Genomic DNA, 72,089 nt, shown 5'->3' with positions numbered 1-72,089 from the left:
AGGATGTGGAGGCTTTGGAGGAGTGCAGAAGAAGTTCACCACGATGTTGCCTGAATTGGAGAGTATTCACTATAAGGAGAGGTTGGACAAACTTGGATTGTTTTCTCTGGAGCACTGGAGGCTGAGAGGCAACCTGATAGAAGTACATAAAATTATGAGAGGAATAGAAAGAGAAGATAATCAGATTCTTTTTCCCAGGGTAGAAATGTCAAATACTAGAGGGCAGAGGTTTAAGGTGAGAGCGGGAAAGTTTAAAGGAGATTTGCAAGGCAAGTTTTTCACATGGAGATTGGTAGGTGCATGGAACACGCTGCCAGGGGAGGTGGTAGAAACAGATACGTTAGTGACATGTAAGAGGCATTTAGACAGGCACATCAACAGGCAGGGGATGGAGGGGCAGGGACCACATGCAGGCAGATGGGATTATTTAATTTGGCATCATGGTTGGCACAGATATCATGGGCCGAAGGCTCTGTTCCTCTGCTGTACTGTTCCATATTCTATATACTTAAGGAAGGATGTAAATGTGTTGGAAGTAGTTCAGAAAAGGTATGCTAGACTAATATTGGGTTGGGAAGGTTGTTTTGTGAGGAAAGGTTGGACAGGCTAGGCTTGTGTCTGCTGAAGTTCAGAAGAATGAAGGTTAGCTTCATTAAAAGAGTTAAGATCCAGAGAGAATCCTGTGGGAGAATCTAGAACAAGGGTCACTGTTTAAAATAAGGGGTCACCCACAAAACAGGGATGAGGTGGAATGTTTTCACTCAAGAGGGTCATGAGTTTTTGAGACTGTCTTCCCCAAAGGGTGGGAGAAGCTGAGTCCATACATATTTTAAGCCAGAGGTAGATAAATACTTGATTATCAAAGGGGTGAGAGGTTACTGTAGGTAGATGTAAATGAGGAGTTGAGGTTACAATCATGTTAACCCAGTCTTATTAAATGGTGGAACAAGCTTGAGGGGGTAAGAAGCCTTCTCCTGCTTCTAATTTGTATATTCATATCTGATTAATTTATTTAGATTAGTTTATTGTCATATTTACTGGGATGCAATGAATTTCCTTGCTGACATGAAGCTGACAGAGTAAACAGAACATATGATAATAATAAATTCAACAATAAAATTCGTAGTGGCTATCCCTCGAGGTCGAGGATGATGGTCTTTGTTTCGTTGATCAGAGGTAGCCCACAGAGTGAAGACGCCTGTGCATGTGTTTATTTAACGTGTACTTGATGTTGCACTGCAAAAGGCACACGATACTTCACAAATCAACCAACTTATTCCAATGGCATGGAAACCACGACGATTGGAGCTGATGGATTTGTTGCAGCCTTCATCCGCCTTCACAGCTGTTGAGTTTGAAATAACTTCATCCGCCTGTTCCACCGTTGAGGCCTTAGTTGGATTGTTCTTTGTCAGGGACCTCACCATCGACCTTACTGCCATGGGTGACCCTACCAGGAGTATAGCTCCAGACTGCATCATTCTCGGGATCTCAGGACCACACAAGCTTCTCCACTATGACAAGGTGACAACCCATGGAGAATAAAATTAGTGATGAGCACAAAACAACAGAATGGTGCAAAGTATAATAGTGCAATCTGAAGCAGTGCAAAAAGAAATGCTAAAGTGACAATAACCGAGAGAGGTGGAGTTAAGAGTCCAAGAACATGGCAGCACCATTGGGAAGGGGATGTGAAAGAGGTGATTGGTTCAGAAATCTGATAGCAGTTGGAAGAAGCTGTTCTTGAGTTTGGTTGTCCAGACTCCTGAAAGGCAGAAGAGAGAAAAGGGAATGGCCAGGGTGGCAAGCATCCTTGATGATACTGTTAGACTTCCTGATACATTAGATAAGATAAGATAAGATAAGATAAGATAAGATAAGATAAGATAAGATAAGATAAGATTTCTTTATTAGTCACATGTACATCAAAGCACAGAGTGAAATGCATCTTTGTGTCAAGTGTTCTGGGGGCAGCCTGCAAGTGTCGCCACGCTTCCGGCGCCAACATAGCATGCCCACAACTTCCTAACCCGTACGTCTTTGGAACGTGGGAGGAAACCAAAGAACCCGGAGGAAACCCATGCAGACATGGGGAGTACGTACAAACTCCTTACAGACAGCGGCCGGATTGAACACTGTAATAGCATCATGTTAACTGCTACACTACCGCTAACGCTACACTACTGTTATATGGTAAGGGTGGACTGGATGGAAAGAAATGATGAGCCTGTGATGGACTGGGCAGTGTTTACCACTCCCTGTAAGTTCTGTCAGTCCAGAGCAGAGCGGATGCCATACCAGGCTGAGATGCAACCTGTCAGGATACTTTCTATAGTGCATCTGCAGAAGTTTGAGACAATCCTTGTGGACAAGCTGAACCTTCTCAGACCTCTAAGAAAGAATATACGCTGATTCACTTTCTTGATCATCACATCAATATGGAGGGACCAGGAGAAGTTGCTGGTGATATGGATGCCAAGGGACCTGAAGCTGTCAACCATCCCTACAGCAGCTCCGTTGATGTGGACAGGGTTGTTTTCATCCCCTCCCCATCTTAGGTCCTTGGGTCTTCCTTAGGTCAACAACCAGCTCTTTTGTTTTACTGACGTTAAGGGCTAGGCTGTTATTCTAACACCATGATACAAGGTTTGCAATCTCTTTCTTGTATTCTATCTCATCATTGTTGTTGATCTGGCCTGTAACAATGGTGACATGTTGGAGTATCTTTGTAATTGGCCAAAATGTATGAGAGAAAATGTAACAACTTTCCAGTGGTTAAATCATAATTAGCAATCTGCCGTACATCAGTTCTGATCTCTATATTACAGCAAGGATAAAAAGGCATGGATGAAGTGTGTTTCTGAGCTCCCTGAGTAACACCAGAACAAAAAGGTTCCGACTATCAGGACTGGAGAACAGTTTGGCCCATTTTCTCCAGTAAAAGAAGGCTAAGCAGTGAGCTTATAGGGCGCTTTAACAGTATGAAGGAGTTTTATAGAAAAATCACAAAGAAGACAAACACTCTTGCAACAGAATTCAAAAGTAATGCTTAGATATATAAAGCAGTCATAAATAATTGAAAAGGGTATTCAGCAGAAACATCTTTACTGACTGTGGTTGAATGTGGAACTGGCTGTCCATTCATAAGAGTTGAGGGAAAATGTATTGTGATGCATTTGCAGAATCAGTCGGAAGGATGTTTATAGGAGGGCTCTGAATGCATTGATTCCATGCAAATTGAAAATGATTTCCACTTCCCAGTTCTTGAACCGTAGCCTTGTAAACTGCAGCATATCAAGTACTCCATCTTCCTTAGAGTGATGAGGGAACCTGGCACTACCAGCCTTTCAGGCTGTGTGCCCCAGACGCCCCCCACCCCCCCACCATTCCAGGAAATGTGTCCCAGACCCCTATTACCCTTAAAGACAGAGTATCCCAGACCCCTCCCACCTTTCCAGGAAGTGTGTCCCAGACATCTCCAACCCTTCCAGGAAGTGTAGCCCACACCCCTCCCACATTGTAGGAAGTGTGTCCCAGACCTTTACCATCTTTTCTAACACTGTGTTCCAGTCCCCCAGCTGTGTGAAAAAAATCCTCTCCTCTCCCTCGTATCTGCTTTAGATCTGTACACCGAGTTATTAACACTTATGCTGACACATGTCCATTCACACATTCCATTCCATAACTTTATGCAGTTAATCTTTCCCTGAAACTCCTGCCTTTCTGAAGACAATTTAAATATAAAGGGAAGCTGAATGAGTGTAGGGGTAAAAGGAATAGATGTATTCAGGTAGGCTGAGGTGAAAAGGGAGTCTTGTGCGTGGTATGGATACTATTTGGGCTGAAGAGCTGACTTTCTCTGCTGTAAACATCTATTCAGGCAGAATGATATTTTAAATTTATTTTAAGATATAATATGTAAGATATATTAAATGATATTCTAAGTTTCCTGTGATATATTTTACAGTTTCTGCTGCAGTGATGAAGCTTTATGAAGAAACTATGAGGCCCAAGTATTGGTGTAAATAGTGTTATATGCTCAGGGAGTGAATGTAGCTGGAACAGCTTGTAGGCAGAAGAATTAAATAATGACTTGAGTCAGTGTCCTCTTGAGAGACTCAGTAAGCACAGTGACGTGTGATCTGTGTTGCAAATTGACTCCTGCAGTTTAAGCTAAGCCAGAGTGAATGGTAAGTAACCAATAATAATATCACTTTGAATATGCTACCCCTGAGTGAAATCAGGTGGCTCAGTCAAAGTCTCCCATGAACGTCCTAATGTTACAAACTGCCATGCCTGAGAAACTCTTCTCTGCAACTGTTGCATTAAACAAAAATAGAGCTGAGATTCGTGAACTCCTGCTTATTCTAATTGTGAATATCAATTCTCTGTGGATCTGTCAAAGGCTTTGCAGAAGAATCTACAGAGGGATGTAAGCAGGTTAACAGAATTAAGAAGTTGGAGTATAATGGGAAAAAATGTAAGGACATACATTTTGGTAGGAAAGAACAAAATAAACAGTGGACTGTCTAGAGCTAGCAGTTCCCATTGGAACAGTCAGCTTTTGGCTGTTCCAGATCTCAGTTTAGTCTTGGAGTCTTGAGCAATTGTAACCAAATGCAGAATTTTGAGACCTACTGAGTTACAGATGCCGGGACATTTGTTGAAACGTTGCATTGCAGAATTCCACGTGGAGCCCGGCAGTGTTGCCTCATCTTTTTGGGATTCCTCAGTCACAGTCTGTTTAGGTTTGGAAACCCCATTCACTTCAGTGGGTGACTTCCAACCAGAGATTAGGAGGTTATTTAGTAAGTAAATAAACACTTACTTTTTTACTAATTAATTTTAACATTTTAAATGATTACTTTGTGTTTTTTGTGTCCAGTTAATTTTAATTATTTTTTACTTACATTTTTATATTTTATTTATTGATTGTTTACATTCAACAACATTCTTAAATATCAGGCACATTTAAAATCTTATACATTGCAGTGCCAGCTTTGACAAAAGACAGCACAGTGGTGCAGCTAGTAGAGCTGCTGTCATGTAGCTCTAGCGATCTGGATTGTTGTGTATTTAGACTTTCAAAAGGCCTTCGACAAGGTGCCGCACAAGAGACTGATTAATAAGATGAGAGCTCATGGAATTACAGGTAGGATAACAGAATGGGTGGAGCATTGGCTGGTAGGCAGAAAGCAAAGGGTGGGAATAAAAGGATCCTGTTCTGGTTGGCTACCGGTTACTAGTGGTGTTCCGTAAGGGTCGGTGTTGGGGCAGCTTCCTTTTACATTGTACATCAGTGATTTGGATTATGGAGTAAATGGTTTTGTGGCTAAGTTTGCAGACGACAGCAAGATAGGTGGAGGAGTAGGGAGTATTGAAGAAACAAGAAGGTTGCAGAGAGACTTAGATAGTTTAGGAGTATGGGCAAAGAAATGGCAGATGAGATTCAATGTTGAGAAATGTGTGGTTGTACACTTTGGAAGAAGAAATAAAAAGGCAGATTATTATCTAGATGGGGAGAAAATTCAAAGTACAGAAGTGCAAAGGGACTTGGGGGGTCCTCATGCAGGATACCCTAATGGTTAACCACCAGGTCGGATCGGCAGTAAAAAAAGCTAATGCTATGTTGGCATTCATTTCAAGAGGAATAAAGTATAAAAGTAAGGAAGTGTTGATGAAGCTCTATGGAGCACTGGTGAGGCCTCATTTGGAGTACTGTGTGCAGTTTTGGGCCCCTTATCTTAGGAAGGATGTACTGATGTTGGAGAGGGTTCAGAAAAGATTTACGAGGATGATTCCCGGAATGAAAGGGCTTACATACGATGAGCATTTGTTGGCTCTTGGACTGTACTCACTGGAGTACAGAAGAATGAGAGGGGACCTCATAGAAACATTTAGAATGTTGAAAGGACTGGACAGAGTAGATGTGGCTAAACTGTTTCCCTTGGTCGGTGAGTCCAGGACTAGAGGGCACAGTCTTAGAATTAGAGGGTACTGGTTCAAAACAGAAATGAGGAGAAATTTCTTTAGCCAGAGGGTAGTGAATTTATGGAATTCTTTGCCACATACAGCTGTGGAGGCCCGATCATTGGGGGAGTTTAAGGAAGAGATTGATAGGTATCTAATTAGTCAAGTTATCAAGGGATATGGGGATAAGGCCGGAAATTGGGGCTAGATAGGCATAGTTTTAGTTTAGCTCATGGAGCAGACTTGATGGACTGAATGGCCTACTTCTGCTCCTTTGTCTTGTGATCTTGTGATCTTGTGATTCAATCCTGACCTCTGATGCTGTCCGTGTGGAGGTTCTACCTTCACCCTGTGAGTACATGGGTCTTCCTGGGTGCTCCAGCTTTCTCCCACATCAAGGATATGCAGGTTGGTAGGTTAATTGTGCACTGTATGTTGCCCTTAGTGTTTGATGAGTGTAGTGGTGGTGGGAGAATCTGTGAGGGATAGTTGCTGAGAAAGTGGAGACAATACATTGACATTGCAGAAAATGGGTGTTTGATGGTCAGCACACACTCAGGGGACCAGAGGGCCTGTTTATGCACTGCATAACTCTGAGTCTCAGAAGTTAAACTCTGCCCCCAAATGGGACTCTGGTTAACAGCTGCTAGGGTAATGCAGGGCCTCAGGGCTACACAACCTGAGGCCTAGTTGCTGCTGAGGCCTTGCTTTACTGGCTACCCTAGTCCTAGCTGTGGATGGTAAGTGAGATTAGCCCATTACATTCAACCTAAGTAAGTATGGGGCATTGGACATGAACTTCATGTGGTGGGCCAGCTCCAGCAAGACCTGGTCCAATATTTTTGTAAGCGCTAAGGAAACAGCACTTATTGGTGTCCGAATATCCTCAAAAAGAAAACATGCACGTACAGAAAATGGTTAAGAAGGCAAATGACCTTCAATGATACAAGAGTGGATTATGAAAATAAAGAATTCTGAGTGAAATTACACAAGGCTTTGGTGAGATCACAACCGGCCTCCATATCTAAGAAAGGATATTGGAAGTGGGAGAAGGTTGATTCATTAGGGCTGATTCCTGGGATGAAGGAATTGTCCAGTAAAGAGAGCTTGAATGAAATGGACCTGTACTCACTGAAGTGCAGAAGAATGAAATATAAGATTCTGACATGGACTGATAGGGTGGATACAAAGAGTTGTATTGATTCCACCACATTTACATCTTTCCTTAGTGGACAGTCATTTAAAAATAAGGTGTGCAGGAACTTCTTGCATAAGGTAGAATTCCCCACACCGATGGTTGCTGAGGTATTAAACAAAGGAGTCGATAAGTTTTTGAAAGATCTTGGAACTGAGGGCTATGGGGAACTGGCACAGAAAAGGGGATGAGGCCTTGCCAGGTCAGCCAAGATCATATTGATGGAACTGCAGGCTTGTGGGGTGAGAGGTCACCCCTGCTCCTATTTTCTTATGTTCCTCAAATGAAAAGACTCATCCTGTGCACAGTAATCTGGACAGGGTCTTACCAAAGCCATGAAGCATAACCTCCCTTCTTTTGTATTCATTTCCTCTTGCAATAAAGTATAACATTATGTCAGCTTTCCTAGTCATGTGCTGTACCTGCACACCATCCTTTTGGAAATCACACACCAGTACTCAACTTTGCAGTCTCTCACCATTTAGACAATATGCTTCCTTTCTTTTATCTTTCCTGTCAATATGGTCGATTTCACATTCTACCAGATTATACTCCATTTGCCAGATCTTTGCTCTCTCACTTAACCCATGTGGGTTCCTTTGTAGCCTTTTTATCTCTTCCTCATAACTTACTTTCCAAGTAACTTTGTGTCATTAGCAAATGCACTTGTGGGGCCTTCATCCAAATCATTCACATAAATTGTAAAAAATTGAAGGTCTAGCAATGATCCCTGTGACACACCACTCATTACATTGTGCCAACCATGTAAAGACTAATTTATACCTACTTTCTGTTTCCTGTTAGCCTGGCAATTTTCTATCCCCCAATATGTTGCCTCCTACAACATGAACTTTAATTTCCTGCAATAACCTTTGATGCAGCAACTTATCAAATGCCTTCTGGAAATCTAAGTATACTATATGCACCTTCAAAGAACTCTAATAAAATGGTTAAACATGATTTCCCTTTCACAAAGCCATATTGGCTCTGCCTGATAATTTTGAATTTTTCTAAGTGCCCTGCAGTAACATTTTCAATAAAAGCTTTGAAAATTTTCTCTATGACAAATGTTGAGTTAAGTAACCTGCAGTTTCCCACTTTCGGCATACAAGAGAGGACAATTTATTCACCCTGATAGAACACTCAGTTATCTATAGAATGGTAATCCTAGTTTCTATTCTCTTGGTTTGTGTAAACCACAAATGCATTACATGTTTTACTGCACATCAGAATAGTTTAACTTGAAACTTCCTATTAATAGGATTAAGAATTCAACAAAGAGTTTCCCTGCACTTAAAAATATTTTATTGCTCAAAATGAACTTTTATATTTAATAGGTTGCTATGTAAATATGAGTCATTTCATCTCTAGTCATGCTTTTGCTATTCAGCTGAAAAAGGATTGTGTTCTCAAATCTAAAATGCTCTATAATCCATTTTTCAATTTGTAGCAAATACCAATTCAATCTACTGTATAGCAAATAAGGACAGATGTTACCTTGTTTCAATTTATTTTAAAATGCCCAAACACATTAACTTTGCTCATCATCCTAAAATTGATAAAAGAAAAAGCTGTTGTAGATAAAGATATTACATCAGAATTCTCCTGTTATTTCTTGTACAGTAAAGGTGTCTGCTTTGAATTCAGTGAGTTATGTAGAGATTAAGCACAATGCTCTGACTACAGTTCCAAGGCGATGTCTTTAATTAACCAGACACAACTGCATATGCCACACTGTTACCATGACAATAATGAGCTCCTGGTATTTACCACAGTCATAAGCTGACAAATGGATAGTATTGATGCCATGATAATAACCTGGAAAATAGAGCGGTACAGGACAAGAACAGGCAATTCAGCCCGTGATGTCTGTGCCGACCATCATGTCAATTTTAACTAATTCCATATGCCTGCACATGGTCTATATCCCTCCATTCCCTGCCTGTTCATGTGTCATAGAGTACTACAGCTAACAAACAGGCCCTTCGGTTCATCTAGTCCTTGCCGATCTGATTTTCTGCCTAGTCCTATCTACCTGCACCCGGACTATATCCCTCCAAACCCCTCCCATCCATGTACCTATCCAAACATCTCTTAAATCTTCCAGACTTGCACCACCCTCTGAGGGAAGAAGTTTCCTCTCAGATTCCCCTTAAATATTTCACCTTTCACCCTGAACCTATGACTTCTATTCCAGTCCCATCCAACCCGTGGGGAAAAGCCTGCATGCATTCACCCTATCTATACCCCAAATAATTTTGTATACCTCAGAAGAACCATGGAACCATAGAACAGTACAGCACAATACAGGCCCTTCGACCCACAATGTTGTGCCGATCTTTAAACGTCGCCTTAGACTATCTAAGCTTTTCCTCCCACATATCCCTCTATTTTACATTCCTCCATATGCTTATCTAGTAATCTCTTGAATTTGACCAATGTACCTGCCTCCACCACTGCCCCAGGCAGCACATTCCATGTCCCAACCACTCTCTGGGTAAAAAACCTTCCTCTGATATCTCCCCTGAACTTCCCACCCACCACCTTAAAGCCATGCCCTCTTGTATTGAGCATTGGTGCCCTTGGAAAGAGGCACTGGCTGTCCACTCTATCTATTCCTCTTAATATTTTGTACACCTCTGTCATGTCTCCTCTCATCCTCCTTCTCTCCAAAGAGTAAAACCCTAGCTCCCTTAGTCTCTCCTCATAATCCATACATTCTCCCTTCTCTCCTCTTCCATCGGGTAGAAGATACAGGAGCCTGAAGACATGTACCACCATACTTAAGGACAGCTTCTACCCCACTGTGATAAGACTATTGAACAGTTCCCTTGTACAATGAGATGGACTATGACCTCACGATCTATCTTGTTGTGACCTGCACCTTATTGCACTGCACTTTCTCTGCAGCTGTGACAGTTTACTCTGTATTGTTATTGTTTTTACCTGTACTACATCAATGCACTCTGTACTAACTCAATGTAACTGCACTGTGTAATGAATTGACCTGTACGATAGGTTTGTAAGACAAGATTTTCACTGTACCTCGGTACAAGTGACAATAATAAACCAATACCAATACCAATATCAGGCGGCATCCTGGTAAATCTCCTCTGCACCCTTTCCAACGCTTCCACATCCTTCCTATGATGAGGCGACTAGAACTGGACACAGTACTCTAAGTGTGGTCTAACCAGAGTTTTGTGGAGCTGCATCATTACCTCGTGACTCTTAAACTCGATCCCACGACCTATGAATGTTAACATCCCATAAGCTTTCTTAACTACCCTATCCACCTGTGAGGCAACTTTCAGTGATCTGTGGGTATGAACCCCCAGATCCCTCTGCTCCTCCACACTACCCAGAATCCTTCCATTAACTTTGTACTCCACCTTGGAGTTTGTCCTTCCAAAGTGTACCACCTCACACTTCTCCGGAATGAACTCCATCTGCCACTTCTCGGCCCAGCTCTGCATCCTATCAATATCCCTCTGTAATCTTCAACAATCCTCCACACAATCCACAACATCACCAACCTTTGTGTCACCTGCAAACTTGCCAACCCACCCTTCTACCCCCTCATCTAAGTCATTAATAAAAATCACGAAAAGCAGTGGTCCCAGAACCAATCCCTGTGGGACACCGCTAGTCACAGCCCTCCAATCTGAATGCACTCTCTCCACCACAACCCTCTGCTTTCTACAGGCAAGCCAATTCTGAATCCACACGGCCAAGCTTCCCTGGATCCCAAGGCCTCTGACCTTCTGAAGAAGCCTACCATGTGGAACCTTCTCAAATGATCTCCCCTCACTTTCTTGTGATCCAGGGAATAAAGTCCTAACCTATTCAGCATTTCCCTATATCTCAGGTCCTCGTCCTGGCAAGTTCCTTGTAAATCTTCTCTGCACTCTTTCAAGCTTATTGATATCTTTCCTGTAGGTAAGTGACCAGAACCGCACACAATACTCCAAATTTGCCCTCACCAGCGTCTTGTACAACTTCAACATAACATCCCAATTCCTGTACTCAGTGCCCTGATTTATGAAGGCCATAGTGCCAAGAGTTCTCTTTACCATCCTATCAAACTGTGACACCACTTTCAAGATCACACTGGTGTCCACTATAACCCCAATCTTGATGCCCGTGCCTGTCTAGATATATCTAAAACATCACTCTTGTGTCTGCTTCCACCACTTCCTCTGTCACTGTGTTCTAGTCACCTACCACCCTCTGTGTAAAAAAGATGTGCTTCTTAGTTCTACTTTAAACTACTTCCCTCTCACCTTAAAGCTATGCCATCTAGTATTTGACAATTCCACCCTGGGAAATAGTTAACTGTTGTTACAGTTTATTCCAAGTTAGGAAAACTTGAAAATATTGTCATAATATCTCAAGGTATTATTTAGCTGGTCAATTTAAGATCTCACGTAAACATTAATTTGCAGACAATAATTTTTAAAATGAATGACTTGATTTAGAATGAGTTAACAGTAATGAGTGCTGATGTGAAAAATAAGACAATAAGATAGACAGCTCTGCATCAGTTCAATACTGTTAACCAGAGACAGAATTCACTTACAGAATGCAAACAATAGTCCAATAAATGGTCCTAGAAGTTAAATCACTGCCTAAGTCAAACTACAACTAATCTTACTGATGGAATTGAACCTTTAACTCAAGCCCCAAGAAAGTGCACCAGCACCTTTACTTCCTCAGGAGGCTAAAGAAATTCAGCATGTCCCCATTGATCCTCATCAATGTTTATAGATGCACCATAGAAAGCATCCTAACTCAATGCATCACAGCTTCGTATGGCAACTGCTCTGCACAAGACCACAAAAAACTGCAGACAGCTGTGGACACAGCTCAGCACATCACAAAAACTATTCCCTCCATGGATTCTGCCTACAGAGGGCAGGCATGGTAGTGTGGTGGTTAGCGTAATGCTATTACAGCACCAGCGACCCGGGTTCAATTCCCACCGCTGTCTGGAAGGAATTTGTACGTTCTCCCGTGACTGCATGGGTTTCCTCTGGGTGCTCCCGGTTTCCTCCCACATTCCACAGACATACAGGTTAGGAGCTGTGGGCAAGCTATGTTGGTGCCGGAAGTGCGGCGACACGTGCGGGCTGCCCCCAGAGCACTCTATGCAAAAGATGCATTTCACTGTGTGTTTCGATGTACATGTGACCAATAAAGATATCTTATCTTATCTTACACTTCTTGCTGTCTTGGAAAAGTAGTCAACATAATCAAAGACTCCTCCCACCCCAGACATTCTCTCTTCTTTCCCCTTCCATCAGGCAGAAGATACAAAAACCTGAGAGCAGGTACCACTAGGCTCAAGGACAGCTTCTGTCCTGCTGTTATAAGACTGTTGAACGAACATCTTGCATGATACAATGGTCTCTTGACCTCACAACCTACCTCGTTATGGTCTTGCACCTTATGGTCTGTCTGTACTGCACTTTCTCTGTAACTGTAACATATTCTGCATTTTGTTATTGCTTCTCCCTTGCATTACCTCGATGTACTGAAATGATCTGTACGGATGGCATGCAAAACAAAGTTTTTCACATTATTTTGGTACACGTGGCATTAATAAACCGATTATTAATTACCAATTTCTTCTTGTTAGCTCCATGAGATGCTGGATCTTTAGTCACATGGAGAGTTGCCCATCATATCCACAAAAGATACCGCGACCAATGAAAAGAGAACTACGACCAACTGCGACCAAACCATAACTCAATAGTGCAGTGAGTTTCAAGAATGGATTTGGCACGTCCCCTGAAGGTGACAGAGGAGACTGTTCCACTGTGCCGGCAGGTGTATTTTTGGCAAAGTGCAGAGGCTTGGCCACCTGCTACATTAAACACAAAGACATCCATTTTATGACAAGATTGAATTTCAAGGACATTGGGTTCCTCTCTGTGTTCTGCTGCTTCTGGTATGATGAAGCCTGTGATAGAGGAATGGATAGAAGTAGGACACACAGTTACACACACTATACACAACCCCTAGTATTCACACCACAGGTTCTAACAGACTCTATTAGGTCTACCAGGTGGCATAGTGCTGCAGCTTGTAGAGTTGATATCTCACAGTGCCAGACCCAGGTTAACTCTTGACCTCCGGTGCTGTCTGTGTGGAGTTTGCACGTTCTCCCTGTTACTGGATAGGCTTCCTCTGGTTTTTTCCCACATCCCAAAGAGTTGCAAGTTGGTAGGTTAATTGACCACTGTAAATTGACCCAAGTTTGTCAGTGAGTGGTTGAATCTGGAGGCAGGGGGAATGTTGAAGAGAATGTGGGGAGCATAAAAATGGGATTAACATAGGATTAGTGTAAAATGGGTGGTTGACGGTCGGTGTGGCCTCACTGGGTCAAAGGTTTTGTTTCTGTGCTGTATCTCTCTATGACTCTATGATCCTGGAGGTCCTTCATGCATTTTTCCATTCTATATCCTTCATTCTTGTGATGTGACTATTGCTGCCTGTCCTTTTAAAGCCTGAGGTAAGCTACCTTCTTGAAATTCAGCAGTCTGTGTCATAAAACTTTCTTATTGGGAGGTTTAGGATTTCGACCCTGTGATGATGAAGGAACAACAATATATTTACAAGGCAGGTTGGTGTGTGACTTGGATGGGTATCTGCAGGTGGTGACACTTCCTGCTGCTTAAAGTTCTTGTCCTTCTTGGCAGTGGGGTTGGCAGGGCTGGGAGGTGTTCTGGGTACCCTGAAGAGTAATGACAATCCATGTCGAGGATGGTATGGTATACACTACAGCCATGGTAAACTACTGGTGGGGGATTGAATATTTGGGACAGTGGATGCTTGGGCAGTTGAATATGCTCTTTTGTCCTGAATGGTTCCTCTCCAATATCTGGGAACACTCTACTTATAGAGTGCATTTTCCACATGACATCATTACAGAGAGGTACTATTAGAATCTGACACAGTTTTTTTCTGAAGAAAATGAGCCTTTAAATCAAGCCCTGCACCTTCCTTCCTGTTAGCTCCATGAGTTGCTGGGTCTTTAATCACATGGTGCATTAGATGCTTGGCTCTCACTTTGAAGGTGGCAACGCGACTTAATCTTCATGCATTATTGAGCAGCCTCTAGTTACACATCAGTCAGTGGGTCCTTGAGAAATGAGATAGGTTGGAGATGCCTCTGCATCATTAACTTTGAATTAAATTGAGCAAGAGATGCCTACAATCTGCAATGAGGCTAGGCTGCTACCATCAGCCAATAACTAGTTGATAAGTATTTGAGGCAGATGGCAAAACAACCTGAGAGGTATTTCTATTGTGCTTTTTTTATGCACATCAATAAGGGATTATTGGGGTCAAATGACTGAAAGAGGTAAGGTGCAAGGAAACAATACACAAAAAGTCCTGGAGGAACTCAGCAGGTCAGGCAGCATCTATGGAGGGAGGTCCTGGAATGTTTTTAGCTTCTTTAGTTTGAGAAGAAGGCAGATCGGTAGTGAGGCAAAGGGAGAGAATTGTGGATCCCAGGGTCCAAGCAGGTGAAGATAGTGCAACCATGGTAGAACGGAGAAAGCTGGTTGTATGCAGCCTATCAGAATTGGAAGGGGCTGAGTGTTACAGTGATGTTACTTTCCATTTCTAGATTAACAACTAGTCCACTGCTACCTTCATGCCATACAAGACTCACTTTTAATCCAACATAATGTACCTTATGCCACTGATGATTAAAAGTCTGTTCTAAGACGCTGGTAAATGGGTTTTTCTCCTCTCAGTATTTTGAAAAGCAGTATCTGAAGATATGCCCATTACCCACTGCACTATTCAGAAACCTCATTAACAGGCTTCAATATTCAGGACAATCACATAGTCTGAACAAGTATTACTGCATGGTCTAACAAAAGTTATTTCAAGAGCTACAATGCAGTATACGGTGCAAGCAACTCTAAAATGGAGTTACAGTGTGAGGTCGAGAGCGGAAAAAAAATGAAACAAACTTCAGAACAACTCTTTATTCAGTTTCAGCAAACATCATGCTATTTTACTCCCCTGCAGTCACAAACAGAACACACACAAGAACTGGTGCAGGCAAGTGGTCATTTGACTGCGGGCAGGATGATTTGGAATATTATCAAATTGTTCCGCAAACTGTAATTTGGGACATAAGTGCAAGACCAGATATTTCCTAGAATGGTCAACAACAGAGTTTTAGGTGAGCTTAGTTCTTGATATCAAACTGCACAAACTCACTCATCCCAAGTATTCCCACTTTGGCCTACTTGTCTGTCAAAATATTCCACTAAACTAATTTGTTATCTATGGATTAAAAGTCAGTGCATCATACAGCACAGAAACAGGCCTTTTGGCCCATCTTATCCATGCTGAGTCTTCACTATTGGTTTCATTTGACATTACCCATCATGTTCCATCATACAGTGTGATTATACAGTTTTGCACTGATGAACCTTAAACTCTACAGCAGAGGAAGGGGATACGATAAACTATGGGATTCAATGCATTGATCAATCTCCTCTATGTTTCGAGGAGGTAAATTTCCATACAGATAGCCACAAGAGTAACCTAGCTCTTCATCTCTTCAAGGAAAGTACTTAATCCCCAGGAAATTATATAATTATGGGAGAGAATGAGGATGGATGACTTTAAAAAGGCACCTGTGATAATATTGTTTCCTAGGAAAAGAGGAGTTAGGGCTTTTAACTTGGTGCCAGCATCAAATTGGCATTGATGACAGAAAATTGCTCACAACATTTATCAGATGCATCCAAGCCAGAATAAATATCATGCTATTACTGAGAAGAAACCAGAGGTTGTTTATCCTTGGAAGTCAAGATGAAGCAAAGGAGGCTTTCATTGAATAAGCATAGAGTCCCTCCGAGACTAAACTGATCATCACGCACCAATTTACGTGAATCCTGCTCCAATCCCATTTCCTTCTCCCCACGTTCCCATCAACTTCTCTAGATTTTACCACTCATCTAAACGCTAGGGGCAATTTATAGTGGTCAATTAACCAGCCAACTGCATATGTGGGAGGAAACCTGAGCACCTGGAGAAAACCCACACAGTCACAGGGAGAACAGGCAAGCTCCACAAAGGCAATACCAGAGGTCAGAATTTATCCCAGGTCACAGGAACAGTGAGCAGAAGTTCTACCAGTTGTTCCACTGCAGCCTACACCTGGCTACAATGGAAGGATCAGATGAATTCCATCAGAATTAAATCTCAATTATTAGCTTTCTCCTTGCCAGCTGAATGACCTCTTTTGCTTACTCAGACCAAATGGGATAAATTGTAAGATCCACTGTGAATGTCACACAAGAAATCTGAAACTAAACTGCTGACAAATAAATAACAAGTTCACTTTACAAAAAGAAATCCAGGGATGAAGCTCATTACCATATTTTCCAATTGTTAATAGTGAACGTTTACTTAACTACATTTCAGTGGTGAGGAAGGCAACCACTAAGTGGGAAGAACTTAACTAATGCAATTTTGTTTTGTGTTCTTATAACTATTGAGTAATAACCTTTAATATTTTCCCCCTGATATTTTACCCTTAACATGAAATAATATTCTGGAAAATAGACCCAAAGGCAGAAGAGGATCAGTCCATTGATCTCCACAAGCTTTGTTGTACAACATGTTGTGAATATTGGGTGGCATGCTAGCGTAAGGGCGGCTTGGTAGTGTAGCGGTTAGCATAACGCTATTACAGTGCCAGCGACCTGGATTCAATTCCGGCTGCTGTCTGTAAGGAGATTGTATGTTCTCCCCGTGTCTGCGTGGGTTTCCTCCTCGTGCTCCGGTTTCCTCCCACATTCCAAAGACGTACAGGTTAGGAGCTGTGGGCATGCTATGTTGGCGCTGGAAACGTGGCAACACTTGTGGGCTGCCCCCAGAACATCTTACACAAAGGTGCATTTCACTGTGTGTTTCGATGTAATAAAGAAATCTTATCTTATCTTTGACATTTCTCAGTATTTCAGTTGGCAGGCTTTTTAATGCAAAACCACAACAGTTCAGTTGATTTTTTTTTACACAGTCCTTCAATATTAATACATTGTACATATTTTTCTACATTACTTGAGGCATATGGTCCCCATGGAGACACAAGAGACTGCAGAGGCTGGAATCCCCATGTTTAAGGGCAGAGTCCTTTGCTTTTGTAAATAGAAACAAAGAAAGATTTTCTCCTGCATTGCACATTTCAGAGATCCAAAAATGGACGTTATTTATTTGTCTTCAGTTTAGCTTGAGATTCCTTCTGTGACACTCACAATCCTTTACAACCAATAAAATAGATCTGAAATACTGTAGGAAATTCAGTTTGTGAAAACCCACTTCTAATGAATCACAATTTGACCAGTACTATTGGTTAAGGGATAAATATTGGCAAAAACACAGCAACTGGTGTGTGGGTAGAGGGAGTAGTGAGTTGGTGGGGGTGGGGTGTTGGGAAAGGGTTGGGGAAATCGCTGACCTCTTCTTTCAAATAGATCTGTCCATATTTTAGGTTCACCTGTCAGGGCAGGAAGGGTCTAGCTTCTGAAGTGCAAAGATAACACTTCAGACATTGCAGCCCTACCGTGTTACTATCCCACAGTGGTTAGCCTAGATTTCGCTCTCAAGTCATATAAATAGAATTTCAACCCACAATCCTTTGAATCAGAAATGAGAGTTCTACCATTGAGTCATAGCAAACTCTTACAATTCTGAATTGTACATTATTTGTGAAGCCATTTCTCTTCAACCGTGATGTACAGTGATTCACCAGTTCATGCAGTCTAATACGGATTTTTAAATAATGTAAGAGCCTTCTGCCTTCACAATCTTGGAAGCAGTCTGAAATTCATCCTCCACAGGACAGGTGGAATTTATAGCAGGCATGTAATCCATTCTGGAGGCACAAGAGACTGCAGATTCTGAAATCTGGAGCAACACACAAAATGCTGGAGGAACACAACAGGTCAGGCAATCCTTTCTGCTGGATTACCATGGAGGTGGAGAAATTGAAATTCCAGTCTATGATCTCAGAGCAATTTATGGAACAGAACCAATTAAGCCTGTAGCAGCTGTTCAAAGACTTATCAATATAGTCCTAGTCCCCCGCTCTTGCCCAGTGTTATTTTATATGTGTAGGATCATTGAAAGGTAATTTTTATTTTTTGAAGAGCACAGATTTCATGTAATTGATAAAAGGACTAAGGGGCAGTTGCAGAAAGGTTTTTTTATGGATAGTTTAGTAGAGGTACAAAACTCACTGTTTAAAAAGGTAGTAACCTTTATCTCATTTAAGATGTACTTGGATAAGTACTTGATGTGCTTATCCACTTGATGTGTGGTAACCCATTACAATTTAAGAGGATGAAGCGGAAGGGGTATGAAGTGGAAGTTGGTTCAACAGCTCTTTTTGACTGGCCTGGGCACATTTGTTCAAGTGGCCTTCCCTGTACTATAAATTTTTCTGATCACTGATTCTATAATTGCCTGTTAAAAGACAATGGCCCAGACTCTCATGGAATAAAACGGGAAACTCATGACTCCCACTCAAATATGCACATACTCAAGTGTCTCAAACTTCCTGAAGGTATGTTGGTCAGCATTTTCCCAAATTGGCTTGGAGTGAAGCACTAACTTCCTGCTGTTCTGTCACAGTTATGCTGGGGAATCTGTCCATTGGCTCTGCACCAAGAAATTCCAAGGAAAGTCAAGAAACTCCTGGCAAACAACAGGCAGAATGAATGAAATATAAAAGGACCTGACCAGTCTTGATGCAGTGGATATGAATAGGATGTTTTCCTTGTGAGAGAATCTAAAACTAATCGTCATTGTTTAACAATTAGGAGTCACTCATTTAACGCAGAGATGAGGTGAGGTATGTTAGCTCAGAGGTGTGAGTCTTTGAAACCTTCTTCCTCAAAACTTAGCGGAAGCAGAGTCTTTAAATATTTTTAGGGTAAGAGGTAGGTAGATTCTTGATAAGCAAGGGTGGAAAATCACCAAGGTAGATTGAAACATGGAGTTGAGATTACAATCAGAACTATCATAATCTTATTAAATGGTGGAACAGGGTTGAAGGGCCAGGCACAGTAGTGTAGCATTTTATGTAACGCTGTTACAACGCCAGCAACCCGGGTTCAATTCCAGCCACTGTCCGTAAGGAGTTTGTACGTTCTCCCCGTGTCTGCGTGGGTTTCCTCCGGGTTCTCCAGTTTCATCCCACATTCCAAAAAGACATACAGGTTAGGAGCCGTGGGCATGTTATGTTGGCGCCGGAAGAGTGGCGACACTTGTGGGCTGCCCCCAGCACATTCTCAGTAACACAAAAAGACCCATTTCACTGTGTGTTTCGATGTGCATGTGATTAATTAAGATATTGTATCATTTTCCTGCTTGTAATTTGCATTTTATACATAAAGCATAGGACCACAAGAAATATGCCCTTCGAGTTTGTTCCACCTTTCATGACTGATCCAAATTCAAGTCGCCTTTCTTGCTCTCTCCCCATAACTCTCAATTCACTTACTAATTAAAAATCAATTTTTGCTTCGAATATATTCAAGGATTTGGGGAAAGGAATTTGAGGACTCACAATCTGCTTAGAGCAGAAATTCTTCCTCAACTCAGCCTTAAATGGGTGCTTTTTTTTCTGAGACTATGCCCTCTGGTCATAGACTCAACATATCCTCCCAGTATTTACTTCGTCGTCACCTAAGAAGCTAATATGTTTCAATATGATCACCTCCTATTCTTCTAAACTTCAATGAGTTGAACCTGTTCAACTGTTCAACCCATCCTGTTCAAACCTTCTTCATAAGGCACTCCCTCACACCTGCGATCATCTGAGTGAACCTTTTCTGAACTGCCTCCTTAAGTTAGGGGATCAAAACTGTTCTCCAGATGTGATCTCACTAATGTTTGTACAGTTACAGTAAGACCTACTTACTTTTCTTCTCTCATCCCTTGAAACAAAAGCTAGCATTTCATTAGCCTTTTCAATTGTCTGCTGCTCTAGAATACCAGTTTTCTGTGTTTCTTGAGCAAGGACCCCCAATTTCCTTACTGCTGCAGCTTTCTGAACTTTCCCTATTTAAATAATAATCTGTTTTATCATTATTCCTTCCATAGAACCATAGAACCATAGAAAACTACAGCACAGAAAACAGGACATTCGGCCCTTCTAGTCTGTGCCGAAACATTTTTCTGCTAGTCCCATTTACCTGCCCCCAGCCCATACCCCTCCAGACCTCTCTCATCCATGTATCTATCCAATTTACTCTTAAAAGTTAAGAGCGAGGCCACATTTACCACATCAGATGACAGCCCATTCCACACTTTCACCACTCTTTGAGTGAAGAAGTTCCCTCTAATGTTCCCCCTAAACCTTTCCCCTTTCACCCTAAAGCCATGTCCTCTCATACTTATTTCTCCTAATCTAGGTGGAAAGAGCCTACTTGCATTAACTCTGTCTATGCTCCTCATCATTTTGTAAACCTCTATCATATCTCCCTTCATTCTTCGCCGCTCCAAGGAATAAAGTCCTAACATGCTCAATCTTTCCTTATAACTCAACTCCTGAAGACCCGGCAACATTCTAGTAAATCTCCTCTGCACTCTTTCAATCTTACTGACATCCAAAATGAACAACTTGACATTTTCCACATTATGCTCCATTTGCCAGCTCTTTGCTAACTCACGTAGTCTATCAATTTCCCTTTGTAAGTTGCTTGTATCCTCATCACAGCTTGCCTTCCCACCCCCACCCCCCCCCCCCACTTCTGTAACATCTGCAATTTTGGCATAAAATAAATAGGGTAGGTAGAGTCTTTTTCCCAGGTTGGAAATGTCAAATACTAGAGGGCATAGCTTTAGGATGAGAGGGGGAAATGTTTAAAGAAGAGTGTTTTATGCAGAGAGTGGTAAGTGCCTGGAACGCGCTCCCAGGGGAGGTGATAGAAGCCATTTATGAGAGGCATTAAGACAGACACCTAACTAGATTCATAGAATAATACAGCATGGAAACAGGCCCTTTGGTCCAACCCCTCCATGATGACCAAGATGCCCATCTAAGCTAGTCCCATTTTCCCATGTTTGGCCAAAATCCCTCTAAACCTTTCCTATCCATGTATCGGTCTTCTAAATCTGTCCAAGTGTCTTTTAAATGTTGTTAATTAACAACTTCCTCTTTGTGAAGGCTCAACCACTTCCTCTTTGTGAAGAAGTTGCCCCTCAGGTCCCTTTTAAATCTTTCCCCCTGTCACCTTAGACCTATGCCCCTTAGGTTTTGATTTCCTTTCCTTCTGAAAAAGACAGTGCATTCACCCTATCTATTCCCTTCATGATTTTATACATCTCTATAAGGTCTCCCCTCAGCCTCCTACACTCAACAGTCAGGGAATAGAGAGATACAACCATATGCAAGCAGATGGGATTAGTTTGGGTTATGATTGGTGCAGACATGGTGGATCAACGGGCCTGTTCTATGTTCAACTTTTAAGCTATGCTGATTCTTCTTGATCAGATTATATATGTAAGTAAGTTGAATATTTCCATTTTTGGTTGGGAATCCCATTTTGGGGAACACCTAATTGGACAAATGCTGATATTCCCCAGCATTTTGCAGCCCTGGTTCCAGTGTGACGACCTTCCATCAGAATTTTCTGATGAATTGTCATCGATCAAAAGCTAGGCTGGAAGTGAAGACTCATCATTCGATGGCTTCTTATCTGGCACTATGGTCACAGTTTGGGCGGCATAGTGGTACAGCTGGTAGCACTGATGCCTCACATCTCCAGCGACCTGGGTTCATTCCTGAACGCCAGTTCTGTTTGTGAAGTTTGGACATTCTCCCCATAATCCAGTGGGTTTTCCCTGAGTGCTTCATTTTCCTTCTACATCCCAAAGGAATGCAGTTTGGGAGATTAATTGGCTCCTGTAAGTTGCCCCATGCATGCGAATGAGTGGTTGAATCTGAAGGGCAGTTGATGGGTATGTGGGGAGAATAAAATGGATTCAGTGTAGGATTAGTGTATATGAGTGGACTCAATGGGCTGTTTGATTCAATTACTCTGTAACTAACTCTATGACAATCCACATTGCTTGGCAAAGCCTCGCTGATACTGCTGAACTCTCTCTGGCTCCTAAGTGTACTGATAACATCGGTGTTAAAACCACCAGCTCCCAAAGAAAAATGGGCTTTTCTCGCTAAGGACCAATCAAAAGATGTGCTCCAATTCAGCTGAATCACTTCAATGGCTGAACACCATATTCTTATTCCATGGTTATTATTTTGAAAATGAACACGATCAAACCCTGGTCATGAACAAATGACTTAGAGTAATGGTGATTTGCCACTGATATGGTTGCATCTAAAAGTTTGCAGCCAAGTATGGTGGAGATATAGCAAAGGGAATCTGTTCATTGTGAAGAGCAAACTGAAAAAGTGTGCAGTTAACTATCTATCCAAGCTCTTCGTTCCACTGTGCTCGATGTCATCATAAATTCAAGATATTACTTCCCCAATTTGTTTCATTAATGCATTACTGTTTTTTCAAACAACTGTGTCACTCGGTTCAGTGATGACTAATGGCCTGGGGCTAACCAAGTGGCCTTAATAATCCTGCGCAGCTCCACACTGAAGTTATCCCAATCCTGTCCTGACATATCAAGGCATTACTGGCTCCTGTCAGTTGCTGGCTTCCCAAGGTGAGATGTGAAATCACTGCTTGATGTTCAGGGTAATAGGCATGAAGATTACAGGGTGTCAATACAAAATGGCAGGAGCCATTGCTAGTCAGTGACTGTGAGGTGATAAACTGTGTGTTGTGCAAGGATAGAGTAAAGATATTTGCAGATCAAAGGGACTTTGGGAAGAAGAAGGGGGCCTGATCTCTGTTAATATGCCACATCCTTTCCCTCCTTGATGTTATTCCTGGTTTGGACAATCACCAACCCACAATAGACAGCTTGGATACTCAAATAAGGTCATTGGTAATTGATTTGTTATTGTCCAAGGTACCAAGATACAGTGAAAAACTTTAGTTTGCATGTCATCCAGACAGATTATTCTATACATTATTACATCAAGGTAGGTACTAAAGGATAAAGCAATATCAGAATGCAGAATGTAATGTTACAGTTACAGAGAAAGTGCAGTGCAGGTAGACAAATAAGGTGCAAGGGCCATGACCAGGTATACTGAGGGATCAAGAGTTCACCTTTATCATGTAAGAGATCTGTTCAAATCTTATAACAACAGGATAGAAGATGGTGCCTGGTGGTACATGCTTTCAAGTTTTTGTATCTTCTGCCTGATGGAAGTGGGAGAGAAGAGAGAATGACCGGGGTGGGAGGGGTTCCTTGATTATGTTGGCTGCTTTCCTGAGGCAGTGGGAAGTGTAGACAGAGTCAATGGAGGGAAGGCTGGTTTGCATGTTGGAATGTCCTGCATTCACAACTCTCTGCAATTTCTTGCAGTTTTGGGCAGAGCAGTTGCCATACCGGGGGAGGTGATTGCAGGACAAAGCTTATTTTGTTTGCTGACTGAATGAACACACACATCTCTTCTTATCTGTCCCTCTCTAAGGTGAATGGACATTTGATTCTGTAGATCTCTCTCACAGGAAACATGGAGAATAATATTGAAATACCAAAAATAATGGCGATTTGTCTCACCACTTTCTTTTTCTTTTTCAATCTTTTTATTAAATTTCAAATTAATAAACATAACAATAGTGATTATACAGAGGATACAAAGATCGGGATTACAATAATAACAGTTAACATATACAGACACAAATAGTAAGCTATATAATCTGAACCTCCCAATCTCTTGATAATTAAACATGAGAAAGATTTAAAAAGAAATTTAATTATATGAAAAAAAACCCAAAATTAAAAAAAAAGTAACAAAACGAAAAAAAGTAATAATAAACCAAAATTAACCAAGAACTAAACAAAGGCTGGGCTGTCGTATTTCTTGGGTTAAAAGCATTATTATGTCATTAACTCCGCTCCTCTATATTCGAATAGAAAGTTATTGGAAAGGATTCGGAAAAGGTCAACTTACATCATATGAAAATGCTGGATAAATGGGCTCCAAGTTTCTTCAAATTTAACCGAAGGATCAATAGTACCACTCCTAATTTTTTCTAAGTTTAAACATGTTATAGTTTGGGAAAACCATTGGAATTTTTTTTAAATTTTATTTACTGCGTGGTAACAGGCCCTTCCAGCCCAACGAGTCTGCACCGCCCATTTTTTAAACCCAAATTAACCTACCCGTACGTCTTTGGAATGTGGGAGGAAACCAGAGCTCCCAGAGGAAACCCTTGCAGACACGGGGAGAACATACAAACTCCTTACAGAGAGCGATGGGAATCAAAACCCGATCGCTGGTGCTGTAATAGTGTCGCGCTAACCGCAACGCTATGTAGTAGGAGGTTTAGGATCTTTTGTCTCACCACTATCACTTCCCCGACACTCCTGTTCCTGGGTCTCAGACAGAACCTTTGCTTCCCAAGGTAATTGCAAGTGACTCACCAAATTGGCTACCATCTATCCTGAAAGGAAGTTAGGTTATGTTAATAACAGCTGGTGGGCTGGTTGGACAGATTGGCCCATTAACTCTGTTTTTCTCTCTTCAAAGACTGCTTGATCTGCTGGACATTTCCAATAATTTCTGTTTTTTTTAAATTCTAGCTTCATAATAAACCTGAGTAAATGAGCATTTTGGAGTTTTAGGCATAATCTTATATGAACCTTCTGCTTCAGGATATTACTGAGCAGACGATGATTGAAACCATTAAGGAATAGATTGGATTTTACAGCTTATTGGCTTCTGCCTAACATTGTGTTTATCTCAAGACACATGTCTAAATCTTTGGAAGATATTCCAAGTGAGTGAAACTCCATGGCATGTATGAAATTAATACCCTATCGATCACACTGACAAGATTGACAATAATCCTGACTCAGATACAATTAACTGTCATCAGCAAAACATCAGTGCAAGAGAGATCAGAGCATAATTCTGCTGGAGCATATTATGGTTCTCATTTTCACCTATCAAAGTGCAAGACCATAAAAAAAATACATCACTACAATCTGCATGAGCAATAGTAAAAAATATAGGCTGACATCAGAAGGTATCTGGCACACATTGCTTCAATCAGGAAGAATTTCTGGATTGGTGAATAGGAGGATTGACTAACATCTATGAAGATTATTGAAAAATAATGTCTTAAATCACTATTTTGATGTTGATGTTCTGGAAAGACCAGGATCTATTGATCATCTCCCGGTCCCCTTCAACATATAGTGGTGAACTGCTGCACTGCATGTCTGAAAAGAGTATCACAGTGTTGTTAACTAGAGAATTCAGGGATATCGGTCCAGTGACAAAGAAGAATCAGAATCAGATTTAGTATCACTGACTTAAATGACATGAAATTTATTGTTTTGCAGCAGTAATACAATGCAAAGACATAAAATTACTATAAATTACAAAAGTAAATAAGTAGTGCAGAAAAAAGGAATAACAAGGTAGTGTTCATGGGTTCTTGGACCGTTTAGAAATCTGATGGCAGAGGGGAAGAAGCTGTTGCTGAATCGCTGAGTGTGAGGCTTCAGGCTCCTGTACTCCCTCTCCAAGGCACAGTGAGACATGTCAGAAAGCTGTCACCTCAGGCATTCAGAGAGGTTGTGTATTCCCATCTGGCTGCTGCCTTGTCTAAAGGCAGCTTGACCTTCCAGCATCTGGAAGGTTATGGGTTTGAGAGAAGTTGCAAAAGATGCCTTGGTGAGTTCTGACAGTGGGTTCTGCAAAGAGTGTATTGGACAGCCACCATTTGCCGCAGTGTATAGGATAAATGTTCAAACTAATTCATTAATTGTTAGGGCCAAAATTCATTTTGTTTTTAAATTTGATGCACCCCTGATGACCTGTACAATTAATGTTGATGAAAAAGGGTCCATGCACCATTCATTTTATTCATCCATCAGCCTCCCTCCATAGAGGTCAGGACTGGGAATGTCTATGGATAATCCCTCAGTGTTCAGCTCCATCCACAAACTCCATAATAATGAAGCAGCCTTTGACAGTCTACAGCATTAAAGTTAACATCCAGTTCTGGCTGAGAAATGGGGAGGTAAGATTACTTAAAAAATGACTGCCAGACAATGAACAAGTGAGATAAAAGCCATAAGTTTTTCTTTTCTCAAATAAATGTATGTCTTATTCATAATAGTTGCAAATATTTAATGCAATGCATTCATATGTCACAATTCAAAATACAGGACAACTACTTAAAAGACCCACATTATTTCAGCATGACATCAGTTTCTCTTTCATATGTATTCTATGACCAGCCATTCCAAGGAGTGTTACACAGGTTCCAGTCCCTCAACTGTGCAACGACAGGAGGTCTAAACTATTGCTGTCACAATGTTGAGCAAAGAGCAAGCTCACAGAGAACCCAAATGTGGCACACTAGTACAAGACTGGAGTCAGGATGTTTCCTCAGAACCAAACACAGGCAGCAACTGGAAGGAATCTTGCCTGGCAGATCTGAGGTGGAGTCCCAACACAAAAACTGGATATCCTAAGAGGAACAGTGAAACCAGGACTGCTCTAGAGTTGACAACTCTAAGCAGCTAGGAGCCAAAGTATACCCAAAGGTTGACCAATATTCTGGCAACTAGTGCTAGAGGAACACGGGTACTTATGCTAGGCCCCTGATGGGGCTCAGGTGTGTGTCGTTATGCAATTAGTCATGCAGGGAATCCATGTGCTGCCCAACGAGGCATCATCAATGGAGCCGAATCGAGGCCAGTACTCGGAACCATGATAATTGCCTTTTCTTGTTTGTGGCACGACCCAAGCTTAGCATGTTGTCCCAGACTTTGGAAACATGTCAATCTGCGACATTCACTTGTAGATAGCTCCTTGATTGGGAAACCAGTAAAATTCAGGCAGACCCAAAGTGATCTCTTACCAGGTTGATAATCTTCAGCCACATGGGTACTATAGTGTAGTGTTGAAGTTGCTGGGCTGGCAGCCAGAACTGTGGATTATTGGTCTAGAGCCATCTGTTCAAATCCCACATGGCAACTGGGGAATATAACTACATAATTAAATAAATCTGTATTTTTAAAAAGAGAGCTGGTTAAGGTAAACTTGAGATAAATGGATTGCAGTAATAACTCATCTGGTTCACTGATTTACTTCAGGGAAGGAGATTTCCATCCTTACATGATCTGGTCTTCAGATATCAGACATAACAATAAGGTTGACTTTTAACTGACTCCTCAGTTCTAGGGCAATATGGGCAACAAATGCTGGCATTGCCAATGGTGCCCACATCCCATGAAGGACTGAATGCCTCTGATTGAACCCCTAAGAACAGCCTGTAGAGCTCAAAGTCATGTATAGTGCTATTGTATGATCACGGCTTGGTACGGCAACTACTCTGCCCAGGACCACAAGGAACTGCAGAGAGTTGTGGAGACAGCCCAGTGCATCACGGACACCAGCCTCCCCTCCTTTTACCTCTCTTTGTCTTGGTGAAGCAGCCAACATAATCAAAGACCCCACCCACCCGGGACATTCTCTCTTCTCTCCTCTTCCATCAGGTAGAAGATATAGGTGCCTGAGGGCACATACCACCAGACTTAAGGACAGCTTCTACCCCACTGTGATAAGACTATTGAACGGTTCCTTTATACAATGAGATGGACTATGACCTCACGATCTACCTTGTTGTGACCTTGCACCTTATTGCACTGCACTTTCTCTGTAGCTGTGACACTTTACTCTTTACTGTTACTGTTTTTATCTGTACTACATCAATGCACTCTGTACTGACTCAATGTAACTGCACTGGGTAGTGAATTGACCCGTAGGATCGGTTCGTATGACAAGCTTTTCACTGTACCTCGGTACAAGTGACAATAATAAACCAATACCAATACCAATACCAAACCTTGCCAAAGATCACTGCATCCCATTCCAGACCTTCATGGCAAATGCACATTCCTTATGAAGATGGATTATAGTCTCATCCCCAGCACAGCCAAGCTGAGAGCAGGCTGCAGTGGTGTGATGAGCATCTAACAACGAAGGCCCTCTCACTTTCAACCAAGCAAGATTTTCATACTGGTTTGAAAGTTCTGGGGAGGAGACATTCTACAAAATGACTTTGATGCTTTGTTAGAGTATCAGTCCAGAAAGATCCACAATCTCCTAGAACATCAGCATTACCTTCTTCAGTGTAGCTCTGAATGGAACCTTAATAGGACTCGTGACCTCATTATAACCTTAGTCTAAACATGGATAAAAGATCTGAATTCCAGAGGTGAATTGAGAGTAAATGTCCTTGATATCAAGGCAGCATTTGATTGAGTACGGCATCAAGGAGCCCTGGCTAAACTGCAGTCAATAGGAATCAGGGGGTAAACCCTCCGCTGGTTGGAATCGTACCTAGCACAAAGGAAAGTGGTTGTGGTGGTTGGAGGTCAATCATCTCAGCCTCAGAACGCCTCTGCAGGAGTTCCTTGGGTAGTGTCCTAGGCCCAACCATCTTCAGCTGCTTCATCAATGACCTTCCTTCAATTATGTCAGAAGTGGAGATGTTCGCTGATAATTACTCAATGCTCAGCAACATCCGTGACTCCTCAGACCACAAGAAGCAGACCACAACCAAATGCAGCAAGACCTGGACAATAATCATTTGCACCATACAAATGCCAGGCAATGGCAATATACAGCAAGAGAAAACCCAGCTATCACCCCCTGCCATTCACAGCACTATCATTACTGAATCCCCCACTATCGATATCCTGGGGGTTAACAATGACCAGAACTGGAGTAGCCATATACACAACGTGGCTACAAGAGCAGGTCAGAGGCTAGGAATTCTGTGGTGAGTAATTCACCTCCTAACTCCCCTAAACCTGTTCACCATCTACGGGGCTCAAGTCAGGAGTGTGATTGAATACTCTCCACTTGCCTGGATGAGTGCAGCTTCAACATTGCTCAAGAAGCTTGACACCATACAGGACATAGCAGCCCACCTGATAGACACCCCATCCACAACCAGTCACTCACTCCACCTCTGACGCACAGTGGCAGCAGTTTGTGCCATCCACAGGATGCACTGCAGCAACTCACCAAAACTCCTTCAATATCACCTTCCAAACCCATGACCTCTACCTGTTAGAAGGAAAAGGTCAGCAAAAGCATGGGAACACCATTGCCTTCCAAGTCACACACCATCCTGAGTTAGAAATATATCATCATTCCTTCATCGTCAAAACTGTCCAGAAACTCTCCACCAAACAACATTGTGGGCATACACACATCTCAAGGACGGTATGGTTCAAGAATGCAGCTCAGCACCACCTTCTCAAGGGCAACTGGCAATGGATAATTAAATGCTGGCTCAGCCTGCAAAGTCTACATCCCTTGAATAATAAAAAAAACCTTGTGGTTACAAGGTCGGTGTGGAGGCTGGGTTCTTTGCGGTTATTGGCTCATATCCCGATCCTTTAGATCTTATTTGTTGTTTTTGAGGCTCAGGACAGGACCATACAGACACACAAGAAGGCAAAGACTAGCTCAATTCCTGGTGATTGAAAGATGCACTGAACGATAAATATTGAATCATAGGATCGTACAGCACAGGAACGGGAACTTTCAGCCCATCTTGTCCATGCCAACTGTGGTACTCATGTACGTGAATCACATTCGTCTGTTTTAGGCCCATATCCTTCTATGTCTTCCTATCCAGGGACCTGTCCAAATGTCTTTTTAAACACTGTAATTCTATTTGCTCAACCACCTCCCCTGGCAGCTTCTTCCATACAACCACCATCCACGTGAAAACTTACCCCCCGCATCACTCAACTCAAAGGAAATCAGGAGCAGGAAGCCAGGGAATTATAGATCAATCTGCTTTGTATCAATTATCAGGAAACTACTAGTCCCTAACTAAGGATATAATGATCAAACATGGCAGAAATTTTCAGCTGACTAGAGTTAACATAGATTTATAAAGGGTAAATCATGTTTGAGGAAGGTGATTAAAATTTTGAAGAAGTGTTTCAAGTAAAGGACTGGGGAAACTCTGTGGGTGGTATTTACATAGACTTTCAGAAGGCATCTGATAAAATCCTAGAGTTAAAGCTTGCAATATTGAAGGCACATTATCTGGCCATATCAACCTCTCACTGCCCAGACTCATTGTCTGCTCTTCCCACATGCCTGCATTTTGTTTTTCCATAAGTAGGTCAAATGAGCTGGAACCCCTCCACACCCAACAGGCATCCAAAGGGACAGAGCGGGTTCCGAGTGGAAAATAGGCTTTAGCCATCTTAACGTAAGACACTATCTTGAATCCTGTCACGACCTTCAACACCTCACCAGCTGTTTTGATGGATATATTTATTATAACATATAAAACTAAATATAGAAAAAATATGATACTAACAAATAATCAAAAATGCCCGTAATATCCAAGTTCCCCCTATTTTAATATTAGCACATTACAGAACGAGAAGAATGTGGGGTTCTATGTTTCAAGAGTATAAAATGCCATGGACAGGTACTGAAAATATATGAAAGGCCAGTGGAATGCAAACGTCGAGAGAAATGGATAGGAATTATACTGCAGCTATACTGTGTAGAGTACAGTGAGTGGTTCTGAGCACCACAGATTAGGAAGGATGTATACAGTTTTGGTGCTTGGTCAGTACATTAAAAGGAGCAGACATTGTAGGCAGAGGGAAGTTACTCATACTGGAGTTTTGAGGAGTATGGATCTATGAATTAAAGCCAGTCCTTTAGGGATGCACAGGAAGCACTTCTATATCTGAAAGATAATGGGGCTTCAGAATTCTCTTCTGCAAACAGAAAGCAATGATTGGCCTATTGTTAAAGTCAAATCTGAAATTGCTTTGTGTTAGGCAACACTATTAATGGTTGTGGATTGAAGGTCCACCAGGAGTCAGATCACAGATCGAACGTGGTCCCCTGAAGTGCAGGAACTGATCCATGGGGAGCTCCTGATTCTCTGGCAGTAGGTTTCTGCTCATGTCAGCTGGATGGTGCACCTGCAAGGAGCTACCCAACATCCATGAATGAGCAGTTTGCCTCACCTTGTCACCCTTAATGCTGCTGTCCAATATAATAAATAGAAGACTTGCATTTGCACTCAGGTATAAAGTGATATATAGCCAAAGATTCTTTTCCCACCAAGTGGCCCCATTGTGGTGACATGGGAAAGATGGCAACCAAATTGAGAACAGCCAGCTTCCATAATTAGCAATGTGATAATGGCAAGAAAACTTGTTTTTAGGGAGGATAGTTGAAGCGTAAATATTGTCAAGAATATTAGGAAAACCACACCTGCACTTGCTTAAAACCATGCCATAGATTCTTTTAAGTCCATCTGAGAGAGCAGATGATAAAGATCTGTATTAACATCTCACCTGAAAGATGGCTCCTCCCACAGTGCTGAGCTCCCTCAGTGTTACACCCAAAGCGGATGCCCGGATTATGCACTGAAATAGAGTCATGGAGTAATAGAACATGGAAACAGCCATTTGTTCCAACTCGGCCATGCCGACCATCGTCCTAGTCCCAATCTAGTCCCACTTGCTAGCACTTGGCTCATATCCCTCTAAACACCTCCTATCAATGTCCTTATCAAAATGTCTTTTAAATGTTGTTATTGTACCTTCCTCACCCACTTTCTCTGGCAGCTCATTCCATATACGCACCATCCTCTGATTGAAGAAGTTACCCCTCAGGTCCCTTTTAAATCCTTCACCTCTCACCTTAAAGCTAGGCACTCTAGTTTTTAGTTCTTCTTCCCCGGGAAAAAGACAAAGTACATTCACCCTATCTATATCCCTCATGATTTTATACACCTCTATAAGGTCACCCTCAATCCCCTATGTTCCAAGGAATAAAGTCCTAGCCTGCCCAACTTCTCCCTATAACTCAGGTTCTTGAGTCCAGGCAGCATCCTTGTAAATCTCCTCTGCACTCTTTGCAGTTTAATGATGTCTTTCCTATAACAGGGTGACCAAAGCTTTGCACAATGCTCCAAGTTCGGTCTCACCAACATCTTGCACAACTGCAACAAGTCTCTGACATAGAACATTACAGCAGAGTACAGGCCCTTTGGCCATGATGTCGTGCTGACCTTTTAACCTTCTCTAAGATCAATCTAACCATTCCCTTCCACATACCCCTCAATTTTCCTATCATCCATGTGCCTATCTAAGAGTCTCTTAAATATCCCTAATGTATAGAACATAGAACACGGAACACTACAGCACAGTACAGGCCCTTCGGCCCACAATGTTGTGCCGACATTTTATCCTGCTCTAAGATCTATCTAACCCTTCCCTCCCACATAGCCCCTTATTTTTCTATCAATCATGTGCCTATCTAAGATCTCTTAAATGCCACTAATATATCTGCCCCCACAACCTCTGCAGGCAGTGTGTTTCACACACCCACCGCTCTCTGTGTAAAAAACTTACCCCTTCAAACTATATCATGTTTAAACTTGGAAAAAATTAGGAGTAGGACTGTTGATCCTTCGCTTAAACTTGAAGATATTTGGAGTCCATTTATTCAATATTTTCACATGATATAAATCCCCTTTCAATAATTTCCAACTTAGAGGAACGGAGTTGACGACATAATATTGCTTTGTTTCTACTGAGAAATTTTAGTCCAGTCTTTATTTTTTGTTTTTTTTTTGAAGTTTTTCTGTTTAGCTTAGTTTGGTTTGATATATTGTTTATAATTTTTCTTATTGATTTGGGGATTTTTTTTCTCTTTCTTTTTTTTATTTATATAATAAATCTTTTTCTTTCCTTTCTTTTATATTATATTCATTTACTAAGAGATCGTTGGACCTACAGATATTTTATATTTTATTGTTCTTTATGATTATCTATGCCATGATTGTTCTCCTGATCGCTTTGTATTACATGTACAAACATTGATGTTATATATTAATCTGTATTAATTTGAAAACTAATAAAAAGATTGAAAAAGAAAGAAAAAAAAGCCTTACTCCTGACATCCCCCTTATACCTTCCTCCAATCACCTTAAAAATAGGTCCTCTTGTGTTAGCCATTTTCGCCCTGGGAAAAAAGTCTCTGACTGTCCACTCGATCTATGCCTCTTATCATCTTGTACACCTCTATCAAGTCACCTCTCATCCTCCTTCTCTCCAAAGAGAAAATCCCTAGCTCGCTCAAGCTATCCTCATAAGACATGCTCTCCAATCCAGGCAGTGTCCTGGTAAATCTCCTCTGCACCCTCTCTAAAGCTTTCACATCCTTCCTATAGTGAGGTGACCAGAACTGAACACAATACTCCAAGTGTGGTCTGACCAAGGTTTTATAGAGCTGCAATATTACCTGGCGGCTCTTGAACTCAATCCCCCAACTAATGAAGGCCAACACACCATATGCCTTCTTTTTCCCATTTTTGAGTGGGATGTTTCTTTATTTTAGAAAAGGAAGCATTTCAAAAGCAAAAATGAACACAAATTAAAATATTGCTTTCTGCATCCAGCTTGCCCCTGCATGCAGATCATAGACAATAACTATCCAAAGCAGAGAATGTCAGTGTTAAATACACAGGCTCATATTTCTCTGTGAATTTCGAACTGAACACAATATTCTAAGTGTGGTCTAACCAGAGTTCTATAGAGCTGCAACGCTACCTCGTGGCTCTTGAACTCAGTTCCCCAACTAATGAAGCCCGACACGCCATTCTTAACAACCCTATCAACTTGTGCAGCAACTTTGAGGGATCTATGGACTTGGATCCCAAGATCCCTCTGTTCTTCCACACTGCTAAGAATCCTGCCATTAACCCTGTATTCTGCCTTCAAATTCGACCTTCCAAAGTGAATCACTTTACGCTTTTCCAGGTTGAATTCCATCTGCCGCTTCTCAGCCCAGCTTTGCATCCTATCAATGTCCCATTATAACTCTTGATAAACTTCAACACTATCCACAACACCACCAACCTTCATGTCATCTGCAAACTTACTAACCCACCCCTCCACTTCCGCATCCAAGTCACTTACAAAAATCACCAAGAGCAGGTGTCCCAGAACTGATCCCTGCGGAACACCACTGGTCACCGACCTCCAGGCAGTATGCGCTGCATCTACAACCACCCTCTGCCTTCTATGGGCAAGCCAATACTAAATCCACACAGCCAAGTTTCCCTGGATTCCATGCCTCCCAACCTTCTGAATGAGCCTATCACGAGAAACCTTATCAAACGCCTTACTAAAGTCCATGTTCACCATATCCGCTGCTCTAACCTCATCGATGTGTTTTGTCACATCCTCAAAGAATTCAATTAGGCTTGTGAGGCATGACCTGCCCCTCACAAATGAGACTTGAAGCCATAACTTGGAGTCAGAGAGAGAAGGTTTGTAACTGACAGATTCTTGCAATGTTTGTTAACAACCCTCAGAATTTATCAGCATCACGTTATTCTCTCTAATTTGTGTTGCCTCAGAATATAACACTTCAGTTTTAATGTGCTCTTCCAGGCAGGGTTAATGTTGTGTGAACAAAACAAGTAAGTAATTGCACCCTGTATGTGACTCCCATAGATAATTATTTCTCTGGTCATATTCCATGTGGTTTAAACAGCAGTTGCATTGACCTTGTTGCTAGGGTTTTCAGTTGGATTCATATTGCAGGACTGAAAGTGCAAACTGCATGCTGTGCTTAACATGAACAGAATTCAAAGTTTCACCTGGGGATTTTGATATTGCAAAGAGTTTCAAGGTAATAAAGAATGAATAGCTTCTCTAAATGCATATAAATTGTAACACAAAAGGTTCAAAGACAAATTACAAAACATTGTGGGAATTATTTTTGTATTTATTCATGGGATGTGAGCTTCACTCACATTCATCCCTAATTGCCCGCTCAACTGTATGGTTTACTGGACTACTCCAGACGGGCTTTAAGAGTCTTTCACCTCAGTGGGATGGGAGTCACATTATGGATAATCTGGGTAAGGATAGCAGATTCACCTCCCTCAAGGACATTAATGAATCACCTAGGTGTATATAACTAAGAGAATGTAAACTCTGCAGTTCCAGAATTGTTGGTTTTTCTAGGGTACAGTCTCAAGGCGATTTTTTAAAATCTGGTGCTCCTGTTCATGGGTGGGCTACCTGTGATTTCCAGTCCACATGGACTACAAATAAAAAGCTTTATTCTCATTTCCTCTGACTTTATCCTTCCAGGTACTTTTCTTTGCAGATAATCCTTTGACTATTCCTACATTTCTGGGTCACAAGATGTAGCAAGCAATCATTTTACTTTAACTGAGACAGTCAATTATTTAGAAATTTATTCCTCTAGTCTGGAGAATAACAGGTCTTTATAAGAGCAGCACATCTTTATGTAACAGACATTTTGTTGAAAATCAAGTTACTTTAGTTTGTCTTTAATCTTGTGGAAGCAGAATAAATTACATGATCTGTAAATTAATGGTAATCAACAATGGTGCACAAACGACTTTCTGAGAATTTGAACCGTATATTAAATTCTCTCATTTCTTGGAAAAATATTGTTGCCACACAATAACCTGCCATTTTCTGTGGAGAGGAAAAAGGACATTTACCCATCTGCCCTAAGAAATGAATAGTTGCTGTCGACAAGGTGAGAAATGGTGTATGTGTATACCACTTTATGTTGTCTGAAATTCGTCAAGCTAATTTTTCACCAATTATTCTATTTTTCCAATAACGTTGTGTTCCTCTGTTACTTTGAATAAAAATACAGATGATAATGAAGGGCATAATTCAGAACTGACACAGTTCCAGAAGAAACTGTCCTCATGAGTTGTCATTGATACCCACCATGTTGATCACGTACTAGTGGAGGACTCCAAGAGTTAATTCTTTGAGTGGAGACTTTGTATGCTGAGTCTCGCCCTCATCATGCATATATATGTCCATTAATGGATTGAAAATCTTGGGAGATATGCACTTGACTTTGTGATAATCACTCTTGGCAGCTGAGTTTCTGTGATGGAAAATCAGAGAAAGCTAAAGCTGATCAAATTCAACATTTCCTACATTGCACCACAGAAAGGCTTCCTTTAGAGCTTCCATATAAAACAAGTGTTCAAGGAAGAGATTAGAACTTTTTTTGTGCATTACACATGAGTGAAACAAACTGTTCACGTGTTGATCAACTTCTTTATGCAAGAGTTAGATTAAAATCTGACTGGAATTAATTTGAAAGTCCCAGAAATATGACGGTCTTTGGGCAAAAGGAAAATGTTGCCTGTAAGAGGGGAACACAAAGATTTAAATAACATGCTGTGGATAATATTCTGGAGGATTTGCTTGAAGAGCGGGGGGGATGGTTGGCCAGTTTTCTTCATAGTACAAATACAGAGGATAATGTCATTCATAAGGGAATGCATGCAATTTATGCTTGAGGCAAATGCCCTTTTCACATTCAATCAATTCTTATGTCCTTACCATTAATGGGCCATTCAACGGGAAGGTTTCTCCTGTGATCAGGTTTCTCCCCTGGCTTATTGCATTTGCTCAGTACCTCAAGGCAATGGCTCCTGCCCAACCATCTTCTCCTGCTTCATCAATAACATTCTGATCATATTGTCAGAAGTGGGACTGTTTGTTGATGATTGCATTATGTTTGATTTCATTCATAATTCCTCGCATAGTGAGACTGCTCCTTCCTGTATGCAAAAAGATATGGATGTCATCCATACTTAGGCTGACCATATACAATTAGCATCTATTCCTCATTAAAAAAGTAGGAAATTAGCTTTTCTCATGGATGACAACCCTTGACAATTTGTAGTATTACTGTCAACCTGTGCCCCATCCCACACTATCCACATTCTGGGATGGGATGGTAAGGTCACCACAGACCAGATACTTAATTGGCGCAGCCACACAAATACCATGGCTACCAAAGTAGGTCAGAGGCTGGATACCTTGCAGTAAATGACTCAGCTCCTGACTCCCAGATCTTCTCAACTATCCACAGTTAACCAACAGAAAGTTAGCCTGGCTGAGTGGCGTTACAACAACACCCAAGAAGATCAACACCTTCCAGGGCAAGTAATAACTTAATCTGTATTTCATCTGAGAGAGTAAAGATTTAACTGTTTCCATCACTGATGCACAGTGTATGCTATCTACATCAGGCAATGCAGTGACCTAACATCTTCTTTTCCTCAGGTAGTCCTTTAGGATTAAGGATGACCTGCTCCCACTCCAGTTTTGTGGGGTCTGGGTAATTGATGGGGCCGTTGTGGGATCTGGAGATTCTGCCATAGGTGGGGGAGATGGAGCAGGCAGGTGGGTAATTTGGAAGGTGATGTTCTACATTCACCAATATCACTGGGCTGCTGTGTGCTCCAAGGGAGCACGTGTCATCACAAATTTTCCTCTATGCACATCAAAGATCAGCGATCTCCATGTGTCAGTAAGGATGTTACATTGCTTTATAAAGGCTTTGAGAACATCTTTGAAGTATTTTCTCTGTCCTTCTGGTAACATTGTGCTGTGACAGAGCTCAGAATGGAGTGTTTATTTCGGGAGTTTGATGTCTGGCATGTGATCAACATGGTATACTCATCGGAGCCAACGGAGTGTGAATGGACCCTCAGTGATGGGGATGTTGACTTTCACCAATTGGACTGCAGTGTTCAAAAAGAAGGGCTTCAATCATTGACTGCAGGGTAATGATGGAGCAACAAACAACCTGCTGGAAGAACTCAAAGAAGGAATTGTTGATGTTTTGAGTTGAAACCCTACATCAGTCCAGATAGGTTCAGGCCAAAAGCAGTGGAAGATACATCTCTGTACATTCAGAGAACAGTTTCAGTGGAAGAACTGTCTCACTGTCATTTTAACCTCATTGTGAGAACAGTCTTATTGGGAGAAGAGGCTCTGTGTATGAACAACCTCATTGTGAGGACAACAAACAATCTGCTGGAGGATTCAGCAGGTCTAGCAGCATCTGTGGGGGGAAAAGAATTGTCAACATTTTGAGTTGAGACCCAGTGTCCTGATGCAGGGTTTCGACCGAAACCGTTGATAATTCCTTTCCTCTCACAGATGCTGCTCAACCTGCTGTGTTCTTCCAGCAGATTGTTTGTTGCTCCAGATTCCAGCATCTGCAGTCTCTTGTGTCTCTGTAGGTAATGATGGCCAGCTTTTCCAGTGACCCCTGAAAATGTCCACAAAATAAATTCTACGATTAATAGGTTAAATTTTAAGAAAACTCTCAGTATTCAATTTACCATTTTGTATTACTATAAACTCACTGAACTTAACACTGGACCTCAGCCAGTGCTTGTCCCTCCAGCTCTGTGGGGAGGCATGGAGTTTCAGTTAAATTTTCAGCACATTCAGTTCCAATTCACACAGCATTCCAACATTCCTCGATGACAACCCGTTTGGTGTACTCTTTTTCCCATTTCATTGAATTCAAGCCAATGCTGAATTTTGAGATACATGTTCTGTTTGTTCTAATGTCTATCAATCAGTCAAATTAGATGTAAGTCATTACTATTTATATATTTCAAATGGTAAAAGACCATTTTTATACAGGGCCCTGAAAAGAATGTATTAACTATTAATTGTACTCTGATGAAAAATGTAGCCCGGAGAAGAAATGTTGGGCTTATATGGCAATGCACCTATATAACTGTGCTTCACTACTGTTACTTCAGTGTTCCAGAATCTCTTACTCTATGGTTTACCTGTCACAATATGTGGGGACCTCAGGAATAACATTGGACATACTGAGCTTGATAAAGTTGGTGGACAATAAGGCATCCAACTTTTGGGCAACATTTACCTTTCTTTTCCAGATGTTCACATCATTTTGTTCCAAGAATGTTTTAAGAACATCCTTGAAGTGTTTCTTCCTTTATCCTCCTGGTAATATCTTACTGTGATGGAGCTCGGGGAGTTTGGTGTCTGGAATGTCCAGTAACATTAACATTGGAATTCACAGCCAGTGGCTGGGAAGTAGTGTATGATGATGACATGGATTGTCACTAAGTTATGTGAAAGGGATGCTTCTGGACTGCTATTGATGGCAAGGGCAGGGAGGGTTTGGAAATGTGGGTTTTAGATGTTGTTTTTAGATAAGAAATTGTTGAGATTCCGCACTTGGCAGAGGATTTCCTCAGAGCTTTTTCTGCAGCAGCACAATAATATTGACAGAAGTATTTGGAAGATTGGGAATAGGAACTTAACTTGCCAACTCCCAACAGCCTCTACAGCACTGACCACACTTTGTACCGCACTCTGGAGGTTTAGTTCCATTGAAGGCAATATTAAGAGGGACAGGCATTGGTACTCTGGAGCTGGTTAAACATTACCAGCCAAATATCAATTCTCAGATTAACCCAACAATATTTCTAGCGTCAACTATAGCTCAGTGTTAGTATTCTTACCTCTGTGTCAGGTGCTTGTCCAGTTTCAGAGGTTTGAGCATAAAGTCAAGGCTGACACTCCACTGCAGCAGTGAGAGAGTGCTGCACCATCAGAGCTGTTGACGTTTGGATGTTATGTTAAAAAATCATGCTGTTTTATTGAGGGGTGAGTAGGGTACTATGTTCAGTGGCTAAGATTAATCTGTCTATCACATCACCAAAACAGACTATCTGGCCACGTTACATGATTTTGTGCAATTGGCTGCAATGTTTCCTATTTTACAATAGCGAGCACATTTCGATAGTACTTAATGGGCAATACAGCACTTTGGAACATCCTGAAGTTGTGAAAGACAGCACTTAAAGCAGAAAATGCTGGACATACTTAGCTGGCCAAGGAACATCTTTGAAGGAAGAAGCAGCATCAATCATTTTTCATCACATTTGTGAGCACTGTCTAAACATCCTGTCAACTCTTTCGTACAGGTGTCTTTATTTTTATAAGTGATGACATTGCAAGCAACGTGAATGTTTTGATTTGAAATCTACTGATAAAGGAAGCAGCTTGCAAAGTTTTCTCTCACAGTATTTGAAGAACCAGTCTTGTTCTAGTGAATGGTTTCACAGAAGTTACCTCACCCAACCATCCCAGGCCTTCCTCAGAGACTATATTTCTGACAAACAGCTTAGTTTTGAAGAAAAGACAGATTCTTCATCCACAAAGAGTTCTGCCTTTCACACACAAGGGTTAGAGATCAGTCCTCAAATGTATTTGCTTAAAACATTCATGCAGTAACAGATGCCTATTGCACTCTATTTCTCAAATTTGGTTCCACTGAAGTCAGTAAGTTTTCCCTTTGATCACTGAGGTTCATATGAATGAAAAATCAAGAACCAGAGATCCCAATTTCAGCCAATTAGGTCTGAGATGAGGAGTAATTTCTTCACTCCCAGGGTGAATCTTTGATTATCATTGATAGATATTTGGATTTCAAGGGAATCAGGGATGTGTTAGCCAGGCAAGAAAATGGACATGAATTTCAGCCATGCCATTGAACAGAGGAGTTTATAGGGAACTCTATGGACTGCTCCAGAGCTTATCTTTAATATGTTCTGAGCAAAGAACTAGGAAGAAACTCTGTCCTCTTTTCAATGGTCTAATGTTTCTTTAGCTGAGATAAATGACATTGGAACAGAATGACATTGGAACCTTGGACCTTGTTGTGTGTGTGACTCAGTACCAAATTGGGGAGTGCATTTGACCACAAATGAACCAGGGAATTATTAAAAATATTTTGCCACAGTTTTTTCATATAAGGTAATATTGTAGTTGCATTAATGTTACTTTTAGAACAAAATTTGGGAAAAGTGATATTTAAATATTAGAATTTTAATACAAAATATAATTTAAAAAGGCTCCCGAGATAGCAGGTAATTAGTATGTTAATGAGTGAGCTTTGATGTTCTTACCATGTAGACTATAAAGAAGAAGACATTTATTGACTTGTTCAATTCTAACCTGCCCTGGTTCCTTTCTACATTAACAAAGGGTGATTAAAAGTAGAGACCCTGGAACACAGGCCAAGCAAAGACTCTAATGCAGATAGCTTTTGAAACAAAATGTCACCACGCCCATGGGGCAGATAGAAGTTATTTTGATGAGGTTACATAGTTATATTATTGCTGTCCAGAAATTTGCGTCCAAGCCCATTGCTTTAAATGATGCAAAGGCACGTTGTACTGATTGAGCTAAGTGAACCTGATCAACATTGTTCCTTGCTGTGAAGTGATGACTTGATTCTTACATGAATTTGATTCACAAATTGTCCTCTTGACTCTGTTTTATTGAAATTGAGTAAGCACATGTGCCATAGATACAAATACTCTGTTATAAAGTTTGGTATTGAACCATGTCCACACACTCCTAAATGCAAGATTCTCAGATGACTAGTACTACTGTATCGTGAATATGCATAAATTGGACATTAAACTTATAAAGGATCTTAAAATACTTTAGTTTATGATATAGAACATGGAAAAGGCCCTTCAGCCCACGATGTCTGTGTCAACCATGATGCCAAATTAAATTAAACCTATCTGCCTGCACATGATGCACATATTTAGAGTCATATTCAAAGAGTCATAGAGTCTTACAACATGGAAACAGGCCCTTTGGACCAACTTGTCCATGCCAATTGTGTTGCCCAGCCAACTAGTTCCATCTGCCTACATTTGGCCCACAGCCCTCTAAACTTTTCCTATCCATGTACTTAACTTTTAAATGTTGCTAATGTGCCTGCCTGAACCACTACTTCTGGCAGTTCATTCCAAATCCTCACCATCCTTTGTTTGAGGAAGCTGCCCCTAATGTCCCTTTGAAATCTCTTGCCTCTGATCTTAAACCAGTGTCTTCTTGTTTTTAGCACCCTATGCCCCTCATGATCTTATATACCTCTATCAGGTCACCCCTCAATCTCCGATGTTCCAGGGAATAAAGTCCTAGTCTACCCAACCTCTCCTTGTAACTCAGGCCCCCGAGTCCAGGCAACAACCTGGTAAATCTTTTCTGCACTAGTTTAATAAGATCTTTCCTATAACAGGGTGACCGAAACTGTACACAATACTCCAAGTGTGGCCTCACCAATGTCTTATATAACTGCAATATAATTTCCTAACTCCTATACTCAATGCTCAGACTGACGAAGGCCAGCATGCCAAACACCTTCACCACCCTATCTACTTGAGATGCCGCTTTCAGCAAACTATCCACTTGCATTCCTTGGCCATTCTGTTCCACAACACTCCCCAGGGCCCTACCACTCACTGTATAAGTCCTACCCAGGTTTGATCTCCCAAAATGCAATACCTCACATTTATTTGGTTTGAACACCACTTGCCAATCCTCAGCCCATATACCTAGCCAAACAAGATCCTCCTGTAATTTTTCATAAGCTTCTACATTGTCTAAAATTAGTCATTTTAGAAATGAGCGCATTTTTTTGAATTTAGCAAATTGTGCAGCAAAATATTTAATCATCTTTTCGTGATTCCGTGGAGAAATCTACTTGGATTAAATTCCTGTCATTTAGTGCTCAAGACAAAAGTTTATTTAATAATGTTATCAGGACCGTAAGAATTACTTGATGAAATAGGCCCTGGCCTATTGAACAGTCTGCCATCTGGCGATGCCATGATATGATGATGATAGAGCTGCTGTCTAATTGCAGTAATTAATCCCTGTCTGTTAGTCTACAACAGAGACGGACATGAGATCTGGAAAATCCCAGTGATGGAAAGTTTGGAAGGCATGGCCATGAAATTTAGCTCCATGACACATGATTTTTTGGGCTGAGTGTTTAATTATGTCCATGCTTTTTTATTGCAGTTCCTGCAGCACAAGAAGCCAGATTGATAGGCCCGTTCTGATGGGGTTGGGAGTGAGGGAGGTTGTTAACCGTTGACCCAAAGGTCTTAATGGAGAATGTCAAGAGAAATCAATGGAATACAGCAATAAAACATTCAAATCAATGCAAACAGGCAGAGTGGGAAACATTAAAGAAGAGGGAATTCATCAGTTAATAACTAAACACTATTTAGAGACAGGAAGGTTCTGAGTGCTTAAATATCAGAAGTATTGGATTAAGGAGATACATTAAAGATCCCATTGTGCAGCAAAGACTCAATGCTGCATTGCTCTCACTACCAACACATATAATTGGTAAATTTGGCCTAAAAGGTAAGAACAAATTGCGTTCTACAGAACTTATACTGATATGTCACATCCCAAGATATCCTGGTCCATTATATTTAAAATACAATGATATTAGAGAAGGATGATTATAATTTTATCTGGAGATAACATATAAATAATAGGGTCCCAATACACAAAGGAGGCATACTGTGCATACAGGATAAGATCCAAGTTGGGAAATCAATTCAATATTCTGATCATGAAGGAGGTGAGATTAGGTATTCTCTCACAGGAGAGCAGAGGCATTAGGAGACCAGACTCACTAAATGAACAATCACACAGGTACCACAGACGCACTCTGCAAGCAATTATGTTGTTCATTCTAACGCAGATCATTCTTAATGTGTGAGTGGTGTGAGAAACGTCTTATGCTGAGAACAGTCTCAACATGTGAGCAGTCTCGCTGTGAGAGCACCTTCACTGTACTGTGTGAGAACCGGCACACCGCAAATACTGTCTCACTGGGAGAACAATAGTGATGGAGGAACAACCTCAATGTGCAAGCAAACTTTGTGTGAGATTTTTCCAATATAACAGCAGAATCTGTGTGAGACAGTCTCAATATAAAAACAGTCTCATTAGGAGAATGGTCTCACAATGAAAACAGTCCCATTGTGAACACAGTCTCACTGCCAGAGTAGTCTCATGAGGAGAATAGTTTCAGTGGGAGAACAGTCTGATTGGGATGGCAAGATTGTTTGGAAACCAGAATTGTTGGTATAGTAAAGAAAACCTTGAGGAAGTGTGCTTTAAACTCATGATAAACCAACATGAACTGAAAATTCACTACAACTTCTAACCCAAGATATGCAATCCAAGTACAGTAGGTTGATGCTGAACCTTTTAAAAGAATCTGTTTGTACAAACACTGTATCCTTGCAGTGTTGTTCATACCACGGGTGTACAAGTCAACACGTGACAAAACTGGCAACAGGAAATACGATTCTGTTCCCAACAGTGGTTGGGTAAACAGCAAAATTGGAGCAGAGTGAAAACCATTCACCAACTTTTCAGTTTACTGTTAACCTAAGACTTTTTCTCTTCGTCTTTGTTGTGCTAATGGTTAAACATCAAACTATATTAAACATCAAACTAAATCTATATTGAACAGTTCATGGTTTTTCAGTAGGCAAATATAATGAAGAGGATACAATTAAAGTGCAGGCCACAACAATCAAATCATCACAGGAGTGATTATTTTATTATAAAATAAGGAAGACAGAAAATAAAATGGCAACTCACAGGATGCTGCACACATTCCAAATGATTGTTGGGATGAGATATGTCCAAAATTATCTAAAGTTAAAGAATGAGTAATATTCTGTTGATCATCTGTGTTAGATTGGGAATGGTGCTTCGAGAAATTGCTGGAGTAAGCTGTGGTTAGATTTAGAGAGTAATACTAGTAAGTGCATGTCATAGATACAGTAAAGGGTTAAAGCTGTGGGAGTAACAATGTACTGAGGTCACACTGGTGTACAATAGATTGTAGTATTTTATATCATATCATCTTCAGTAATTTCATACAACATCTTTGGTCATTATTTATTGTGTTCATATTTGTATAATTTTATGGTGGTGTTTGCTCAGTTTTAATACACTTTTAGAAGACGGCTGTTGGCCTTGGATAGTTTTACCTCATTCAGATAGGTTCAGGCTAAAAGCAGTGGAAGATACATCTCCACACATTCAGAGAACAGTTTCAGTAGAAGAACAGTCTCACTGTTGTTTCAACCTCATTGTGAGAACAGTTTTATTGGGAGAAGAGGCTCTGTGTATGAACAACCTCATTGTGAGCGCAACAAACAATCTGCTGAGGAACTCAGCAGGTCGAGCACCATCTGCGGGGGAAAGGAATTGTTGACGTTTCAAGTTGAGACCCTGTGTCCTTACATAAGGTTTCGACCCAAAATATCAACAATTCCTTTCACCCCACAGATACTCCTTGAGCTGCTGAAATCCTCCTGCATATTGTGTGTTGCTCCAGATTCCAGCATCTGCAGTCTTTTGTAACTTAATTGTGAGGGCAATCTTGTTAAGAGAAGAGTCTTCTTTGGGAATACAGTCTCAACGTTGGAACAGTCTCAGTAAGAGTACCTTGTTGTGAGTCACTGAGTCACACAAAAAGGCTCTTCAGTTCACCAAGTCAGTGCTAACCATCAGACATCTACTTCCACCAATCGGATTTTATTCTCCCCATAAACCCAACAGTTCCCACCTCCCTCCAGTCTCCCAGATTCTACAACTCACTTCCACACAAGGGGCAATTTACAATGGCCAACTAACCTAATAACCCATACATCTTTGCAATGTGGGAGCAAACTGGAGATCCCAGAGGAAACCCATGTGGTCAGAACAAGCAAACTCCACATAAATGGCACCAGAGGTCAGGACTGAACTCAGGTTGCTGAAGCTGTGAGGCAAAAGTTCTACTTGCTGCATCACTGTCCCATCCCTTGCAGTGAGAATTGGAATTGGTTTATTGTTGTCACATGTACCAAGGTACAGTGAAAAACTTGTCTCGCGTACTATTCATACAACTCAATTCATTACACAGTGCATTGAGGCAGTACAAGGTAAAACAATAACAGAATGTAGAAGAAAATGTAACAGCTACAGCGAAAGTGCAGTGCAGGTAGACAATAAGGTGCAAGGTCATATCAAGATGGATTGTGAGTCCATCTTTTTGTACCAGGGAACTGTTCAATAATCTTATAACAGCGGGATAGAAGCTGTCCTTGAGCCTGGTGGTATGTGCTTTCAGACTTCTGCCCGATGGGAGAGGGGAGGAGAGAGAATGTCCCGGGTGGTGGGGTCTTTGATTATACTGGCTGCTTCACCGAGGCAGTGAGAAGTGTAGACAGAGTCCATGGAGGGGAAACTGGTTTCTGTGATGTGATGGGCTGTGTCCACACCCCTCTGCAGTTTCTTGCAGTCACAGGCAGATCAGTTGCCATACCAAGCTGTGATGCATCCAGATAGGATGCTTTCTATGGTGAATCAATAAAAATTGGTGAGTGTCAAAAGGACATGCCAAATTTCTTTAGCCTCCTGAGGAAGTAGAGGAACTGTTGAGCTTTCTTGGCTGTGGCGTCTACGTGGTTGGACCAGGACAGGCTATTAGTGATGTTCACTCCTAGGAATTTGAAGCTTTCAACCCTCTCGACCTCATCATCGTTTATGTAGACAGGAGCGTGTGCACTGCCCCCCTTCCTGAAGTCAATGACTATCTCTTTTGTTTTGCTAACACTGAGGGAAAGGTTGTTGTCATGACACCATGTCACTAAACTCTCTATCTTCTTCCTGTACTCCAACTCATCATTACTTGAGATACGGCCTACAATGGTGGTATCATCTGCAAACTTGTAGATCGAGTTAGAGCAAAATCTGACCACGAAATCATGAGTGTATAGGGAGTAGGACACAGCCTTGTGGGGCACCGGTGTTGAAAATCATCGTGCCAGTGGTGTTGATGCCTATCCTCACTGATTGTGGTCTGTTGGTCAGGAAATGAAGGATCCAGTTCCAAAGAGAAGTGTTGAGTCCCAAACCTCAGAGTTTGGTGATGAGTTTGCTTGGAATTGAAGGTTGAGCTGCAGTCAATAATTAACAGTCTAACAGAGGTGTCTTCACTGTCCAGATGTGTAAGGCCAGAAAGATGGTGTCTGCCATAGACCTGTTTCGGTGGTAGGTGAATTGCAATGTGTCAAGGTTGTCTGGGAGGCTGGAGCTGATGTGTGCCATGACCAGCCTCTCGAAGCACTTCATGATGGTGGATGTCAGAGCCACCAAGCGGTAGTCATTAAGGCACATTACCTTGTTTTTCTTAGGTACCGGGATGGTAGTGGTCTTCTTAAAACAGGTGGGAGCCTCAGATTGAAGCAGGGAGAGGTTAAAAAATGTCTGCAAATACACCCACCAGCTGATCTACACAGGATCTAAGGACATGGCCAGGGACACCATCTGAGCCAGATGCTTTCTGTGGGTTCACTCTCCTGAAGACTGATCTTACTTCCACCTTGGTGACCATGGCTTCAGGTACATTGGAGGCTGTGGGGGTGGGTAGTGACATACCAATCCCCTTCTGTTCAAAATGTTCGTTCAGCTCATTGGGAAGGGATGCGCGTTGTCGACGATGCTGCCTGACTTTGTTTTGTAAGCCCATAATAGCATATAAGCCCTGTCACAACTGATGACCAGTCTGGGACTCGATTTTGGACTGGTATTGCCTCTTGACATCTCAGATAGCTTTATGGAGGTCGTATCTTGATTTCTTGGATAGGTCAGGGTCACCTGATTTGAATGCTGCAGTCCCAGACCCCAGTAGGGAGTGGATCTCCCAGTTCATCCATGGTTTCTGGTTTGGGAACACTCTGAGTCACTCCAAAGAGAAAAGCCACAGTTTGCTCAACCTTTCCTCATAAGACATGTTCTCTAATCTCGGCAGCATGTGGAGGCAATGAAACTGTTGAGTTATTCCAGCAGGGAGAGACACAAGAGACTGCAGATGCTGGAATCTGGAGCAACAAACAATCTGCTGAAGGAACTCAGTGGGTCGAGCAGCACCTGTGGGAGGAAAGGAATTGTCAATGTCTTTGGTCGAAACCCAGCATCAGGAATGAAAATGGAGATGGGAAATGGCCAGTATAAAGAGGAGAAGGGGAGTGGTGAGAAAGGATCTCGAGGTGATTGGTGGACCAAGGAGGTAGTGCCAGGTAGGGGAGGTGAGCGGGGGTGGAGTTGGGAGACAGTGGCAGGTGAATGACAGATGGAGGCAGACAGGGAAAGAGGAAATAGAAATCAAAGCAGATGGTGCAAGATGGGGGGAGGGGAGTGTGAAGGTAGGAGACGGCTGCTGGAGGGAGATAGGCAGGATCACAAAGTGCTTCCAGTGCTGGATTCGGATAAGTAAAGGAGGTGAGAATGGGAACCATTAGAGGAGAGGTGAACGGCAGTTGGAACCAGCTGGGGAGCTGTGGGGGTGGGGGTGGGAACCTGTGTGTGAAGTGGGTGAATGGAGCCAGGAAGGGGAAGGGGACAAAGATGGGTGCAGGGAATCTAGGGGGAATGCAGGAAAGGGGTCAAAAATGGGAGGATCAGAAGGAGAGGGGGGGGGGGGAGAAGGGGAGAAAAGGAAAAAAGTGGGGAGGTTACCTAAAGTGGAAAACTCAATATTCATGCCATTAGGTTGTAGATTAGCCAGGCAGAATATAAGGTGGTGCTGCTCAGGTTTGTGTTGGGCTTCATCCTGGCAGTAGAGAAGGCCAAGGATGGACAGGCCAGTGTAATGATCTGCAACTGGTTACTCCAGTTTAACTGAGAGTAACTGATTTATTCCAGCAGTTTATTTGTTGCTCCAGATTCCAGCAACTACAGTCTCTTGCGTCTCCATACTACCATTCCACTGCAAATTCTCTTCAAGGCGTGCCCAATGTGAAGAAGTTCTCCTCCTCTCTTCGATGGGAACTTTGTGACCCCCTCTCTCACTGTTGTCCCTCTGTTGTTTCTGACGATCGTCTGTTCTTCGACAACGTACCTACCGAGACTCATTACAACTCCTCCCACCCTGGCTCCTGTAAGGATGCCATCTATATACTGGGTATCTTCCCTCCACACTCTCAGTCCTGATACAAGGTCTCAACTCGAAATGTCAACCATCCCTTTGCCTCCACAGATGCTGCTTGACCTGCTGAGTTCCTCCAGCAGTTTGTATTTTGCTCTAGATTCCAGCATTTACAGTCTCTTGTGTCTCCATAAAACAGGGCATAAGGCTTCAAGAGAAAGAAAAACCAGGAAAAGTAAAATCATTTATTACTTCACTGTTAAATATTTACACAAGAACAGATTTGGTATGTGAGCAATCTTACTGTGTGAGCAGTCTCAATGGGAGAAGTCTAATGAAAGTGACTGCCCTCCACAATTCAATGAGAGAAGAGTGGCACACTGGTACTGCAGATAGTCCAGCTGTCTCAGGTAGCTCCAGTGATCCAGGTTCGATCCTGACCTCTGGTGCTGTGTTTGTGAAGTTTGTAAATTCTTCCTGTGACTGCATGGGTTTCTCCAGGTGCTTCTGTTTCCTCCCACATCCCAAAGGCATTCTGGTTTGTAGTTTGTAGCCATTGTAGATTGCCCCTAGTGCAGGTGGCTGGTCGGGAAATCAGAGGTGTTGGTGAGCATGTATGAGAGAATAGGTTATTGGGAAATATTTTTGGAAATAAATGTGGGAATGGGACTCATAGCATTGCTCTGAGAACTAGCATTCTCAATGTGCTGAATGATCTTGTCCAACAGGCATGTTAGTGTAGCAGTTTGCGACCCGGGTTCAATTCTGACCGCTGTCTGTAAGGAGTTTGTACATTCTCCCCGTGTCTGCATGGATTTCCTCCGGGTGCTCCGGTTTCCTCCCACGTTCCAAAAGACGCACAGGTTAGGAAGTTGTGGTCATGCTACGTTGGTGCCGGAAGCGTGGCGACACTTGCGGGCTGCCCCAGAACACTCTACGCAAAAGGTGCATTTCACTGTGTGTTTCGATGTACATGTGACCAATAAAGATATCTTATCTTATCTTATGTGATAAGGAAATATGAAAGCTCTGTTGGCTCGCTCTTTGGAAGCTACAGATTTGAGGTATCATTCCTGAGGCTCACTATAGCACTCGGCAATGTCAATGACACCATCAGCCTTGCTAACAAAATGTTGCTCCACGTTCTGCCTGGTACTGGAAGGAAGAGAATGTAGCGGCTGGCAGCATCTGGAGTACCAAACGGCTATGGAAAGGCTGCCGGTGTCTGGGAATTGCAGCAAGTCAGAAGCTTTGGGGAAGGAGGTATTGTTGTTGCTTCCTGGAGTTTAAAGAGTTATAGAGCATGGAAACAGAGCCCTCGGCTCATTGGGTCCACACTGATCATCAAGCACCCATTTACATTAATCCTAATGTTCTATGGTCCTATAGTGTGAGGGTGGTCTGATGGACGGCACGACACGGTGGGCCGAAGGGCCTGTTTTTTGCTGTATGGTTCTATGGTTCTATGGTTCGAATCCTTCAGCAATCCCATTTTATTCTCCCCACATTCCCATCAACTTCCCCCAGGTTCTACCACGAGGGGCAATTAATAGTGACCAATTAACCTACCAACCTGCATGTCTTTGGGATGTGGGGGGGGAAAGTGGAGCAGCTGGAGGAAACCCATGTGGTCACAGGGAGAGCGTGCAAACTCCGCAGCAACAGCACAGGAGGTCAGGATTGAACCCAAGCTGCTGGAGCTGTGAGACAGTGGCTCTGTTAGTTGCACCACTGTGCTGTCTCAGTTATCATGATTGGGAGTAGAGAGGGACTCTGGGGTGGGGGAGGGAACATGGGGACTCCTGGCTTTCCTCCACCAGCAAGGCAGAGTGGAAACTCTTATGTCAAGGGCTGCATCAGCTTCCTGATCCTCTTCACTTTCCCCTTTCACCTGAGAGGTGAACCCCAGTAGCTTCCCTCCTTCTGAGGGCACTGATCAGACTGCAGAGTCTGTCTTGGATCCCCAGGATTGTATTGCGCTTGGCTCCAGGTGAGATAGATCCATTATTTCTTCTTTCCAGAATATGAGATGACCAGTCATTGTTCTACCGAGCAGTAGGGTTAAGCCCAGCAAAAGATGGTTGCAGCCTGTAACATGTGCAGTGAATGTGAAGCAGTTTGCTCTGTCATCTCTCTCCTTTGATTTCAGTTTGAAAGGATAGTCCACAGTAGGAGATTGGATATAGCTTCCCCATACCCACACCAAGGGGGCACGTGAAAGAACATCAAAAGCAGCAGATGCTAAAAATCTGAAATAAAGCAGGAAAGTCCTGCAAACACTCAGGAGGTCAGGCTGTATCTGTGCAAAGGGAAACAGATGTAATGTTTCAGGCTGAAGACCCTTTATCAGAACGCTTCATACTGGCAGTGAACGGTGTAAAATTTGCCCTGCATGCTCATTGGATATTAATGTTAAATAAAACACAGCTTACATTCTATAACTATATTATTTAACTTCTTAACATTATATTTAATATATTGCCAACATAGCTGCATAATAATTGATCTTTCTTAATAAATACTTAGTGGCGCCTGAATACTCGAGCTAGGAATAATGGAATAGAACCCTGGTTCTATTGTGTTGGTTTTCGGAACTGAGGCCATGATTATTGCAATGACTTTAAAAATGCTTGGAAAATGTATCTGCACTCTTAAAAGATCAGCCACATTAACATTTGATAAATGTCAAAGTTAAGAAGAAACTGCAGATACTGTATCAACAGAGAAAGCTGTGTGCTCCATGAAGACTATTTCACCCAAAGATTGAAATACCAGGTTTGCGGAGATTAATTATGTGCTGCAGGAATGCAAGGTGAGATGTTCTATTGGTATTGGTATTGATTTATTATTATTATGGTTTATTATTATTCATGAGGTACAGTGAAAAGCTTGTCTTACATACCAATTGTACAGGTCAATTCATTACACAGTGCAGTCACATTGAGTTAGTACAGAGTGCATTGAGGTAGTACAGGTAAAAACAATAACAGTACGAAGTGTCACAGCTACAGAGAAAGTGCAGTGCAATAAAGTGCGAGGTCACAACAAGGTAGATCGTGAGGTCAGAGTCCATCTCATCATATAAGGGAACCGTTCAATAGTCTTATCACAGTGGGATAGAAGCTGTCCTTAAGCCTGGTGGTACGTGCCCTCAGGCTCCTGTATCTTCTACCTGATGGAAGAGGAGAGAAGAGAGAATGTTCCGGGTGGGTGGGGTCTTTGATTATGCTGGCTGCTTCACCAAGACAGCAAGAGGTAAAGACAGGGTCCCAGGAGGGGAGAATTAGGAACAATGGAAAATGGCAATTATGATCCTGCAACTTGGCTTAGTTGGCTTACAAGCTGATAAAAATGTTGAAAAGTTCACCAATCCCAGATGCCTTTGCTCAGTTGTGTCAGTTTTGACTCAGTGGGTAGGTCTCTCAGCTCTGAGGCTGGAAACCTTGAACTGAAGGCCCACTCTAGGCATTTGACCACAAGAGTCTTGCCTGATGCTTTTGTGCAATGTTGAGCAAGTGCTACACTGGCAGAGTGTGCACACTTGGGTCCAAGGCAGGGTGCACATTCTCTGGTCTAAATTCAGGCGAAGTGAAGTTTATACTGAACCCTTGGAGATTTGATAGCTTTTGTGAATACCTGAAGAATCCAGTGGAAATGTTAACCTTTTATTTCCCCAAGGAACTCCCAGAACTTTTCCACAATATTCTGATTTTGAACTTTGCTATTAAATACACAGGCTCTGAAGCAGAAAACATACTGCTGGAGAAACTCAGCAGGTCTAGCAGCATCTGTTGAGGGAAGTGGACAGTCGACGTTTCGGGTTGCGACCCTTAATCTGGACTGGAAAGGTAGTGGGGAGATAGCCGGTATAAAGAGGTGAGGGAAAAGAGTGAGGCAAGAGATGGCAAGTGATAGATGGATCTAGGTGAGGAGGGGTGATTGGCAGATGGAGGAGGGTAGGGAAGAAGTAGCCACCTAGGCTGGGAGGAGATAGGTGGAGGCAACAAAGAGCTACAGGTGATGGTATTTGATAGGAAAGGAAGGTGGAGAATGGAACCAAATAATAGAGGTGGGGTGGGCAGATGGGAACGGTGGGGAGAAGAACCCAGTGGGAGGAATGTGTGGGTGTCGGGCAGATGGAATATGTAGAGGAGGGGAATAAAACTGGCTCGTGGGGTAGGGGTGTTGTAGTGCTGGTAGTGGAGGAGAGAGAAAAGGGACAGAGGGAGAGCAGGTCACTTGAAATCAGAGAACTCAATGTTCACGCTGTCTGGTTGTAGACTACCCAGCCAGAATATGAGGGGCTGTTCCTCTAGTTTGCATTTGGCCCCACCCTGGCAGTGGAGGAGGCTGAGGATAGACAGGTCGCTGTGGGAATGCAGAGTGAAATTAAAATGGCTAGCAATCAGGAGCTCCAGACAGCCATGGCGGACAGAGTGCAGGTGCTCAGCAAAGTGTTCACCTAATCTGTGCTTTGTTTCTGAAATTAGTTTGTCAGGCACCAAATGGCATAAAAATTAAGATGTTTATCTGAAACACCTCACATTGTTATTTTTGCCAAGATGTTAATCCTTTTGGATTAAGTGCATTTGCACCTCAATTAAACTGTAAATCAAGGGATGTGGAGCTTTATGTACACCTGCCCAGGAGACTTCCACAGTGAGGGTTCAATGCTCCATTCAAAGCAAAATAAAAAAAAAGCATATTTGTGTTTAATAGAGGGTGAAAAGATGGATATACCAAGATTAAGCTTCTGGGGAATCTGGTTAAATATTAGACGATGATACAAAGAATTAAGAAATTTTTGGCTGCACAGTCATTTGGGTAGAATTTGCTTTGAGGCCATTTTCGGGCCTGGACTCACTATTCAGTAGCCAGCATACTTCCACATCAAGTGGGCCCAGTCCCGAGTGGTAACTGATCCTTACAACTCTTGTCAGAACATTCACCACTGATGGCATTTCCACAGAGAGCTTGACCAAGCAAAGAGACCAGTGATTGACTATGAACTTTGCTGGCAGCAGACCTGGGATGGAGGGATTTGACTGATAGAATTTTCATGCATTTACACCTTTGCATTTGAGATGTGTGTTCTGTCAAAAAAAAATCTTCAGCTTTAATGTCTTGTGGAATCTTTCTCTGTCCACTCCACTCTCACCCACCCTGCTAATGTTAGCCCTCGTGCTTACATCATCATTCTGTACTTGGCATTGGTTCAGTCTGGGCCTCATCCAATTCCTGTAACCCCTGGCCTTATCTTGGATGCTGTTTGTTTAGTTAGATTTGATGAGAATCGGCAGCAATCAATCTGTTCCAGTCGTTTTCTGTGACCTCTGCTTCCGAGTTGCAGTCTATTCCCACTTGGGAACTTCTCAGCATTTCAGTATTTGTTTTTGTGACTTGGCCTCTGGATTCCAGATCCACACTGTGCTGTTGCAGTCATTGGAATTATCTGGCATTGGCTGAAGTTAATACGAAGCAGGTGGTGGAGGGTTAGAGAAAAAAGTGGGAGTGAGGGGCAGGGAGCGTGGGATGGGGGGACTGAAAAGGAGGGAAAGTTAAACAGCAAGGTAACTTGCCCTAACTTCGGTGGATGCTGTCACAATTCAGTCAATTCACCAATAACTCTGCCTGTGAGTTCCAATGCCTTATAGCTGGGACAAGAGCAGCTACTTAGCAAAGCCACAGAAAGTTAGAAAGTAAAATTAGAAAGGGAGGCACAGTGTCACAGCTGATGGAGCTGCTACCTCACAGTGCCTATGACCTGGGTTCAATCTTGACATCCGCAACTGTGTCTGTGGAGTTTGGCCGTTCTCCCTGTGACCACGTGGGATTCCTCTGGGCGCTCTGGTTTCCTCCCACATCCTAAAGACATGCAGGTTGATAGGTTAATTGCCCACTGAAAGTTGCCTTAGTGAAGGTGAGTAGTAGAATCTTGGAAGAATTGATGGGAATGTGGGGAGAATAAATTGGGATTAGTGTAGGATTTGTGTTAATAGGGGCAGACTCAATGAGCCCGTTTCCATGCTGTATGATGCTATGACTAAATTATTTCTGACCAAGTCTCGTTGATCTTTCACAGTCACCTTTCAGACCCATCAACTGAATACATCTCAGCTTGAAATAATGGTGTCAAATCCATTATTTCCCCCAGGTGGTTTTACTCAGCCAATGTCTTCAGATTACTACCTTGCAACTATATCCAGCAGAAGGAGACAAAAATGAGCTGCTGAGAAGAACATTACAGCTATTATTTTCTGTGTAACACACAGGGTCACCTGGGAGAAATAAAATTGACTGTTCTGCAGGCTGCACTTCTATGTGCATTGTCACGGAGAGGAGAGGCAAAAAGAAGAGAATCAGAGAAAGCACAGAGTCATAGAGTCATTGAGATATACAGCACAGAAACAGGCCCAACTCGTCCTTGTCAACCTGGGTGCCTACCTGAGCTAGTGTCATTTGTCTGTATTTGGCCAACATCCCTCGAACCTTTAACTATTCAAGTGCATGTCTAAATGTCTCTGCATATTGTAATTGTACCTGCCTCCACCACTTCCTCTGGCAGCTCGTTCCATATACCCACTGTGTGAAAAACCTGCCTCTCAGGTCCCCTTTCAATCTTTCCTGTCTCACCTTAAACCTATGCCCTCTGGTTTTAGACTCCCCTAGCCTGGGAAAAAGACTACGACTATTCACTTTATGTATGCCTCTCGTGATTTATATACCTTTATATGATCACCCATCAGCCTCCTGCACTCCAGGGAAACAGCCCCAACTTATCCACTCTCTCCTTATAACTCAAGCCATCTAGTCCTGGCAACATCCTTGTGAATGTTTTCTGCATTTGTTCATTTCAGATTTTCTTGGACAGACCCTGTTTACACTGAGATTCTTCAAACAAGATTGTAAAACTTCCCAGGTGGATCAATCAAAATATCTGTGTTTTATGTTCTTAGAGCATAATAGGGATTAACTTGTAAGAAAGCTGGTTAATATTAAAGACGGACTTGGAGGATGCTTAATGCCATGCATCAGCACAGACATACTTTGGTTCCCTCCCTGCAACAGCTCTGACTCACTCCATCTCAAATCTATCCTAGTCTGCAGACCCACTTCATCCTTTGCCTCATATGTTGTTTCAAACAAAAATCTTTTTCTATATATTTCAAAGATCAAAGATCACAATCATAAATCAAAGATCACAAACTTCAACAACTATTGAATTCCTATGTTCCTCTCGACTTTTCTCCTCCTTTAATTTCCATTAACCCCATTTCTCCATCCAGTTACAACCCCTGCCACGTTTTCTCCAGTTCTTTTGATATTTTCCTCTCTGATCCTGAACAATCGGAGGTTTCATTTACAACTCTCATGTTCCCACTTTAATGAGTTCCAAGCCCAGCATAACGTTGAACTCTTCTTCCACTGTCTTCCCCTTGAGTCAATTTTTTTTGGCCAGGAGAGGTAAGGTTTTGGTAGGGCTCTGAGGTGTGCAGTAGAACAAAGGGACCTGGGAATACAGATCCACAGTTCCTTGAAAGTGGCATCACAGGTAGATAGGGTTGTCAAGAGAGCTTTTGACACCTTGACATTCATAAATCAGGGCATTGAGTACAGAAGTTGGGATGTTATGCTGAAGTTGTACAAGAAGTTGCTGATGCTGAATTTGGAGTATTGTGTGCAGTTCTGGTCACATACCTGCAGGAAAGATATCAATAAGCTTGAAAGAGTGCAGAGAAAATTTACAAGGATGTTGATGGGACTTGAGGACCTGAGTTACAGGGAAAGGTTGAATAGGTTAGGACTTTATTCCCTGGAGCGCAGGAGAATGAGGAGAGATCTTATAGAAGTATACAAAATTATGAGGGGTTTAGAAAGGGTGAATGCATGCAGGCTTTTCCCCCTCAGGTTGGGTGAGACTAGAAGTAGAGGACATAGTTTTAGAGTGAAAGGTGAAATATATCAGGGGAATATGAGGGGAAGCATTGAGTGTGGAACGAGTTGCCAGTGGAAGTGGTAGATATGGGTTCAAGTGTAACATTTAAGAGAAGTTTGGATAGGTGCATGGATGGGAGGGGTTTGGAGGGATATGGTCCGGGTGCAGGTAGGTGGGACTTGGTAGAAGATCAGGTCGGCATGGATGAAATGGGCTGAAGGGCCTGTTTCTGTGCTGTAGTGTTCTTGACTCTATGACTCGATCTGTCCTCACTCTAGGTTATGGACCCTTTCTCCCATCTCCAGAATTCCCAATCTGTCCTTCAGGCCTTCTGCTCTGTCTAGATCTATTCATCCCGAACTGCCAATGTAGCATTGACCATCTCAATTTTCCAATGCCCTTACTCACTCTAACCTACACTTCTTTGTGTTGCAGTACTCCATTCACTGAGGACTAGTCCCAACATCACCATCAACTCTGCTGACAAAGGCAGGTGGTTCTGTTGTTCTTGGCAAATTGACTTCCACCTTGCAACAGCTGAATGTCATCTCCCTCTGAACATCAGGCCATTATCTCCCAGTCACTGACCTCATCTTTTTGGTACATCTTTTCTCTCTGGCCTCACCCAGCTGGCTTTTTCCTCCTCCCCAAGACCCACAAGCAGGACTCTTCTGGTAGAACCATTCTTTCAGACTGCTTGGGCTCCATGGAACTGCCATGACTATTCTTTCTCCCTTGGTTCAGTCCCTTCACACTTACACCTGTGATACCTCTTATAGCCTTGGACCATCTCCACTTTGCTGGTCCCATCTAGCTTATTATCACCGTTAACGTCCAAACGCTCTGTACCTCTATCCCATACCAAGAGGATCTGAGGGCTCTTCCTCTTCAACAGAGGCCCAACCAGTCCCCTTCCATCACCACTCTCCATTGCCTGGCTGAACTTGTTTTTACGTTGAACAGCTTCTCCTTCAATTCCATTTACTTTCTCCAAGTCAAAGGCATAACCTTGAGAGTTCATGTAAATCCTTGCTATGCCTATCTTTCCATTGGATACATGGAACAGTCCTGTTCAGGCTCCACCCCTCTGTTACAATGATGACTGTATTGGTGCTGCTTCTTGCAGTCGTACAGAACAGGAAAATGTCATTAACCTTGCTGCCAGTTTCCATAGAACCATAGAACCATACAGCACAAAACAGGCCCTTCGGCCCACCATGTCGTGCCGTCCATCGGACCACCCTCACACTACCTAACCCCTTCCTCCCGCATATCCCTCTATCTCACGTTCCTCCATATGCCTATCCAACAAGCTCTTGAACCTGTTCAATGTATCTGCCTCCACCACCACCCCAGGCAGTGCATTCCATGCACCAACCACTCTCTGGGTGAAAAACCTCCCCCTGACATCTCCCCTGAACCTCCCACCAATAACCTTAAAGCCATGACCTCTCGTCTTGAGCATTGGTGCCCTGGGAAGGAGGCGCTGACTGTCTACTCTATCTATTCCTCTCAATATTTTATATACCTCTATCATGTCTCCTCTCATCCTCCTCCTTTCCAGTGAATAAAGCCCTAGCACCTTAAGCCTCTCCTCATATTCAATACCCTCCAATCCAGGCAGCATCCTGGTAAATCTCCTCTGCACCCTCTCCAATGCCTCCACATCCTTCCTATAATGAGGCGACCAGAACTGAACACAGTACTCTAAATGTGGCCTAACTAGAGTTTTGTAAAGCTGCATCATAACCTCACGGCTCTTAAACTCAATCCCGCGATTTATGAAAGCCAACATCCCATTGGCCTTCTTAACTGCTCTTTCCACCTGTGAGGCAACTTTCAACGAACTGTGAATATGAACCCCCAGATCCCTCTGCTCCTCCACACTGCCAAGTACCTTGCCGTTTACCCTGTACTCTGCCCTGGAGTTTGTCCTTCCAAAGTGTACGACCTCACACTTCTCCGGATTGAACTCCATCTGCCACTTGTCAGCCCAGCTCTGCATCCTATCAATATCCCTCTGTAAGCTCCGACAGCCCTCCACACTATCCACAACACCGCCTATCTTAGTGTCGTCCGCAAACTTACTAACCCAGCCCTCCACCCCCTCATCTAAATCATTAATAAATATCACAAACAGTAGAGGTCCCAGAACCGATCCTTGTGGGACACCACTAGTCACAGCCCTCCAATCCAAATGCACTCCCTCCACCACAACCCTCTGCTTTCTACAGGCAAGCCAATTCTGAATCCACATGGCCAAGCCTCCCTGGATCCCTTGGCCTCCGACCTTCTGAAGAAGCCTACCATGCGGAACCTTGTCAAACACCTTACTAAAATCCATGTAGACCACATCTACTGCATGACCCTCATCAATCTTCCTGGTCACCTCCTCAAAGAACCCTATCAGGCTAGTGAGGCAAGATCTTCCCTTCACAAAGCCATGCTGACTGTCCCTAATCAGTCCATGATTCTCTAGGTGTTCATAAATCCTATCCCTTAGAATCCTTTCTAACAGCTTACCCACCACAGACGTGAGACTCACCGGTCTATAATTCCCTGGCCTATCCCTATTACCTTTTTTGAACAAGGGGACCACATTTGCAATCCTCCAATCCTCCGGCACCACCCCCGTAGACAACGAGGACTCAAAGATCCTTACCAGCGGTTCAGCAATCTCCTCCCTAGCCTCTCGAAGCAGCCTGGGGAAAATCCCATCAGGCCCCGGAGATTTATCTGTCTTAATATTATTTAACAACTTCAACATATCCTCTCTCTTGATATCTACAACCTTGAGAACATTACCCCTACCAGCACTCCCTTCCGCATCATCAAGACCCCTCTCCCTGGTGAATACCGAAGAGAAGTACTCATTGAGAATTCTCCCACTTCCGCCGCCTCCAGGCAAATTCTCCCACCTTTGTCCTTAATCGGACCTACCTTCACCCTAGCCATCCTCCTACCCTTCACGTACTTGAAAAAGGCCTTGGGATTTTCCTTAACCCTACTAGCCAAAGCCTTTTCATGTCCCCTTCTAGCTCTCCTCAGCCCTTTCTTAAGTTCCTTCCTCGCTACCCTATATTCCTCACGGGCCCTGTCTGAACCTTGCTGCTTATACCTCACGTATGTTACCTTCTTCTCCCTAACAAGTCGTTCCACCTCTCTCGTCACCCATGGTTCCTTCACCCTGCCATTCCTTCTCTGCCTCACCGGGACATATTTATCCCTAACATCCTGCATAAGATCCCTGAATATCGACCACATCCCCATGGTACATTTTCCTTCAAAAAGGACATCCCAATTTACACTCCCAAGTTCTCTCCTTATAGCCTCGTAGTTAGCCCTTCCCCAATTGAAAAACCTCTTGTCCTCTCTGCACCTGTCCCTGTCCATGACAATTTTAAAGGTTATGGAGCAATGGTCACTGTAATGGTCCATCCTACTCTCACTGCTATATGGTCCACATCTGACTCTTCCTTTCCCTTTCTTAGCATCTCTGTCTCAGATTGCAATCTCACAGCTATATCTCCTCTCACTGTGCTTCCTGAAGAACTCTGTTCCATTATCCCTAGTTCCTCCATCTCCATCACATCCACACTGACAAGGTTTTCCTCACCAATTTCTTTGAGATGTAATCCTTTTTGTCTTAACCCATGGCTTCTCCTCTACCATAGATGGCAGGACTCTCAATCATGTCTCCTTTATGTTCTGCACTTCTGCTCTCACCCCCTCCCCTCCCAGCCAGAACAAGCACAGTGTTCCCCTTGTCCTCATCTTCCACCCCATCAGCCACTTTATCTATGCATCATCCATAAATTCTGCCACTTCCAATGGGATTCCACCAACAGAAGCATCTTCCTCTTCCTTTCCCTTCCAGCATTCCGGAGGGACTGTTCCTCGCCAGTCCCCTGGTTCATGCTTCCACCCCCACGGACCACTCTCCTCACAGTACCTTTCCATGTGTCTGCAGGAGATCCAACCTTTGCTCCTTTACCTGTTCTATTCCCCATTCAGGGACCTAAACAGATTCATTTGCAGTCCTTTCAATTCATTGCTCATATTGTAATCTTCTCTACATGAGAGAAAACAAGTGCAGATTGGATGACTGCTTTGCGACCACACTCAAGGTTTCAGGTGTAGCTTCTTCCTCTCAGCCATTAGATTTCTGAATGGTCCGTGAACCCGTGAACATGACCTTGTTATTCCTTTTATTTTCACTACTTATTTATTTTTGTAATTTATAGTAATTTTACGTCTTTGCACTGTACTGCTGCTGCAAAACAACATATTTCACGTCATATAAGTCAGCGATAATAAGCCAGATTCTGATTCTGATTCTGAGCTGAAGCAACAACACCACATCTTCCACCTGGGCATGTTGCAGCCTTTGGGTCTCAATACTGAATTTAACAATTTCATCCTTCTTTCTCCCTCTTTATTGCCCTCCACAAATGTGGCTGTACATTCCTGTTTGTTTCTTTCCTCTTGTTTCCTCTTTCATCTCTAACTCCCATTTTTTTAAAGTAATCATTGGAGTTAGTGGTGGTCTAGTGGTTAGTATAGTGCTATTACAGTACCTGCAACCCGGGTTTAATTCCGGCAGCTGTCTGTAAGGAGTTTGTATGTTCTCCTTGTGACTGCGTGGGTTACCTCTGGGTGCTCCGGTTTCCTCCCACATTCCAAAGATGTATGGGTTAGGAAGTTGTTGGCATGCTATGTTGGTGCCAGAAGCGTGGCGACACTTACGGGCTACCCCCAGAACACACTATGCAAAAGATGTATTTCTCTGTGTGTTTTGATGTACATGTGACTAATAAAGATATCTTATCTTACCTTGACAACCTTGATCTGCACCCTATCACAGACGTTCCATTTGTTCAAAGAATCAAAGACTCATAGCATTGTACAGCATGGAAACAGGCCCTTCAGCCCACCTTGCCCATGACACCTATCTATGCTAATCCTATTTACCTGATTTGTCCCATATTCCTCTTTGTCTTTCCCATCCAAGTACCTGTCCAAATGCCTTTCAAAAGTTGCAATTGTATCTGCCTCTATCACCTCCTCTGGCAGCTCTTTCTATATGATCACCACCCTCTGTGTGAAAAACTTGCCCCTCAGATCTCATTTGACTTTCTCACCTCTCACCTTAATCGTATGCCCTCTAATTTTAGATTCCCCTACCCTGGGAAAAAGACTGTGATCCTCTACCCTAACTAAGCCCCTCATAGTTTTATAAACTTCTATAAGGTCGGCCACCCCTCCCATGTATGCAGATGAAAATGTGTTTGTTTCTTCAATTTTCCAGTAATGAAGTGTCCTTAATGGAAACATGAACTGTTTCTCTCCTGCTAATATACTGAGTGCTTTCAGCATTTTCCAATTTTGTTGCAGTGTTTTGCTCTCCTTGCTGCTCACACTCTTCAGTTGGTTAGATTTCCCCAGTCAGCCACTAATTGCAATTATAAACAATTTTCAGTGTTTTCATTGGTAAATTTTCATCTTGTCCTTTAGTGCCTCATCTTTTCTTGGTTGATTGTCACCTGATTATTGCCTTTACTTTGTGGGCCAGTAACTGACATGTGAAACATTTTCTCTGAGCAGCCAGGAACAGTAGCCGGACCCTATCATTAGGCAATCAAGTGGTGAAGCAATGTGGATTTGATCTGACTGAAGGAAATCCCACAAGAACACCTACATCATTATAAAAGGGAGCAGAGGCTCAAAGCCCATGGAATCAATCTCACTCAGCATAGAATTGGAAACAGAATCAACATCATCTATTTACTCTAATCTGTCAGGTCACCAGCTGAAAATACAGTGCATCAGATCAGTGTTTGCAGAGACAGAACTGAAGGTGAGCAGTTAGTGAGAAACAAAGAGCCTGCATTTGAATACAGCCTTTCCACGATTTATGAAAGGGATGTTTTCCTGGAAAGCGTCTTAGAGTCAGAGTCATGCAGCATAGAACATAGACATTGAACATAGAACACTACAGCACAGTACAGGCCCTTCGGCCCACAATGTTGTGCCGACATTTTATCCTGCTCTAAGATCTATCTAACCCTTCCCTCCCACATAGCCCCCTATTTTTCTATCATTCATGTGTCTATCTAAGAGTCTCCTAAATGTCCCTAATGTATCTACCCCCACAGCCTCTTCTGGTAGTGCACACCCACCACTCTCTGTGTAAAAAACATACCCCTGACATCCCCCTTATAGCTTCCTCTAATCACCTTAAAATTATATCCCCTCATGTTAGCCATTGTCGCCCTGGGAAAAATTCTCTGATTGTCCACTTGATCTATGCCTCTTATCATCTTGTGCACCTCTGTCAAGTCACATCTCATCCTCCTTCTATCCAAAGAGAAAAGCCCTAGCTCGCTCAACCTATCCTCATAATTCATTCTCCCCAATCCAGGTAAATCTCCTCTACACCCTCTCTAAAGCTTCTACATCCTTTCTACAATGAGGCGACCAGAACTGAACACAGCATGGAGACAGACCCTTTAGCCCACTGAGTCCACGCCAGTTATCAAGCACCCATTTACACTAATTTAGTTTTATTCTTCCAACATTCGCCAGGATTCTACCACTCACCCATACACTAGGGACAATTAACAGTGGTCAATTAACTTACCAACCCACGTCTTTGGCATGTGGGATGTAATCCAAACTCAGAGGAAATTCAAACAGTCACAGGCAGCGCATGCAAACTCCATATAGTACCAGAAGTTCAGATTGTGCTCGGGTCACTGGAGCTGTGAGGCAGCAGCTCTATTTGCTACACCACTGTGTCATTCTCATTTCTGTATGATCTCCAAACCCCTTCATTCCCTCAATGAATAAAGATTATCAATCGCACGAGAGGGGGTAAGTTTAAAGGAGGTGTGCGGGGCAAGTTTTTTTACACTGTGAGTGGTGGGTGCCTGGAACAGGCCGCCAAGGGTCGTGGTGGAAGCAGATACAATATGGCATTTAAGAAGCTTTTAGATGAATATGCAGGGAATGGAGGGATATCAATCATGTACAAGCAGAAGAGCATTATATTCAGTGTAGACATTGTGGGCCAAAGGGTCTGTTCCTGTGCTGTACTCTTCTATGCTCTGTGTTCTATGTTCTGTCTCAGCCTTAATTGCTTTCAATGACTGAGCATACTTGGCCTTCTGGGCTTGGGAATCCCAAAGATTCAGAATTCTATGAGTAAGGAATGTAAGGAGGTGAAGAAAGTAATGGACTCTGCCCAATACATCACAGGTACATCCCTCCCCAACGTCAGTAGAATCTACAGGAAGTTCTGACTCAAAAAAGCAACATCCATCATCAAAGATTCCCACCATCCGAACTATGCCATCTTCTCATAGCTACCATCAGACAGGAGGTACAGAAGCCTGAAGTCCCACACCACCATGTTCAAGAACAGCTACTTCCCTTCAACCATTTGGTTCTTGAATCAACCTGCACAACCCTAATCTCTACCTCAGTACAGCAACACTGTGACCACTTTGATCACTTTGCACTAAAGTGGACTGTGTTCTTTCTTGTAAAAATTATGTATAATTTATGTTTAATTTACATTTTTCTTGTGAATGCTGCTTATCACAAGATCACAAGATCACAAGATCACAAGATAAGGGAGCAGAAGCAGGCCATTCGGCCCATCGAGTCTGCTCCAAGGAAAAGGGAAAAAGAAATGGGGTGGGAAAAAAAGAGAGAGAAAAAAAAACCTATTCTAATCCCATTTGCCAGCCTTATCCCCATATCCCTTGATACCCTGACTATTTAGATATCTGTCTATCTCCTCCTTGAATACCCCCACTGATCTGGCCTCCACTGCTGTGCGTGGCAAGGAGTTCCACAATTTCACCACCCTCTGGGTAAAGAAACTTCTCCTCATCTCTGTCTTGAAACTGTACCCTCTAATTCTAAGATTGTGCCCTCTGGTCCTGGACACGCCCACCAAGGGAAACAGCCTAGCCACATCTACTCTATCCTTACCTGTCAACATTTTAAATGTCGCTACGAGGTCCCCTCTCATCCTTCTGTACTCCAGCGAGTAGAGTCCAAGAGCCGACAAACGCTCATCATACTTAAGCCCTTTCATTCCTGGAATCATTCTCGTAAATCTCCTCTGAACCCTCTCCAACGTCAGCACATCCTTCCTAAGATGCGGGGCCCAAAACTGCGCACAGTATTCCAAATGAGGCCTCACTAGCGCCCCGTAGAGCCTCATCAACACTTCCTTACTTTTATACACTATACCTCTCGAGATGAATGCCAACATAGCATTCGCTTTCTTAACCACCGATCCAACCTGGTGGTTAACTTTTAAGGTATCTCGTATAAGTACCCCCAAGTCCCTTTGTACTACCGCACTATCAATCTTCTCTCCTTCTAGATAATAATCTACCCGCTTATTTCTACTTCCAAAGTGTACAACTGCACATTTCTCAACATTGAATCTCATCTGCCATTTCCTTGCCCATTCTCCTAAACTGTCTAGGTCCCTCTGCATTCTTTCTATTTCCTCTATGCTCCCTACTCCTCCACTTATCTTGGTGTCATCCGCAAACTTAGCCACACAACCATTTATTCCATCATCCAAATCATTGATGTACAAGGTAAAAAGGAGAGGCCCCAACACCGACCCTTGCGGCACACCACTAGTAACCGGTAACCAACCAGAACGAGATCCTTTTATTTCCACCCTTTGCTTCCTGCCAACCAGCCAATTCTCCACCCATTTTGCTACCCTGCCCATAATTCCATGACCTCTCATCTTATTAATCAGTCTCTTGTGAGGCACCTTATCGAAGGCCTTTTGAAAGTCTAAATACACAACATCTACCGCCTCTCCCTTATCCACCCTACCTGTGATTTCTTCAAAAAACTCCAATAGGTTGGTCAGACAGGACCTCCCCTTCACAAAACCATGTTGACTAGGTCCTATCTTGCCTTGCGCCTCTAGGTATTCGGTAACCTCCTCCTTGAGGATAGACTCCAATAATTTTCCCACCACTGACGTCAGACTAATAGGTCTGTAATTGCCTTTTTGCTGCCTCCCACCTTTTCTTATACAACGGAACTACATTCGCTACCCTCCAGTCCTCCGGAACCATGCCAGAATCTATCGATTCCTGAAAAATAATCGGCAACGCCTCCGCTATCTCCACAGCCACCTCCTTCAGAACCCGGGGATGCACCTCATCCGGTCCGGGAGACTTATCAGCCTTAAGCCCCTTTAGTTTTCCAAGCACCTTCTCCCTATTAATCTCAATTGAACTCAGCTCCAATTCGTGAGAGCCTGTGATGCTGCTGCAGGTAATTTTTCATTGCACCTGTGCATACATGTACTTGCAGGTTGAGTCGGTAGTAAGGAAGGCAAATGCAATGTTAGCATTCGTTTCAAGAGGACTAGAATATAAAAGCAAGGATGTAATGCTGAGGCTTTATAAGGCATTGGTCAGACCACATATGGAGTATGGTGGGCAGTTTTGGGCCCCATATCTAAGGAAGGATGTAGTGGCATTGGAGAGGGTCCAGAGGAGGTTTACGAGAATGATCCCAGGAATGAAAGGGTTAACGTATGAGGAGCGTTTGATGCCTCTGGGCCTGTACTCGCTGGAGTTTGGAAGGATGAGAGGGGATCTCATTGAAACCTACCAGATATTGAAAGGCCTGGATAGAGTGGATGTGGAGAGGATGTTTCCAGTAGTGGGAGAGTCTAGGACCAGAGGGCACAGCCTCAGAATAGAAGGATGTCCTTTTAAGAACAGAGATGAGGAGGAATTTCTTTAGCCAGAGGGTGGCGAATCTGTGGAATTCATTGCCACAGACGGCTGTGGAGGCCAAGTCATTGGGTATATTTAAAGCGGAGGTTGATGGGTTCTTGATTAATAAGGGCATCAAAGGTTATGGGGAGAAGGCAGGAGAATGGGGTTGAGAGGGAAAAATAAATCAGCCCTGATCAAATGGAGGAGCAGACTCAAAGGGCTGAATGGCCTAATTCTGCTCCTACGTCTTATGATCTTATACTTGTGCATGTGATAATAAACTCGATTTTGACTTTGACTCAATTGACCAAATGGCCTCCTTCTTTGTTCTGACAAAATATGAAAAATATACCAACCTGCCCCTGCTGTACAACACTGTCTTCTGACAATAAAGGTTCATGGGTAGACTGGACCACTTTTCATATCTTGGGAAGGCACCTCTCGGTGAAGACAGACACCGGTGATGAAATTCAGCATTGTCTTCAGTGCAACAGCACAGCCATTGGTCGACTGAGGAAAACACGTGGTCCACCAGGCAGCACTGATCCCTGCCCTTCTATATGCTTCTGAGACATGGATCACTTATAGCAGGCATCTGAAGGGAGCAGAAGATATCACCACGGCTGTCTCCAAATTCTCTAGAAGGATAAGCTGACTGAAGTCAATGCTCTCTCCTAGGCCAACACCTCCAGCATTAAGACCATTGTTACGCTCTTCCACAGAAGGATCCTGGACCCGAAACATTATCTGTTTCTAGAGATCTGTTTGACCTGCTGAGTTTTCCCATCATTTTCTGTTGTTACATCCTCCCACATTGCAAAGGCATATGGGTTAGGAAGTTGTGGGCATGCTATGTTGGTGCCAGAAGCGTGGCGACACTTGTGGGCTGCCCCCAGAACACTACATAAAGAGGTGTATTTCACTGTGTGTTTCGATGGACAAGTGACTAATAAAGATATCTTATCATATCTTAGTTACATTTAATTGACTACGTTGGACAGGTCACATCACTCACATGCATGACACCACATTCTCAAAGCAATACTCTATTCCGAGCTCTGTAAGGTGAGATCAAGAAAAAGGTTCAAGGATGTGTTCACTCTCAGTGAAGGAAGAGTATTTGTGATGATGTCTATACATCGGAGGCTCTCAGAAGCACAACGTAAATGGCAGAAGGAGCGCAGCCGTCCTGTTAGGCAACTCCTGCCACATCTCTGGCAGAGGCTACAATTCCTACAGTGGTGTCATCACTCATCTCAGAACCCACAAAGCCAGAGAGGAATCAAGTTATCCTCAAGCCCAAGCGATTGCTTAAGAAGAAGAAGAATATAAAGTGAGTGGCTGAGGGCCCAAAACTTATCCCTGTGACACCCCACCAGTAATTCACAATGTGAAAATGCCCTATTACCCCATTTCCCCTCTCCGCTTTTCATTCTTTAACTAAACCTCGTCCATATTAATATGCTGTCCCCAATCCTGTGAGCACGTACTTTATGCATTAGCCTTTTGTGTAGTACCTTGTCAACTGTCTTTTAAAAGTCCAGATATACAGCATCCACCTGTTCTCCCTTATCTACCCTTGCATGTACATCCCCAAGATACTCACTAGACTTGTGGAACACAATTTTCTGCTTTCTGGTCAGATAAAAAATAGAGATTTTAGGTTCTCCACAGAAACATCACTGTAAAGGGAGCATGGATCAGATCCTCAAGTAGGTCTCATCTTTCAGCAAGGTGTTTAAATGATAATAAGGTAGGTCCAAACTAATTATTTCCTCTGGAGAGTGGGGGTGGGGGGGGGTGGGGTGGCAACCTTAAACTGAGATCCTGGCCATTCCGAGATGTAGGAAGAAGAGGATGTCTAGCCCCTTAAACCTGTTCTGCTATTCCCTGAGATTGTGATGGTTGGTGGTCTGTGATCCAATTTTATTTTAATTCCTTTGTCCCATATCCCTTCTTGCAAAGAATGGGGAAAGTCCAGTGGTTCTGTTCTCTAAAGGTCATTGACATTAGGACAATCAAAATTTTAAGACCAGACCTGATGTCTTTTTATGAGGGTAGAACATCAGAGGATATGGAGCTATTTTTCATTTTGATAGAAAAATTTAAAAATAGTTTTAGCAGAATAGGTTTTAACTGTTGAGAGATTGAGGTGTTGATGTTCAGATAATTCACTGAAAGTTAACATGCAAGTACAGCAAGCAATTATTAACCTTGACTGTAATAGGATTTGAGTACAAGAGTAAAGATGTCTTACTCAAGTTATGCACAGCCTGAGGATGCACCTGAAATAATTTTTGTACAGGTCTGGTCTCCCTTCAAAGGGATAATATACTTGCAAGTGATGGAGTGCAATGAAAGTTCTGATGCAGGGTCTCGACCAGAAATTTTGACTATTCCTTCCCCCCCACCACAGATGTTGCTTGACCCTCCAGCAGTTCATTTCTTGCTCCAGATCCCAGCATCCACAGTCTCTTGGGTCTCCATCAGATTGATTCCTAGTACACGAGGGATGAGGTGGGGAAGATTGTCCCATGAGGAGAGGTTGAGGTTGAAGAGACTTGCCTGAGTTTAGAAAATGAGAAGTGATCTCAGTGAAACAAACAAAGTAAGGGATCGGCCGTTCAGTGAGAAATGTCTTCGTGCAGGTGATCGAGATTCTTTGGAATGGTCTACCCAAGAGGGCCGTGGGGACAACGTGATGGATTCATTCAGAAATGGATAACAAAGCTTTAGATGAGGTCCTGTTTGGCAATCAGGGCAACAATATAAAAGCCCAAGGAATTCAAGGGAGAGTGGCAAATCAGATCCAAGACTGGCTCTGTGACAGGAGCTCAAAGGATAATGTTTGATAGGTATCTTCCCCACCTCATCCTTCATGTACCAGGAATCAATCCGAAGAAGACCCAAGAGACTGGAAGATTGTTACCAGTGGGGTTCCATAGCACTCAGTACCTGGTCTCTTGTTTTCAGAAATTTATTAATGCATTAGTTTTAAATCGAAGAGGATGATAGGTTTGTAGATAATACAAAAATAGTTGTGTGATTGACAGCTTTAGATATCAGGAGGATATAGATGGTTTGGTCAATGGGGCAGAAAAATGGGAAATAGAAGGTAATCCCTGGCAATTCAACATCATTCCAGTGCTTGGAGACACAAGAGATTCTGGAAATCTGGAGCAACATACACAAAATGCTGGAGGAATTCTGTGGGTCAGGCAGCATCTATTGGAGGGAAATGAACAGTTGACGTTTTGGGCTGAGACCTTTCATTACGACTGGAAAGAAAGAGAGCAGAAGCTAGGATAAAAGGGTGGGGGCGGGAAGAGGAGGAGCACGAGCTGGCAGATGATAGGTGAGTCCAGTTGAGGGGGGAAGGTATGTAGTTGGAGGGGGGAGGGGAGTGGGAATGATGCAAGAAGCTGGGAGGTGACAGGTGGAAGAGGCAAAGGGCTGAAGAAGATGGAATCTGGGAGGAGAGGTCAGTAGACCGTGGAATAAAGGGAAGGAGGTGGGGAACCAGAGGGAGGAAGGTGTGGGTGACAGTCAGGTCGTGAGGGTGCGGAAGGGGAAAGAGAAGGGGTAAAGGGGCCAAAGGGATAAGGGAAAACCAAAAGGCGGGGGGGGGGGCAGAAACAGGGGGAGTGGTTACCAGAAGTTAGAAAAACCGTTAGAAAAGTCGATATTGATGCCGTTAGGTTGGAGACTACTAAGGTGGAGTTTGAGTTGTTGTTCCTCTAATCTGGATTTAGCCTCAACTTGGCAGTAGAGGAGGCCATGGACAAACATGTCAGTGTGGGAATGGGGAGTGGAATTAAAATGGCTGGCCACCGGGACATCCTGGCTGTTCCGGCAGATGGAGCGAAGGTGCTTGACGATTCCAGTGCTTGTCCAGATGCTTCTTATATGTGGCGAGAGTAAAGAAAGTAATACTTGGACAGATCTCATTCTCAAGCAGTTCCTCAGGAGTAAGGATAACTTTCTTTTACCCTAGATTTGTGTGTTCAGAGGCAGCTAATGAGGTTAATATGGGAGCTGCAGACTCCTCCACAAACATGGGCTGACAGAGCAGGCGGTGGGTAGTTTGTGTGGTGGCATGCTCCTTCTGCCACTGTGAGCTCAAGTCCCATTCTGGAGACTGAAGCACAAAATCTTGTCTTATGCTCCAGTACTTTACAATAGGATAAGATGCTACATCATTTTAGGTGGGTGAAAAGCATCCCATGTGTTGCTTCTAAGCAGAGTGGGGGAATACTCCCTGGTATTCCTATCGCAATCCATCCTTCAATCGCTTCTCATGAAACCTATGGAATGGTTATCATCACTTTGCTGCTTGTGGATCCTCAGTCTGCAAAGCAGTAGTTGCATTTCTTATATTGCACCTGTAAAAATACCTCATTGGTTGTAAATTGGTATTGCTACTGGTTTACTATTGTCACTTGTAACAAGGTACAGTGAAAAACTTGTCTTGCATACTGATTGTACAGGTCAATTCATTACACAGTGCAGTTACATTGAGTTGGTACAGAGTGCATTGAGGTAGCTTTGGGACATATGGAGATTCTAGAAGGCTCCAGGTGTGTGCAGGTTTTCCTTATGTTCACAAGGAAGTTTGCATTACCTTTCATTCTGAAATAATTTTGAGGTGATCATTTCATGGTTGTCCAAATATAGCTCACAGGGGAATGTTTTGGTGTAGTAAACACTTTTACCTAAATTTCATCATTCAGTTTTGCATTTGCACATTTTCTTTTTGCAAAGATACATAAATACCATGTGAATGTGAGGCTATTAACATCAGTTTTCATTTTAATTAAATTAATGTTGTGTAATTTAACAAAATTACATTTATAAATGTGAAGAAAATATTCTCATCTTCATTACAAAGCATTTTATTCATCTCCCTTCAAGCTTACATATCCCTGTTAAAATTGATGATCCAACAGCTTTATTAAGAGATAACAGTTTCCCTCCATGATCAGATCATTTGCAACTTAATTTGCATCAACAAGATAAAAATTGCCTTTGCTTTCAATTAAATATACATGCACCAGCAATGGTCATTGGTAGCTATCTGTCCAGTGAAACTAGGCAGAAGTTACTCTTTGCTTGAACACATTGAATCAGAATCAGAATCAGATTTATTATCACTGATTTAAATGATGTGAAGTTTGTTGTTTTGCAGCAGTGGTACAGTGCAAGACATAAAGGCATAAAAATTAAAATTTCAAAAATAAATAAATCGTGTAAACGAGAAATAACAAGGTAGTATTCATAGGTTCATGGGCTGTTCAGGAATCTGATGGTGGAGGGGAAGAAGCTGTATCTGAATCATTGAGTGTGGGTCTTCAGGCTCCTGTACCTCCTCCACAATGGTAGTAACAAGAAGCGGGCATGTTC

The sequence above is a fragment of the Pristis pectinata genome, chromosome 2 (genome assembly GCF_009764475.1).
Source record: "Pristis pectinata isolate sPriPec2 chromosome 2, sPriPec2.1.pri, whole genome shotgun sequence".
Lineage (NCBI taxonomy): Eukaryota > Metazoa > Chordata > Chondrichthyes > Rhinopristiformes > Pristidae > Pristis > Pristis pectinata.
This window is presented reverse-complemented; position numbering follows the sequence as displayed.